The 72,089-nt window shown below is 35.0% G+C and overlaps 1 protein-coding gene, 1 long non-coding RNA gene and 1 other non-coding gene across 5 annotated transcripts in view; 2 read left to right on the top strand and 1 right to left on the bottom strand.

Moving 5' to 3' along the window:
* Nucleotides 1–29,643: 29,643 nt before the first annotated feature.
* Nucleotides 29,644–37,856, top strand: LOC131034833 (uncharacterized). 3 transcript variants are annotated; one of them, XM_057966434.2, is made up of 3 exons: nt 29,644–29,808; nt 30,131–30,254; nt 37,579–37,856. In XM_057966434.2, the coding sequence occupies exons 1-3, from the start codon at nt 29,684–29,686 to the stop codon at nt 37,690–37,692; spliced, it is 363 nt and encodes a 120-aa protein (XP_057822417.2). In that variant the 5' UTR covers nt 29,644–29,683; the 3' UTR covers nt 37,693–37,856. The 3 variants fall into 3 exon arrangements, 2 of the variants coding, with proteins under 2 accessions (XP_057822417.2, XP_057822418.2); XM_057966435.2 differs by having other exon boundaries at nt 29,652–29,808; nt 30,185–30,254; XR_009103851.2 differs by lacking the exon at nt 29,644–29,808 and adding an exon at nt 29,821–29,945 and having other exon boundaries at nt 30,185–30,254.
* A 28,761-nt stretch (nt 37,857–66,617) lies between these two features.
* LOC131034811 (uncharacterized) overlaps nt 66,618–72,089 on the top strand; it is a 14,008-nt gene continuing 8,536 nt past the window's right edge. Inside the window, exons 1-2 of the long non-coding RNA XR_009103848.2 lie at nt 66,618–67,004; nt 67,390–67,459. This is a non-coding gene — a long non-coding RNA (uncharacterized LOC131034811). The remainder of the gene's footprint in view (nt 67,005–67,389; nt 67,460–72,089) is intronic.
* Nucleotides 68,358–68,553, bottom strand: LOC131034838 (U2 spliceosomal RNA). The gene has a single exon (XR_009103856.1). It is a non-coding gene; the product is annotated as a U2 spliceosomal RNA (small nuclear RNA).

Raw genomic sequence — 72,089 nt, 5'->3', positions numbered from 1 at the left:
CAACACAACCCTCTCTTTAATAGAATTTTTGATGAAATACTCAGGAGCAATGCTGATGCTCACTTTTTAAAACTTGCTCAAGAGGGGGCTAAACTACTCTTTGACTTTGATGTTGCACAACTAAGACAAGCATCAGAATGCTAAAGTCATAATGAGGATGAAAGAGGTCAAGATCACATCAGATATAACCTTCCTCAAGGTAATCCCTCACCTCCTCCTCCAAATGATATAGACATGTTGCGGCAACAAGTCAAAAATATCGCCCAACAACTTCTTAGTGGTGTAAAAAGTAATCAATTTTCACTCAATGACATTTGTCCCTATCCCTTTGATAGGAATCTTCATATGCCACCTTTTCCACGAGGGTTTGAAACACCTAAGTTTGAAAAGTACCGAGGAAAAGGAGATCCTCGTGATCATGTTAGAGAATTCAATTCAGCTTGCCTCCAAGTGGCATACGAGGATACATACCTAATGCGACTTTTTCCCCAAAGCTTGGGAGGAACAACCACATCATGGTTTTCTCGATTACTAAGTGGCATTAGGACATTTGAAGAACTCATCCAGAAATTCTTGGCACATTACTCACACAACATTGAACATGATATCACAATGGCTGATCTATGTAACACTAAACAAAAACCAGGTGAGCTATTTTCAGTCTTTGTGCAACGATGGCGTCAAATGTCTAGCAAACGTTCTCTTCACTTACCTGAACAAGAACTAGTGGAAATATTTATTTCCAACTTAAATGACGAAATGGAATTTCACCTAGACGTAAAAGACACAGACTCTTTCAATGATATGATCGCCAAAGGCTTAAAATGTGAGCGGGCTCTCATCAAAAAAGGTCTTATCAAAATATATAATGAACCAAAGGATGGCCCTCGCCCATGCTTCAATAGTGACAAACCTAACTTCTGGAACAAAAAAAAAATGTCATCAACGACGGCGTTGTGGATGCAAGAACTATCAAAAGTGCACAACCTGTGGTATGATTTGTAGGACAGAACCCCCCACCCAAGAATAACACAATTGCTCCTCCAAGTCAAAGATGCAATACATCTCAAGAGGAACCCAAACAACGTCAACAAAATTTTAAACCTAAACAAACATACACTCCCTTAGGGGAACCCATCGAAATAGTGTTACGTCAGTTGGTTTTTCAAAATATGGTGACCTTACCCAAAACATCAAATTATGAACCTCAAGTCAAACCTTCATGGTGGAGGGATACTGAACATTGTGATTTCCATCAAGGGAAAGGGCATAAGACAAGCAATTGTCACAGATTGAAAGATCTTATTCAGGATCTTATTGACCGAGGTGAAAAAGAAATCGAAGGACATGACCCAAAAACAACAAACAATGATCATCTTATGTTAAAAAATCCACTTCCATCACAAGATCAAAGGGGTCCTTCCACTTCAGGGTGAAACACAGATACCACCAATTACATGCAAGCCGCATATAATTACACTGTGAATCACCTATATGATGTCAGTGAACAAATTGCAACTGTTACTATAAAAGATCCCAGCTCCACTTGCAATGTTGTTACATGTCGCGGCAAGATTACCATAAAAGCAGCTCCATAAGGCACCCCATCTATCCCAAAGTAGTATAACCTTGTGGAACAGTTAAACAAAACACCCGCACTCATATCTATCTTAGAGATATTGCGCCTATCTCCATCCCATAAAAAATCTTGGATCAAGCTCTCCAAGAGGTGTCAGTCCCCGCAAACCTAAATACAGATCAGTTCCAAGCTATGGTTGGAAACCTAATATCATCACCTTGTCTCACTTTCTCTGAAAGTGACAACTCATCCTTCCAGCAACCTCACAACACCTCACTCCATATTGAAGGGTTTATCAACCAACATAGGATCAAGCGAGTCTTGATCGATAATGAAGCAGGCCTAAATATATCTACACTATAATAGTCACAGCTTTAGGATATGCAATTGAATAAGTGGATCCCCGTAATAAGATCACAATCAAATCCTATGATGATGCAGAGCATTCATCCAAAGGAGTTGTGGTGCTACCAATCCGAGTGGGCCCTGTGGTGAAACACATCATCTGTCAAGTTTTGGACCTTCCACTGCCATACAATTTATTGTTAGGAAGACCTTGGATACACGCCATGCAAGCCGTTCCATCTACCTACCATCAGTGTATCAAGTTTCCGCATAATGGTGTAGAAATTACAATCCTGGGCGATGCAAACCCCTTTGCATATCTTCATAATATAAGTCATCAACCAGAGATTACCATTCCCAACAATACAGAAGGCATCTCATCCACATCATACGTAAGTCTAGCCTCTCTTTCCAGTTCAAACACCACTATACCCAAGCAAGAGAAGCTCAAGATGAAAATAGCAAAGGAAGGTCCTGGGGAATACAATCTCAGCCAACTCTTTTGTGTTGGCCAAATTCCCACTTCTCCTATAACACATGGAAAACCTCAACGGTTACTTCAAACTCCATTGGACAAGCCAACATACACTTTGATGCCATTCATCCTTGGAAAGAGTCAAGAAGAAGAGACCAAAAATGAGGACTTAGTAGAATGGATCTATAAAGATCCCATCACCACCGATATTCCACAAGCTAAGCTTCCAATAGATCAGTATGGCAAAGGCCTTCTCATTATGCAAAGAATGGGTTATGATGGTCAGAGTGCTTTGGGATCTTGCAAGCAAGAACGACATGAACCACTGCAGTCGGAATTAAAGCCCAAAGATAACACGGGACTAGGATTTCAAAAGGAGATCTTTCCTAAACTCAGATTCAGAGGGAAACCCAACAAACCACTATATCAGCCTATTACAAAGAGGTTGCCTTTGGTTATATCAGCAACACCATGCACCACACCAACTTCTCCATCAAGGCTAAAAATCCCAGCAAAACCATCTACAACACCCTTCATCCCACCAATCAAACCAGCAATCCCATCAGCAGCAGCAATAACATCAATAACACCATTAGCAACAACAACTGTATCAGAACTCACGGTAGTATCTACGACACCAACAGTTCCAGCAAAAGCAGCAGAGTCAACACTACGAATACTCCCCGTATCGGATTCATTGATCCCCATAATCCTTCCTGCAGCACCAATCATTTCATCTACAAAACCGATCACACCTACAGTGTTTAACTCAAAGGACATCCCAGTATGGTATAGTAATCGGATACTAGAAAGCGACTCAGAGACTGACTCACATGAATGGGAATTTGATCCATCTAGCTTAATACTTCAGATGAGGAAGACACATCACTACCTCCACCCCACAAAGACATCCCTGTTTACGGAGAAGCATAGATAAAGACCTCTTGGGTTCTTGAGCTAGAAACATCTTCCACAGACCCTACGTCACATCCTACACCTAATTCTAACATAGAGAGTACCATCAATGACCTTAACCATGACGTCTTAACCCTCATTGACACATCTAACGAACTTAACCTAATCGATGAGGTAATGCCCATTATCCATCCTGAACTCATTGAATGGAACTAACCTAATCCCCCATGTCTTGACCATTTCCAAAATGATGAGCCGATCATTGACTTTTTGGAACTACGAGATAACATACCAAGTGAGGATCACAAAGTTGGATTTGCCATTGAACTTAATAGCGCAACATACTTCGAGGCGAATGCCAAACCTTTTAGTTGCAAAAATATAGCAATAAAACATGGATCTTCCAATGAAAACCACACTATGGCACTGTTTGATCCCACAAAAGTAAAAAGAAAGAGCATATTCAATGGTGAAAACCTCTTTGAGGCGCTGGAGGATGAAAGGTTTGAAATTCTCCCTTCTAGTACACAACAGGAACGATCAACAATTCTCATCGAGGAAACCAAAGAATACAATGTGGGGACTCCTGAAACTCCTCACCACATACATCTGGCATCTCTTTTAACTTCAGAGGAACAAACCAAGTTTGTCGAATTCTTCCAGAAGCGCTAGATTAACTTTGCATGGTCATATGCAGACATGCCTGGTCTTGATCCGGATTTAGTCATGCATCACCTCACCGTAGCAGAAGGAGCCAAGCCTGTCAAGCAGAAGCTTCGCAAGATGCATCCTCAGATTGCAGTATTATTGAAAGTAGAACTTAAGAAACTCCTGGATGTTGGTTTCATTCGACCAATTGATTATGCAGATTGGATCTCCAATATTGTGCCTGTCGGCAAACCAAATGGGGGCATCCGTATTTATACTAACTTCAGAGATCTGAACAAGGCATGTCCTAAAGATGATTTCCCCCTACCAAACATCGACATAATAGTGGACCTAACAGCAAGTCATGCCATGCTTTCACTCATGGATGGTTTTTTTAGGATACAATCAGATAAAGATCACACCTGAGGATCAACATAAGATGACCTTCACATGTCCATGGGGCACATACTGTTGGAATGTCATGCCTTTTGGTCTAAAGAATGCAGGAGCGACCTATCAACGAGAAATGACCACTATCTTCCATGATATGATGCATACCGCAATGGAAGATTATGTTGATGACTTACTGGCAAAATCACTCACCAGAGAAGGTCATCTGGAAATATTATAGAAAATCTTTGATAGACTAGAACAATATCATGTTCGATTCAACCCAAAGAAATGTGTCTTTGGAGTAACCTCAGGAAGCTTCTAAGGTACATTGTCTCAAGAAAAGGCATTGAGGTTGATCTTGCAAAGGTCAAAGCAATCATGGACTTGCCACCACAAAAGAACATCGGTCAGCTAAGGACATTACAAGGACAACTACAATCAATTCGGAGATTCATTGCACAACTGGTAGATAAGAGTCACCCATTTACACACCTGTTACACAAGAACATCAGATTTCAATGGGATACCAGATGCCAGCAAGCATTCCAAATGCTTAAAGACTATCTCATGAATACACCATTGTTGGTCCCACTAGATCCAAGTAGGCCTTTACTACTCTATATATCAGCAACAAATACAACATTGGGTGTACTATTGGCACAACACAATGCAGAAGGGAAAGAGTGTGTTGTTTACTACATCTCTCGCACACTGGTTGGCTATGAACTCAATTACACACCTATTGAGTGAGCTTGCCTAGCAGTAATCTTGGCAGCCACTAAACTGAGGCACTATCTATTGACACATAAAGTACAGCTAATTGCAAAAAATTGATCCACTAAAGTACTTACTCAGCAAAGCAGCATTGACGGGCCGCTTGGCCAAATGGGTGATGATTCTAAGTGAATTTGACATCGAGTATGTGGACCGTAAAGCTATCAAGGGCCAAGTTATTGCAGATCAATTAGTCGATGCTCCCCTCATGGGCGATCATCCTCTCATTTCCAATTTTTCAGATGAAGAGGTATTCATGATCACAACAACACAACCATGGAAACTATACTTTGATGGTTCATACACTAGGCATGGCTTGGAGGTAGGCATTTTGTTTATCACACCTCAAGGTGACAGCATCCCAAAGTCTTACAGGCTCACATTTCCATGCACAAACAACATAGCTGAATATGAGGCCTTGATCATAGGACTCAGGCTAGCCATACAATGAAATTTACAAGAACTACAAGTATATGGCGACTCCCAACTGATCATTCGACAAGCAACAAATGAATATCAGACCAAGGATGACAAACTCATGTCATACAAACAAATGGTGGACAAATTAAAAACATCATTTACTACTATCACCTTTGAGCAAGTACCCAAAGATCAGAATCGAGTTGTTGACGCTATGGCTACCATTGCATCTCTCCTAGATCTTCCACAAAATTCAACACACTATGAGTTCTTGGTAGAACATCTTTAGATTCTAGCTTATGATATCCTTGAATCTGAGATGATATGTCACTTTATCGGTTCCGAATCCCCATGGTACGATGAGTTCTACACCTATCTCCGCGATCACACACTTCCTCCTAACCAATCAAATAACCAACGTAAAACCTTCATTCGCCAAACCGCTCGATATACCATTATTGTTGAAACCCTATACCGACGCAGTCTTGATGGTACTCTCCTTCGATGTCTAGAACAAAATGAGATAACAAAGGCCTTAGAAGAGGTACATGAAGGAATTTGTGGAACTCACGCAAGCGGTTCGTCACTAGCCAAGAAACTCCTACGCACTGGATACTATTGGCCATCCATGGAAAAAGACTCCTACTACTTTGTTAGAAAGTAAAAAAAATGCCAAGTTCATGGAGACCTGATACACGCACCAGCACAGGAATTGCAACCGATCACAACACCATGGCCTTTTTGTCAATGGGGACTTGACCTTGTGGGTAAAATCCATCCATCTTCATCCAACGCCCACAAATTCATTATTACCACCACCGAATACTTCACAAAGTGGAACGAAGCTGTTCCACTTACCCAAGTCACCGGCAAGCAAATCGCCTCATTCATCCTTAATTACATCATCTGTCGGTATGGTGTACCCATGTCTATCATCACAGATAACGGGCTTCCTTTCAAAAATCAAGATGTCCCTGAACTTTGTGAGAAGTTTCACATCCAACACCACTTTTCCACTCCCTATTACCCACAAGGCAATGGTCAGGTCGAAGCATCAAACAAGAAAATGTTAATAATCTTCAAGAAGACAGTCAATGATGTCGGTCGTGATTGGCACATTCAATTGAATCCAACACTATGGGCGTATCGAACTAGTATTCGAACCCCTACAGGCGCAACTCCCTACTCACTAGTCTATGGCGCAGAAGCTATCTTACCTATCGAGGTTGAGATACCATCTCTACGGGTTTCCTTGCATAATCTCATCGATGATGCAGCATACAGAGTATCCCGTCTCCAAGATTTAGAGCTACTTGATGATAAGCGACAAATTGCATACAATCACCTCAAGGCCTATCAGCAGCGCATGAGCAGGAGCTACAATCACCGAGTTAGACCTCGTACATTCTAGGTAGGTGATCTTGTTCTTCGAGAGAATCCTCGTAACCAACCAAACTGAGAACATAAGGGGAATTTTTAATCAAATTGGTTGGGTCCATATGTTATCACTGCTGTATTTGGGTCTGGGGTATATCAGTTGGCTACTTCAGAAGGAGAACCGCTAGCAGATCCAATCAACATCATGCACCTTAAAAAAATTTATACATAAGCTGTACAGAGCATCAGGCTCCCATGCATATCGGGAAAAACACCAAAAACATTCAGATAAGTGTCTTGAAGAAAATACAAAAAAATCAAAATAGTAAAGAAAAATCATGCATCCAAACGGTGAACAACCACTCCGATGGCACCTTGGGTAAGTGCAATGGTAAAAACATGGCAAACAGGCGCCACTCATAGCAGTTATGGCTCCATTGTCTTTCAAACTTGTTGCAATCACATTCACATTCATCCACTCATCCATCCGTCTGAACCATGGCTTGTTATTGATTTGCAATCAAGGATAGTACTTCACGCGTCTCGCATCCCGCTTTTTCATAGTCATGTCTAAACTAGGGGCAATGCCCTTAATCTGTTTGATGGAAGTGGTTATAAATTATTTTTTTGATTCATTGAGTTCTTCATTCAAAACTATCTCACAAAATCCAAAAAAATTGGAAAACTATCTCACAAAATACCCAAAACATTGGAAAATAATCATCAAAATCCAAAAACATTGGAAAATTGTCTCACAAAACTCCAAAAACATTCAAAGCAATCATCCAAAATACCAAAAACATTGAAAACTATCTCACAAAATCCAAAAACATTTCAAAAACATCAAAATCAATCAAAAACATGGCAACACCTTGTACATACGTTTTTCAAAGCAGATACCAAACAAAACATTGTGAAATAATCAAGCGATGACCACTTATCTGATCAACCAAACAATCAACATCAACTCACCCACTATCTTAAACAAGGATTGCATCCTTCCTTACCAAAACAAAGACAATATGGCATTTTCTTTGACAATTTTTTTTTGTTTAAGCTATCAAATACTTGTTTAATTTGTAGGTTATTCATTCATTTATATATATCAGGTTCCTACGCTACTCCGGGATATCCACAAGTGATTAGAGTGGTCAGGATGGTTCCTAAGCATTGTTTGTAGTCTTCTGCGAATTATTCCGATGAAATTCGGGGGCATGTACTAATGGTGTCTACGTGGGAAGTTCACTAAGCTACGTGATCATATGCAAAATACAGTCATGGATCACTATGGCTTGCTGACTATAGTGTATACCTCGACCATATGAGCATGAACCATTATCGAGGGTCCATATTCTTTATTCTTTATATATGATGTTTTCTTACAGGTACAATACTCCATCTTTGATTCCTCCTGCCTCATCCAAGCTCGATAATGGTTTTATCTCTTACTATGGTATGAACTTGTCTCAGGATATGATCGACAAAAGATCAAGGAGGACGTTCCAAGTCATGCATGAAAGGAGATAATCATTGTCTGTTCTACAAGCAATACTCAGGTCAGCTTGATACTTGATCCATTATATCAAGTTGCTTTTATTAACATGCTATATCAAAATCCATGAAAGGAATACTCAGGTCATCTTGAATCATTATGTCAAGTTGCTTGTATTTTCTTACAACATTTTAAAGCGCAATGATGAAAAATAAATGCACTATGGATCGTCATTCCATCTCATCTATATATATTGTATTTTGTTGCATTCCATCCATCCATACATTCGTAATAGATGCATATCATGCATACATAGTAATGACAATGGATACTCTATTTTCCTCTTCTTCCATAGGAATGCGTCATAGGTCCTCCATTTCTTCTATCTAACATGGAACCCCACCCTCACCCTCCCCATCTTGGTAATCAACATCACATACCCTACATCATCTCCCATCAGCCCAATCAAGCCAATTACTCTATCTACATAGGCACATCGACTCACATACACCTAGACTATCAACAAATACTCTGATCAAGTATCTTCGGGTCTCAACAGGTAATCAATTATGGCAAACCTAGACTACAACATGCATTTATCATAATGACCTAGTCTCAACGGGTACTCACTGGCTTGCCATTTCTCCGTATTCACTCTGTTTTCTTCCATTCTTTCACCGTTATTGCTAATTTATTTTATTCTACCTCCCCTCCACTTCTCGTTCTTTTTCGAGAGATCGCTCGATTCTTAAATAAAAAATCGGCCCATCTCTCGAGGGGGCATACCACCCACTAAATTAACATTTATGGGGCATATTTCCTCACATCTATTTTTCTTTCTTTAAAACGACTCGATAAAACTGCACCGTCTCAAAGAGAGGCAAATGTAGTCACATAAATCTGTCCACTTAATTAAATGAATATTTAGTATTTATTTGATTATTTAACCATCAATCAATAATTAATTAAATTAATATTTAATTAATTCATCTTAACCCTCTTCTCCTATTAATTAAATAAATTATTCAATTTATTTGATTTAATTCACTTAACCAAATTCAAACCATTAATTAAATAAATAAATCACATTTGTTTAATTAAATCTTCACATTTAAATAAATTAATATTTATTTAAATCCCTCAAAATCACATCTCTCACATTTAAATAAATTAACATTTATTTAAATCACCTTTATCATCCAGCCACTTGCATTTTCCTACAAATGCAAGTTGCACAACCATTTTAAATAAATAAATTATTTATTTAAAATCCTATTTATCCTCACCCACTTGAAACCTTTAATGGTTTCCCTTAAAGTCTTCAAACTTAATGGCTTCCTTCTAGAGTCTTCTCAAGCCTTTAATGGTTTCCCTCAAAGTCTTCAAGCATTTAATGCTTTATCTTCCTTTTTCTCATGTAAATAAATTAAGATTTATTTAAATAAAACCCAAAATTTGCATTCACATTTAAATAAATTAATATTTATTTAAATATCTATCCAAATGCAAATTACACCATTTAATTGAAATAAATGATTTTATTTTAATTGAAAATCTCAAAATTCCTCCCACTTGCATTCTCCTACAAAATCCACTTCCATGCCTAAATCCCTTCTAGATTCTTCTAACTCCTTCTAATTATCCTAATCCTATCCTAATCATTGTCACATTCCTAAATAAAAGGAAGTCACTTCTCAAAAACCTCCAAAGTCTTCAATAACCATTAAAGGCTTTATGTCTTCAAATGGTTAACCTCTAAAGTCTTCCAAACCATTAAAGGCTCTTACATAACCATTTATGGTTAACTCACCTTTTACCTTTGGTTAGAGACTAAATCCTCTAACTTAACCATCCTTTTGACTCATGGGTCTCTTCAAAGCATTTATTTCTTTGACTAAGGTAACCATGTAACCCTTGCACATTCATTTATCCCTTAGATAAAAAGAATTTCCATTAACCTAACCCTAACCCAACCCCCTAGGATAACCATCATGTCCCCTCAAGCATTTAATGCTCATTATCTCTCCTCTCAAGCCTCCTCATGGTGACACTTGTCAAAATGGGATTGGGTTGAAAGTCTCACATGGATTGAATATCTTTCAATCCTAACCCTTGTTAAGATTTCTCAATCTTAACCCTTCATTTCCCCATTTTTTTTATAAATAGAACCCTTCTCCTCAAGCAAAGAAGGAAGCATTAGAGTATTGTTGTTATATTGGTATTAGCATAGAGCTTTTTCATAGCATCATTATCTACACTTGCATAGCATTTGTTTATCACATCCAACCATCTTGAATCTCCACATGGCATCCATGGCTAGTGCTAAAAACTGAGAGCTACACTCATTTGGGACTTGGAGAGGGGAGAAACAAGGGAGAAGCATCAAAAGGCATCATGGAAGCATCTTAGGGAGGCTCTTCTCCTTTCTTTTATTTTGTTACACTTCTTTCATGCTTTTTTGAAATCTCTTTTGATATGTTTGGAATGGTTTTTAGTTCTCCGCTTTGGTTTTATGGTTGAAACTAACTTATTAACATTGAACTTTGTTGTTGCCTTGTCCCCATTTCCATGACATCATATATATATATATATATATATATATATATATATATATATATATATATATATATATATATATAACACACACACACACATGTGTGTGTGTGTGTGTGCGTGCGCGTGCACACATATATATATATACATATGCATATATATTGATGCTATGAAAAAGAGATTAGTGGACAATAATGAAATCATGTTAGTAAAATTTCAACCATAAGCATAATATGAAAATGAATCCATTTCAAAGCATATCAAGAAAGATTAATAACAAAGAAAAGAGGAAAATAAAGAACAAAACAACTCTAATACTCCCTCCCTGTGTTTGATGATGTTGGCTCGTCCTTGTTCCTCTCCTCTCCAAGTCCCAAATGAGTGTAGCTCTCAGCTTTTAGCACTATCCATGGATGCCATATGAAGATTCAAGATGGTTGTAAATGAAAACAAATGCTTATGCAAGTGTAAAAGATTTGCTATGAGAAAGATCATAATTAATGTCTATGTGAATTTTACTATAATAACAATGCTTAAATGTTTTTTCCTCCTTTTTTGCTTTGGGAATGAGGTCTTTTTATAGGGAAAAATGTTGATTGAATTGTCAAGATTGATGGGTTTGGGATCCATGTGATGGATTTCAACCCAATCCCATGATGGCAAGTGTCAACATGAGATGATTTGAGAGGAGAGGGAATAAGCATTAAATGTTTGAGATGACATGAGGGTTACCCTATGAGGGTTTGGTTAGACTTGAGTTAGTGGATAAATATTTTATCCAATGGATAAACTCTTATGTAAGAGTTAATGGAGATAACCATGGTCAAAGCAATAAATGTTTGAAGAGACCCATGAGTTAAATGAGGGTTGAGTTAGAGAGAAAGTCTCTAACCATGTGGGGAGGTGGAGTTAACCATTAATGGTTAGGAAGACTTTGAGGGTTAACTTGTTGAAGACATAAAATCTTTAATGCATTTCAAAGACTTTGAGACATTTTTTAGAAGTGACCTTTGTTTGGGAATGTGCAAATGATTAGAGAGGGGGATTAGGCTAATTAGAAGGGGGTAGAAGAGTCTAGAAGAGGGTTAGAAGAGTCTAGAAGAAAGATAGTGAGCAAGTGGGTGAGGATAAAAAGGGATTTTATTAAAATAAAATTGTGCAACTTGTATTTGTAGGAGAATGCAAGTGGGAGGGTTTTAGAGATTTAAATAAATATTTATTTATTTATTTAAATGTGGAGATGGGTTAATTAAACAAATATGCTTTATTCATTTAATTAATTGTTAGAATATGGTATAATGAATTAATTTTAAATAAATTGAATAATTTATTTAATTAATTGGAGAAGAGGTTTAAGATATTGATCGATGTTTAAATAAGCAAATAAATAATAAATATTCATTCAATCAAGTGGATAGATTTTCGTGTCTACATTTGCCCCTCTTTGAGATGGTGTGGTTTATCACATCGTTTCAAAGAAAAACAAATAAGCATAGTGCGTGCCCCATTATGCACTAAGGTAGTGCTTAGGTATTCCCCCTCGAGAGATGGGAAATTTTTTTAGAAAATTGGGCGATCTCTCGAAAAAAAGAAAGAAGTTAGAGGACAATAGAATAGAGGAATTTAGAGGAAATGGCGAGAGAATATAGGAAAATAGGGGTAAAACAGATGAACGAAAATCCTCTAAAGTACGCGGGGGTCACGATGGTCACAGGATGATGTAGCGGTAGGCTATATATAGGGGATAAGGGGTAAAACAATCCTCATTTGTACATGTGTCCATAGCAATCCAGGGCCTCTGACAACGACTTGTGCAGTAGTGTAGGAGAGCGAAAATGGTGTTTCCTATTGTCGATCATCGATTGGAGCGCATCTAGATGTACTAGCGGCCAACGAAGTATGGTCCCCCAGTAAGTCTAGTTTTGACTTTTGCCTTTTGAGTTCATTGAGTGCATTAAATAGCTAGGGGAAAATGTCAGATGACAAAGGCGCTAAAACATGTTTTAGCGCTTTTGTTGTCTAAAGTAGCGCATATGTGCCACAATGGCACTTTTGTGCAATTGTTTTAGCGTTATTGCCAATATAGCGCTTTGGTATAGAAGGTATAGCACTATTGTTTTTGTAGTTTTAGGGCATTTGTCCAGTTGAATAAATGAGGTTATCGTAGTGCATGTGTCGTGCATTGTACCTCTTTTAATGTTTGTGAGCGCTTTTGTAGGTAAAAAATAGTGTGGTTGAGTAGGGTAGTGCTTTTGCATGTTGGAAATAGCATTGTTGATTGTGTTGTGGCACTTTTGTCAATGTTGTGGCACTTTTGCTAGTAAGTGTAGAAGGATCTGTGTTGGTTGCCCCAAGTTGAATGTCAAATGGATAGTTGATAGCAATAGTTTCTTTTTGCATGCGTAATAGTGACCCGTGAGACTAAGTGAACCTGTTGAGACTAGGCAAGTGATGTAAATGCCTATTGGTAGTCTAGGTTCAGTAGTGAGTCGAGTTACCCGATGAGACTTAGATACTTTGAAAAAGCATTCGATGAAGTCTAGGTAAGAGGCAATGTTGCATAGCAAAGATTATTAATAGTGTGTGTGATTTGTGGTTTGTGTAGGAGGATCACCTAGGGGTGTTGCAAATGCGTGAGAGGCATTCGGCCACATAACGCCTGTGAGATCAATTGACAGTTTTGGAGATAGATTGTATATGTGCAACATGGTTATATGATATGATGCACCTACCAATGATTCAAATGAATTGCGGATTACTGACAGCGTTGGTCGAGCAATGGCACAGCGAGACATGCTCCTTTCATTTGGCAACAAGAGAGATGACTATGACACTAGAGGACATCTGAAGGATACTACGTATCTTAATTATTGGGGAGTTGGTTACGTATGACAGGGCGCTAGGCGAGGCGGCACTACGATAAGTATTCCCGTATCCATATTTAGAGGTGTTTGATGGATCATTTCTTTGGGAGGACATAGTAGATTCATATGAGGCATTACCATTAGTGGTATCATGAATTGTGGGAGGGCTATTATATCTGGATCGGAGGTCACACGGGCTTGTAGTGGGTTGGGGCTAGTTGATTGAGTGGATGATCAGTGAGGGCACTCGATATGCATAGGGACCATGTGTGCTGACACATTTATATAGGGATTTGTATGATGTTGCATACCATGAGATTTCATCACTGGGAGTAGGGATTACCTTGCTTCATATCTGGGTGTGGGAGCACTTGTTGATATCACAACCAGTGTGTCTAAGGTTTAGGGTGATTGACCATCTTTCTATATATATGTATGGAGGTATGATGACATAGCCCCAACTGAGGAAGCTGGAGTACCGCCGACGTGCATTGGATGAGATATATAGTGATATGGTACCCCTACCGGGAGTGTGAGTAGTGGGAGGATGATGTAGAGGTGATGCCTATGTATTCACGGGGTGGTTCTTCATTGGACGGACAACGTATGTGATAGAGAGACATTTTTCAGGGCGGGTGATGAGATAGTTTGGGCGTATACAGGGTTTGCCCTGAGGTTTAGGTGAGTATGCCAGGATAGTACAAGAGAGGTTCCAGTGGGGGCCAGTATTATCCCACGAGCAGGCAGTAGCAGAGTTTCAGACATTACAGGCTAGACCATGGGCATACCGAGCAGAGGTTGTAGACGTGGGAGTAACAGAGGAGTATACACAGTATCGAGTCACTCATCTGATTCCACGAATATCAGAACTCGTAGAGCCCATGCCACCGTTTGAGGATGACAAAGCACTATGACAGGGGAGGAGGAGGAGATTAGGCAGGGGTGGCAGAGATGGTAGGGGAGATGGAGGAGGTGGAGGTTTTGGAGGAGGAGGAGGTGGAGGTGGACTAGCTGGAGGAGGATGGTTACAGAGGAGAGGCAAAGGTGGGCAGCCTTTACAACTATCATAATGTCATTGATATAGGGAGCAGTGAGAGATTGATGAGAAGATTGAGATGGGACAAGGAGTCGTAGGTGGTGGAGAGGGTGGTGATGAGACGATGGAGATGGGACAAGAAGTCATAGGTGGTGGAGAGGGTGGTGATAAGATGGGACAGGGAGTCGTAGGTGGGGGAGAGGGAGACCTACGAGATGTGGTAATATTATAGTTGCAGACTCGCCTAGCAACAACCGATGCACACATCCAAGATTTAAAGGAACAACTGGAGGACAAAGATGTAGAGATTGCAGCTAGGGATGTCCATCTTTTTGCACGAGGGGCCGAGTTGACTGCAGTTGTGAGAGAGAGTGAGAGATGATGCAGTGGATAGAGTGAGGGAGTTGCAAGATAGAGTGCGAGTTTTGGCGGGAGTACAAATATAGGGTCCGATTGGGGAGATGATGAGGGAGATGCGGAAGGCAGGGGAAGAGATTGATTACTAGAGAGGATTATATGATCAGATGGTACCGAGTAGTCAGTGAGCGATGAGCTATTCCCGGATATGGCGGGCAAGATCAAAGAGGTCTCAGAGGGGTCAAAGCAGTGGTGGTGTGATGGGTCCTCCTTGGTGAGATGGTGAGGGTGGTGGGGGAGCGACATATGGCTAGAGTTCCATTTGAGGTGCTTCTATGGATTGTTACATTGCTATTATACTGATACTTGGATGGCTCTTGGTAGCCAATATTTTTGGACATCATTTTATTTTGATGCATGCGTTCTTTTTGATGCGATATATGATGAGATCTCAGTTTTGTGGTGATGATATTATATGTATCCATGTGATGACATGATTGCTTTATGCATGATGATGATATGATTTATGTCTAGATATATGATATGGATATGTTTGCTTCATAGATGTACATGTTGATGATATGATTTCTATATGTATGATTTGCTAACATGTGGATGCAGGTTTAATAGACGTATGATGTTTTTGTAATGATATTAATGTGATGAAATGAGGATGATTTATGCTAAATGATGAGATTAGATAATAAATAATGATATTGATAGATAATATTGTATATGTTGAAAGGATGAGATAATGATATGGATGACATGAGTAAACTATGCATTTTTAAGATGTACTTAATGAATCTAAATGAATGAAAAAATGTCATGTATGTTTTTAAATGAATGCACTAAATGGATAAATGAGTGTACTTTATGATGAATAAACAAATGCACTTAAATGAATTAATGTGATTAATGATTGAAATGCAAGTAAATGATAACGAATGCACTTAATGAGTGAATGAATGTACTTAATGATTGAAATGCAACTAAATGATAATGAAAGCACTTAATGAATAAAATGCAACTAAATGATAATGAATGCACTTAATGAGTAAAATGCAACTAAATTATAATGAATGCACTTAATGAATAAAATACAACTAAATGATAATGTCATTCCTACATGATATATATGTCAAGTTGGTTGGAAAATGCAAATATAGAATGGAGATGTGAGATGATGTATCAGAGAACTCCGTCGTGATTGTACCCAAGACAAGGTTTATATGCTTAGCTTTCTCATAGAAACCCAAATTAATTGCATGTGGACAACAGATATGAACAATGAATGAACAAATGAATGGATGACATGCAACGAAATGTAATATAAACAGATGAGATGAAATGGCGATCCATGGCTTATTCACAGTGCTTAATTTTCATCATCGAGAATGGTAGTATCGATCTTGGTCGAGGTATCAGAAACCAAGATTGAGTGTTTCACCTGTAAGCAAACATCATAGACAAGGAAAGTTCCTCTCCATTCTGGTTCATGTACAAATGGTTGAGGTATACACAGTAGTCAGTAAGCCATAGTGATCCATGACTTTATTTTTGCATAGGATTGCGTAGCTTAGTGAACTTCCCACATAGACACCATTAGTATATACCCCGGAATTTCATTAGAACAATCCACATACATCAAACAACCAAAGAAAAAGATATCAGGAACCATCCCGGATACTCTAATCACTTGTGGATATCCTTGAGTAGCGTAGGAACCTGATATAAATACAAAAAAATTGACCAAGTGCTTATCAGCCAAACAGAATTTTCTTGTCAAAGAAAATGTTACCATGTCTTGTTTGTAAGGAAGGATGCATCCTTGTGAATACAGTTGTGCGCAGATGTGTGATTTGTTGGTTGATTTTGCTAGGTGGTCATTGTTTAAGGTTTTTCAAAATGTTGTTTTCGTGACTGTTGCGATGTGTATGTACAAGGAATAATATAATTTACAATATTTTTTTATTGGTTTTGATGTTTTTATCATGTTTTTCGATTTTTTGAATGTTGTGAATATTTTTGTGTTTTCTTTAGGACATTTTGCAAATGTTTTTGGTATTTATTTGAGATTTTATGAATGTTTTTGGTATTATTTCAGAACGTTTTTGAATGAGCAGCTCAATTAATCACAAGCATGGAGAATCCACTCCCATCAGTAGGTTAATAACATTGCCCCTAGTTAAGTGTCGGTATGAAAGCGTGACATGGGACACATGAAGCAATAACCTTGATTGTAGATAAATAACAAGCCATGATATAAATGATGAGTGAATGGATGCAATGGATGTGATCACAACAAGTCTGAAAGACAATGGAGCCATAGCCTTTACGAATGGCGCCTATTTACCAGGTTTTCACCACCGTACTTACCCAAGGCGCCACCAGAGTGGTTTTCGTCGTTTGGATGAATGATTTTTCTTGGCTATTTTCTTGATTGTTTTATTTTTTTGTATTTTGTTCAGGACTTTTTTATATTTTTTTTTATATTTTCAGATATTGGATGAGTCTGATGCTCTGCAAAGCTTATGTATGAAACTTTTTGAGATGCATGTTATTGATCAGATCTGCTATTGGTTCTCCTTCTAAAGTTGCTAACTGATATGCCCATACCCAAAGATGACAATGATGACATACAGACCCAACCAATTGGATTCAAATGTGTCCTGGTGTTCTCTATTTGGTTGATTTCAAGGATTCTCCCCGAGAACAAGATCTCCTACTTCAAATGTGTGAGGTTTGACCATATGATTGTAGCTTCTGCTCATGCATTTTTAATAGGCTTTTAGGTGATTGTAGGCATCTTGTTCTTGTTCATCAAGCAGTTCCAAGTCCTGAAGACGCGAGACTTAGTATTCTAAATCATTTATTAGATTGTGCAAGGAGACTCGTAGAGATGGTAATTCAACCTCAATAGGTAAGATGGCTTCGGCTCCATAAACTAGTGAGTAGGGAGTTGTGCTTGTAGGGGTTCAAATGCTAGTTCGTTATGCCCATAGTGTTGGATTCAAATGAGTATGTCAATCACAACCAACATCATTGACAGTATTTTTGAGGATCCTCAATATATTCTCATTGGATGCTTCTGCTTGACCATTGCCTCGTGGGTAATATGGGGTGAAAAAATGGTGTTGGATATGAAACTTCTCACAGAGTTCACAAACATCTTAATTTTTGAAAGGGAGATCGTTATCTATTATGATGGACATGGGCACACCATATTGACAAATGATGTAATTGAGGATGAATGAGGCGATCTGCTTGCCGGTGACTTGGGTGAGTGGAACGACTTTGATCCACTTGGTGAAGCACTCTGTGGCGGTAATGATAAATTTATGATTGTTGGATGAAGATTGATGGATTTACCCACAAGGTCAAGTCCCCACTGACAAAAGGGCCATGGTGTTGTGATAGGTTGTAATTCTTGCGTTGGGGCATGTATCAGATCTCCGTGAACTTGACACTTCTTGCACTTTCTGACAAAGTAGTAGGAGTCCTTTTCCATGGAGGACCAATAGTATCCTGCCCACATGATCTTTTCAGTCAATGAAGGGCCACTTGAATGAGCTCCACATATACCTTCATGTACTTCTTCTAATGTTGTGGTCACCTCATCTTGCTCTAGAAATCGGAGGAGAGTACCATCGAGACCTCGACGGTATAGGGTTTCAACAATGATAGTATATCGAGAGGATTGGTGTATGAAGGTTTTTTGTTGATTGTTTTATTGGTTAGGAGGAAGGATCTGATCATGTAAATAGGCATAAAATTCACCATACCATGGGGTATTGAGACCGCTGAGTTGACAGACCATCTCGGATTTCAGGATATCATAAGCGGGGATCTAAAGTTGTTCAACTAAGAACTCGTAGCGTGTGGAGTTATGTGGAAGATAAAGGAGAGAGGCTATTATAGCCATTGCATCTGTAGCTCTGTTCTGGTCTCGAGGAATCTGCTCAAACATGATAGTTGTGAATAGTTCTTTGAAGCTATCAACCATTTTCTTGTAAGATATGAGCTTATCATCCTTAGTTTGGTATTCATTAGTGACCTATCAGATGACTAGCTGTAAATCACCATAGACCTATAGCTCTTTTAAGTTCCACTGCACGACCATGCATAGTCCTATAATCAAGGCTTCATATTCTACTATGTTGTTGGAGCATGGGAATGTAAGCCAATATGATTTTGGAATGCTATCACCTTAAGGTGTGATGAAGAGAATGCCAACCCCTGAACAATATATAGTGTATGAGCCATCAAAATATAACTTCCATTGTCGTGCTGGTGTAACTGTGAAAATATCCTCATCTGGAAAATTGGAAATGAGACGATGGTTGACTATGAGCAATGCTTCAGCTAGCTAATCTGCAATAACTTGTCCTTTGATGGCTTTGTGTTCCACATATTCTATGTCAAATTCACTCAGGAGCATAACCCACTTTGTTAGACGATCTATTAGTGCTTCTTTAATAAGTAGATACTTGAGTGGATCTATCTTGGCAATGAGTTGTATCGTGTGTGTCAACATGTAGTGCCTTAATTTGGTGGCTGCCAAAATTACCGCTAGAATAGCTTGTTCAATAGGGGTATAATTGAGTTCATACCCTACCAATGTTCTGGAAATGTAGTATACTGCACATTCTTTGCCTTTTGCATTATGTTGTGCAAGTAAGACGCCTAAGGTCGTAGCTATAGCTGATATGTATAACAATAAGGGCATGTCTGGAGATGGTGGCATCATTAGGTAGTCTTTTAACTACTGGAATGCTTGCTGGCAATTCTCTTCCCATTTGAAATGAGCATTCTTGTGAAGAAAATGTGTGAAGGGATGACATTTATCGACCAATTGTGCAATGAACTGTCGAATTGATTGTAGCCTTCCCTGTAATGTTCTTAGTTGATTGATGTTCCTAGGAGGTGGCGTCTCCATAATTGCTTTGACCTTTGCAGGATCAAACTCAATTCCTTTATTTGAAATAATATATCCCAAAGATACACTTCTTTGGATTTAAGCATACATTATATTGCTCTAGTATGTTGAAGATTTTGTCCAGTATAGCAAGGTGACCCTCTCTGGTTAATGATTTAGCTAGTAAATCATCCACATAGTCTTCCATTACTATATGCAACATATCATGGAAGATAGTAGTCATTGCCCTTTGATATGTGGTGCTAGCATTCTTGAGACCAAAGGGCATTACATTCCAACAGTATGTACCCCATGGGCATGTAAAAGTTGTTTTGTGTTGATCCTCTGGAGCAATCTTTATTTAGTTCTATCCAGAAAATTCATCCATGAGTAAGAGTATTGCATGTCCTACTATGAGGTCCACGATCATATCAATGTTTGGAATAGGGAAGTCATCCTTAGGACATGCTTTATTTAGATCTCTAAAATTTGTATAGATACAAATGCCCCCAGTTGGTTTTGCCACTGGTACCAGGTTGGAGATCCATTATGCATAGTCAATGGGTCGTATGAAACCCACATCTAATACCTTTTTGAGTTCAGCTTTTACTAATAGTGCAATCTGAGGATGTATCTTTCTAAGCTTTTGTTTTAATGGTCTGGCTCCTTCTCCTACTGTTAAGTGATGCATTACTAGTTCCAGATCGAAACCTAGCATGTCTACATAAGATTATGCCAAATTGATTTGTTTCTTGCGAAATAACTATGTGAAATCATGATCTTCTGTTGGAGTCAATGATTCTGCTAGATATAGTATGTATGATTTTTCAGGTATCCCCAGATTAACCTCCTTTGTTTCTTCGATGAGAATAGACGATCTCTCATGACTGGTGCTAAAGGGGAGAATGTCACGCCTTTCATCCTCAAGCGCCTCATAGAGGTTTTCACCATTGGATACGTCCTTTGTTTTTACTCTTTTTGCTTCCACAAGTGCCATAATGTGGTTTTCACTTGAGGATCATGTTTTGATTGTAATGTTTTTGCGACTAAAAGGTGTGGCATTCTCTCCAAAGTAAGTAACGTTGTTAAGTTCAATAGCATACCCAGCTTTGTGATCTCCGCTTGGTATGTCATCCTATAATTCCAGAAAGTCTATGATCGCGTCTTCGTTCTGGAAGGTGTCAAGGTATGGAGGGTCTCGCGGGTTCCACTCAATGCTTTCAGAGTAAATAATTGGGATTGTTTCATCAATCAAGATAAGTTCATAGAATGCGTCGACAATGGTAAATATGAAGGAACAAAGGTCATCGTCAGTACTATCCTCTTCATAACCAGGCTCGGGAGGTGACCTATTTGAAATGTCCTCATTAACTGGGTCCCAAAAGGCCTTAATAAATGCATCTCCTTTAGCTTTATTAACCTCAAAAGTGTCCCCATCAGATGATTGTGAAAATGAAGAATCCCACTCGTATTCATGTGAATCCATCTCAAAATCACTCTATAGAGCTCTGTCACTACATGTTATAAGGATGGCTGTTGATGTGACAGGTTTGTCTATAGTTGCTATAGTAGTTTTATCGGATAGTGGTGTTGATGTTGCTTGGTTGTCTGAGGTAGACAAGAGTTCTATCCCAGGACTAAAAGTTTGGCGGGTAATATAACTCCTTTGCTTACTTGCGAAAAATTGAGTATCTTCGTAACTGGAAAATTTAGACCTAGGAGGTTGATTGGAAATAGATACCGTCCTGCTTCTCGAAGGGGTGATCTTTGAAGTGGTCTTCTTATGTTTACCTGGAATCTTGAGCTTAGAAGAGTTGCCTAAACTTGGGTGGGATCCAAGTCCAGATGTATCCCGGGGTTGTAACAATGGTTGTAATGGCTCTTGTACACCTTGCTTGTGGAATCCCAATGCACTATGGTCATCATAGCCCATCTTTTGCATTACGGTAAAACCTTTAGCATACTTTTTTGTCGGGATCCTGACCTGTTGTCTAGCTATGTCAGAAGGGTCTTTGTAGATCCACTCCGCCAAATCTTCATCAAGAGTTTCTTTTTCCTATGATCTTTTAGGGAGGAAGTCATCAAGTGTAGTAGAATGGGATGCAATAAGTGGTTTGAGTGACTGATGTGGTTTGCCATAAGTCCTAGGTGAGAGGGGTAGTTGGCCAACATAGAAAAGCTAACTAATATTATACTCTCCTGGGCCTTCATCTTGTACTTTTATTTTCATCTTTTCTTGTTTGGGTGTAGGGATCGATGGATTGGTGAGCTTTGTTGGGTGAATGTAAGATGATGAGGCGGTGGATTCTCTATTGCTAGGAACTGTGATATCAGGCTGATGTCTTATATGGTTGCAAAAAGTGAATGGGTTGGCATCACCAAGGATAGTTATCTCTACTCCATTATATGGAAACTCGATGCATTGATGGTAAGTAGAGGGTACTGCTTGCATGGTGTGAATCCATGGTCTACCTAATAGGAGATTGTATGGAAGAGAGAGATCTAGGACTTGACAAACCACATTCTTCACCGTGGGTCCTACCCTGACTGGTAGAGTGACACACCCTTTAGAGGAGCGTTCTGCATCATCATAGGCCTTGATGGTAATCCTATTTTTGGCATCTACTCCATCTTCTGCATACCCCAAGGCGATGATCAATTGCAATGTGTAAAGATTAAGGCCAACTCCGTTGTCAATCAAGACTCGCTTGATTATGTGTTTATGTATGAATCCCTCGATGTGGAGAGGGGCGTTATGAGGTTGTTGAAAGGATGCATCATCATTCTTCGCAAAAGTGAGACATGGTGATGATTTGAGACTCCCAACCATGGCTTGAAATCGATTTGTATTGAGGTCGGGTGAAACTAATGCTTCTTGGAGAGCTTGATCTAAGACGATTTTATATGAGGGGGATATATGCAAAAGCTCTAGTATGCAGATAAGTGTCAATGTCTTATCTAATTATTCCATAAGGTTATAACGTTTGGGCACATATGCCACTTTTGATGGTGCACCTGGTAAGACAAGCTTGCTACGACGGGTAACAACATTGCATGCAGGATCCTTGCCTTGGATGATAAGGGTAGAAACTTGTTCATTGGCATCATAAAGGTTATTGACAATATAGGTATAGGTTGCGTGTGTATAATCTATCGTATGATTGGTATTAGAAGTTTTTGCATTGTGACCATCCACTTCTATGTCACCTTGATCAATGAGGTCTTCAACGGTATCCTTTAATCGGTGACAATTGTTTGTTTTGTGTCCTCCTCCTTTATGAAATTAACAATATTCATTATCCCTCCACCAGGGAGGTTTGACTTGTGGTTCATAGTGTGATGTTTTAGGTAATGTGATAAGATCATAAGAGATGAGCTGGCGTAAAATATTTTCCAAAGATTCCCCCAAGGGTGCGTAGGTGCGATTGGATTTGTAAGTTGGGTATCTGTTTTTTAGGTTCCTCTTGATGTGTGTTTGAAGGTAGATTTCATGGAGTGGTTTGAGGATTACCTTGATTGGAAGTGGGGTTGTTGCGATTATTTGCAACCCCTGTAATTTTGATGATGGGTTGAGCGATTTTGACAATTCGTGTGTCTACAACACCATCGTTAACAATGTTTTTGTTCTTAGCCCAAAACTTTGGTTTGTCACTGTTGTAGGCTAGTCTTGGACCCTCCTTGTTGTCATTGTATATTTTGACAAGTCCCTTTTTGATAAGGGCTTTCTCTATGTTAATTCCTTGAGCTATGACATCTTTTAAAGTGAACACATTTTATGTCTAAGTAAAATTCCATTTCCTCATTTAAGTTTAAAATAGAAATTTCAACTAGTTGTTGTTCAAGAATGGGAAAAGAACGTCTATTAGAAAGGTGTCTCCATCATTGTAAGAATGTTGAGAATAACTCACCATTATTTTGTTTGGTATTACATAGATTATCCATGGAGACATCTTGTTCTATGTTATGTGCATGATGAGTGATAAATTTTTGTACAAGGTCCTCAAAGGTCCTGATCCCATCGAGTAGGCGTGAGAACCATTGCATTCGATGTGAGAACCATTGCATAGCCGAGCCTCTGTAACTTTGGAGAAAGAGGCACATTAAATATGTCTTCGTATGCAACCGCTAAGAAGGCGGAGAAAAATTCTCGCACATGATCTCTAGGGTCTCCCTTTCCCTTGTATTTATCAAACTTTGGAGTTTCGAAGGTGCGTGGGAAATGAGGCATGTATATGTTTCTATCAAACAGATATGGGCAGATATCTTCAAGATCATATTGCTTGTGTGTCTTTACTAATGCACTTGTTGGGTGAGATCTTGTATCTGTTGTCTTAACATATCCATTTATGTAAGAGGAGGGGGAATGTTGCATTGATAGTTATCATCATAGTTATGTGTATTCCTTGCCTCTCTTTCACCATGATTTGGTTCTTGTCGATGAATATGTTGAGCTTGTTCTGGTATATCTTTAAGTTGTGATACGTCAAAGTCAACGATAATTTTAGCTCCTTCTTGAGCAAGTTTCAGAAAATGGGCATCAACACTTCCTTTGAGAATTTCTTCAAAAATTTTGTTAAATCTGAGATTGCTAAGTGTGTCTTGTATTTGTGCTTGTGTAGGGATCTTTCGGTCTGGTTCTAGAAAAGGGGTTAACATTCACTTCTTATTCTTCCCATATTTCATCTTGATTTTGCTGATGACTTTGAGACCTAGTCCGAACCATGTTTGAAGTACGTTTTTGTGGGTGAAAAGTGTGTGGTTGAGAATGGGATGAAATGGAAGTGTATGTGTGATCCCTTCTTATAGTTCCAAGATTTTTATGATGATGATGACGAGTTGAAGTGTTTGTGGATGTTTGATCTGCTACACTAAAGGTTGGGTATCAACAAATTCCTCTTTAGAATTGCTAGTTGTGATGTCTTAATATCTGTGAGATGAGGTGTAGCAAGGTTTGTGTTCTGACAAATGTAAGCTACCTAGTAATGAGAGGATCCACTCATGGACTAGTTTTAACCTATCTAGATGTTTAGTAATGTCTCTTTTAGGATGTTTGATCCTAGATGTAGAGACACCCTAGAAAGTAATTTTGTGGGTATGATAAGCAATATCTGAAAGGACTAAGGACAAGACCTCTTTGTGTTGAGAGTTGAGTGAATTTGTGATGTGTTTTGGAATGAGTGTAAACTTTGGAATTTTCTGCTAAGGGACTATGAAGTTGTTTGGAAATGATTTTGAAGTGAGAAAGATGGAAGAAAATGTATGAGGATTATGTGAATCTAGGAATCTATAGTAAGTGATTGCGGGTTGTGGAATGTATGATGAGGGAATGTGTTGACCATGACTGTGATGATATGGTAGATCCCTTTCTTTGAAAGAAAACTTGTGATGCACGTGGTTCTAATTCAAAGTCATCAATAAAACCGTGACTATAATGGTGATATCGATGGATGAAGTGCGATTTTTCAACAACTTATGATTTTTGTATAAGAAACTAATCCTTTTTTGTTTTTTCTCTTCACTTTGCTTCTTTTTGGTTTTTCTATAAATTGACTTTTTGACGTATTTGAGAGATTTCTAAACACGAAGCATGGGTAGCTTTTTGCAAAAATGTGTGAAGTTGTTTTGTTGAGATTGTTGTTGGGGTGTAACTTGTTTCAATTGTTTGAATCTTTTGACAAGAAAATGCACCAAGCACACAAGCATATATTCTTGCCTTTTTCAATAAAGGCACAACATGTGTGGGTCTAAATCAACCCAATCATGAAATTTTTGACCCTTATAAATGTATGTATGTTCCTAGGCCTAAAGTCGACCCAAATTTTCACTGGTATGAAACAAGACGAAGATAACTCAAACACTTTTTATCCCTAAGGTAACGACCAGTTGCTATATTTTCAGCCCGCAACTTGATATTTCTTTCACTTTGGTCCTACATACCTTATGTATCCCGTCGTGGCAAGTAAGGATGTGATATACTAAGTCTTGCACGAGCATAACAGATAGGTGATCCCTATGATGGGGGAGTCACCACTTTCATCAAGCTACAAGTAGCCTTTCAAAAAGCCTTGTCTCTACTCAAGGAAATATGTATTGTGAGTATCCTGGGAGCAAAACCATCTATGCTCTTGCATTGAACTTTTCACAAATATCCTCAATCAATAGAACGGGTGGTCTTCTAAAATAAGACCTGTGTCTAGTAGTGTTCGATGTCTTTGGATGTAAGTTCATTCTGCAGTGACTCACTTAAGAGCCTTGTAACTCATGGTGGGACCCATATGTCCTTTCTGCAAGTTACACTGTAGGAACAACTACACCCAAGGCTACAACTTTTGCTCTCACATGATTTCTATAGCGGCTCAAAGGATTTACCGCACAAGGTCGTTCCCAAGAGTGATGTGTCTCTTGGCAAACCTCTCTTAAAAATAGAAAATTTAGAGCATTGCTAACAGTTTTTTCTTGAACCTAGGACCACGAGAGCCAAGGGAGATGATAGTGTGTGTTAGAACTGAGACCACTCTACATATTTGCATAAGCGTGACAAAAACAAAAGACACTTGTTCTTTTTAACCTTTTTATTGCAATGTGATCTATTTTCTATTTGGAGATGTTGCTCCAACAAATATGGTGTTCTTTTTAGCCAAGATAAAAACTTTGGACACTTGAAAAAAAAAAGAAAAGCAAAAATAAATCTTGTGAACAAAAATAAAATTGTGTAGCCTTTGTAGCAAAAATGTAGATGTGAAGTTCTTTTTATGCACCAAATTGAAAATGAAGTGGATTTTAAGTGCACCAAAAGAATGAAGTTTATTTTTAATCCGTTTTCCTGAAAACAAGAAATATGAAGTTTGTTTTAAGCACCAAAAGTGAAAGTGAGATTTATTTTAGTTGCGCCAAAAGACCATGAGATTTATTTTAATTCCTTTGTTTTGAAAAAAAACATGAAATATTAAGTATGTTTTAAGCACCAAAGTAAAAGTGAAGTTTATTTTAGTTGCACCAAAAAGACCATGAGGCTCATTTTAATCCCTTTTATTTGAAAAAAACATGAAAGATTAATTTTAAACTCGAAGACTAAAAAGTGTTTCTAATTTAACTCCTCCAAAACCTGCAACAAATTGCTAGACCTGCAAAAAAAATCACTTAAAAGGTTTGACAAGCCTAAAAAATTTCATTTTTTTTACAATTATCAACTCTCTGGCTGATACAAAAGCGCTAATCTACTAGAAGACAAAAGCGCTAACATAATTTAAAAGCGCTATAACTAACAACAGAAGCACCAAAATAAACTAAAAGTGTTATAACAGCTCAAACATAAGCGCTAATATACTCAAAAGTGCTTAGACTAAACACCGAAAGTGCTAATATAAAACAAAAGCGCTACAACTCAGAAACTAGAGGCGTTAATTTAGGACAAAAGCGCTACTGCGCACAACGAAAGCGCTAAGACGCTATCTTGTTTGATTCACGTTTGCTAACAAATATCAGAAGGTTGCGTGTTCGATTCACGTCAGGTTCACCAAATGATGCTATGAAAACGGGTTTAGTGGACAATAAAGAAATCATGTTAGTAAACTTTCAACTATAAGCATACAATGAAAATGAATCCATTTCAAAGCATATCAAGAAAGATTAATAACAAAGCAAAGAGGAAAATAAAGAACTAAACAACTCTAATACTCCCTCCCCGTGCTTGATGATATTGGCTCTTCCTTGTTCCTCTCCTCTCCAAGTCCCAAATGAGTGTAGCTCTCAGCTTTTAGCACTATCCATGGATGCCATATGAAGATTCAAGATGGTTGTAAATGAAAACAAATGCTTATGCAAATGTAAAAAAATTGCTATGAAAAAACTCCTAATTAATGTCTACGTGAATTTTACTATAATAACAATGCTCAAATGCTTTTTCCTCCTTTTTTGCTTGGGGAATGAGGTCCTTTTATAGGGAAAAATGTTGATTGAATGGCCAAGATTGAGTGGGCTTGTGAAGGGTCAAGATTGATTGGTTTGGGATCCATGTGATGGCTTTCAACCCAATCCCATGATGGAAAGTGTCAACATGAGATGGCTTGAGAGGAGAGAGAAGAAGCATTAAATGCTTGGGATGACACGAGGGTTACCCTAGGAGGGTTTGGTTAGGCTTGAGTTAGTGGATAAAGCTTTATCCAATGGATAATGCTTTTATCCAATGGATAAACTCTTTTGCAAGAGTTAATGGAGATAACCATGGTCAAAGCAATAAATGCTTGAAGAGACCCATGAGTTAAACGAGGGTTGAGTTAGAGAGAAAGTCTCTAATCATTAGGGGAGGTGGAGTTAACCATTAATGGTTAGGAAAACTTTGAGGGTTAACTTGTTGAAGACATAAAATCTTTAATGCATTTGAAAGACTTTGAGATATTTTTGAGAAGTGCCCTTTGTTTGAGAATGTGCAAATGATTAGAAAGGGGGATTAGGCTAATTAGAAGGGGTTAGAAGAGTCTAGAAGGGGGTTAGAAGAGTCTAGAAGAAAGTTAGTGAGCAAGTGGGTGAGGATAAAAGGGGATTTTAATTAAAATAAAATTCATTTTTTTCAACTAAAATTGTGCAACTTGCATTTGTAGGAGAATGCAAGTGGGAGGGTTTTAAAGATTTAAATAAATATTTATTTATTTAAATGTGGAGAGGGGTTAATTAAACAAATATGCTTTATTCATTTAATTAATTGTTAGAATATGGTTTAATGAATTAATTTTAAATAAATTTATTTAATTAATAGGAGAAGAGGTTTAAGATGTGTTAATTAACTGTTGATCGATGGTTAAATAATCAAATAAATACTAAATATTTGCACTTGGTCGAGGTGTGTATCTTGGTCATGTAGGGATTGAATATAAATAAACTTATTTCCCTTCAATCGACAAAGGAGGGTGGAGAACCATTGGTAGGGAATTGGGGTTCTACTGATTGAAGATTTCTTATGGACACAAAGTTATTCATATGGTGCAAAGTCATTCAATTGCTTTACTTGTTAATTGGTTGACAATTCTATCATCACAGATAAAAATAAGTATGCTTAACGAGACAATTCTTTGATACTATTAACCTATATACATTTCGTATATCTCTAAAAAAATGTATAGATGTTGTTCTTGTTTTATGTATATTTATGTTTGGATATATACTGTTTGCTACACCATGTCTAATACTTATTTGCCTGCTTTATTCTCCTAAGTTTAAAGATTGGTGATTTTTGAAAATCTTGTATACTACTAATATTGTTGCAATCGTAAGATTCCCTTTTATAATAAGATATCTCTCGACATAATTTTTTTTTTTTTTTTTAAATATAGATATACTAATTAGCAATTTGTAATTCTTTGAAATTATGCAATACATAGCATTACTTTGTTTCTAGCACAAATACCTATTTAACCCGCTTTAAAACTTTAAAAAATAAATAAATAAATAAATCTTACAAGGTTTGTTTGCGAATACCGATGTGTCATAATATAATAATGAATTGTACAAAGAGAGTGACAGCTAGAGTTTGCACCATTAATGAATTGTACACTCGGCGTTCAGTGTTTTACATGCCCGTGTCCATATTTTCTGCACCCAGTTTCCTCATTCATTTGTTTGGCTAGTCATGACAAGGAGAGCGAGCTCTGCAGCAAAAACAAAATGTGAGTGATATATTTGTATGTCATGTTTAGCTCTGTTTCATTGTGTGCTATCTTAATGCAAACCCTTTCTCTATTAAACAATAGCTGTTAACCCTCCATTGCTTTTAGCAGCGTCATTGGAGGATTTTGCGTTTTAAGTAAACATTGCTTTCCCTTTTATAATTAAATAGGCTCACTCTATAGGATTTGAATTTTAAATTATAGTGCATGTACCAGAGACATTTTTGGGGGTTTTATCAATGTTTATTTTCTGTATCAATTTTCAGATCTTTCCAAAAAAAACAAATGTTAAATTTGTGTATAATTTTTATTTTAAATTTAGGTTTTTTTCCCAACATAGAAAGGGCCACAATAACACACATTTTTTGGGTGTTAGAGTTATGGTGGTGCTGCTAAGAACTGGAACTCTGAAAGAGCAGGGCTGGCATAGCGCACCTGAGAGGCAGGTAAGGATTTTTTAATAAATCCTTGCTTAGACTATGAAGTTTGACAGTATCTAAACAAATTTATCTACTTTGCCATTCATTATTCGCATCATGCATTTATCATAATTCATTTTCTCAATATATTTTATGATTTCAATCAAGATTGAATTCTATTTATGCCCTTGACTTGCGAATAAGTTAAAAGAGCATTAATGGCTAAATAAACTATATTTCCTTTAACCAGTGGACACTAATATCTAAAATTTAGTCAAATATAAATTAAAATTGCTTAATAAATTTAGGCAGCCACACCTTTCTCATCTTCTGTCTGATTCCTCTTTCACAAGTTACCTCCCTTTTCATTCTACGATCTCTCGAATATGTAGCCTATATTGTTTTATATACAGAAATAAATGAATGTGAAGTATATATCTATGGGGCTATTTTTCTAGTTTTCAAATGATCAGCTTCATTTAAAATGTCCAAAAATTAGATTTGTTAATTAATAATATTTTCAAATACTAGTACAGAAAGTTGTTACATTTGACAGAAATTTTATGGAGTTATATTAAATCCTTTTTTTAAATTTAACAACATTTCAATCATTTACTATTCATTGGGTGAAAACTTTGTTCCATCATGAGGGATAAAATTTCATATTCATATATATATAGTTTAGTAATTGGCATATGAGTGGTAACTGGTGCTCTTCCTCTATGTATTGTAACACACGTGTGTATGTGTTTGCTTATGATTATGGGTGCGTGTATTGTTCTCCCCGGTTCAATCCTCCCACCCTGAATATCTGTTTGATATAGCTCCCCTGGACTTAACCTTCACTAATTGAACATCTGCTGGTAGATGTAACCTCCCCTGGACTCAGCCTTCACTAATCGAATAATAAGAGAATGCAATCTCGTTTACATAAATCCAGACTAATTAGATAAGTGCAAACAATAGTACACAACTAACCTAAATTAATTTTATGTGACAAATTTGGGACATGAGCTAAACCCATGCCATTTCCAATTTTAGTTTTTGTTCACTGTAAAGAGTCGGCATAATGTGGTCAACATATCAACTTTTACATTGGGGCTATGGAAAAAGCTACTACATTGACCCAACTTTGCACCTTGATTTAATCTAGGTTATATATATATATATATATATTTGTATATGTATGTATACGTGTGTATGTGTGTATATGTATGTGTATATATGTATATATATATATATATATATATATTTGTATATGTATATATACGTGTGTATGTGTGTATATGTATGTGTATATATGTATATGTATATATGTGTATATGTATGTGTATATATGTATATGTATATATGTGTATATGTATGTGTATATATGTATATGTATATATGTGTATATGTATGTGTATATATGTATATGTATACGTCTATGTATATGTATATGTATATATGTATATGTATACGTCTATGTATGTGTATTTGTATATTTATATGTATATATGTGTGTATACGTGTATATGTATGTGTATATGTATATGTGTATGTGTATGTGTATATATATATATATATTTGTATATGTATATGTATACGTGTGTATATGTATATGTATATGTATATATGCGTGTGTATGTGTGTATATGTATGTGTATATATGTATATGTATATATGTGTGTATATGTATATGTATACGTCTATGTATGTGTATTTGTATATGTATATGTATACGTGTGTATATGTATATGTATATATGTGTGTATACGTGTATATGTATGTGTATATGTATATGTATACGTGTATGTGTATGTGTATATATATATATATATATATATTTGTATATGTATATGTATACGTGTGTATATGTATATGTATATATACGTGTATATGTATGTGTATATATGTGTGTATATATGTGTGTATATATGTGCGTATAAGTTTAGAGTTAGCTCGAAAATGGGTCACCTTCAAGTCTGGAAATTGACGGTCACCCCTACCTGTCATATGAAAATTTTATGATGGTGTGGTCATTTCAATGCCTTTCATTTAATATTTTCAGAAAAATATTAATTGTAAAAAATTTGAATAATTTATAATAAGTATTTTATATTTAAATGTTTTTTTATCAATTTAATCAATCATATATATCAAATATGAAAAAAATATTTTTATGATTAATAAAATAATGCAAATAATCTAGTTATAATTTTAAAAGATATTATTATGCATAATTAAATTAACTAATTATGTTTAATAGAAATTTTTTAAAAGTACCAATAAAACTAAAACATTTTATTTCATTTGTGTGAAATTGGGATACAAATCATAAAATAAATAAAATGATAATCGATTATATTTATTAATAATAAATGTCAATCTTAAATTAACTAAGTTTGTAAATTCATATGAAAAAATAGAAACCATCTGAACAATTCATATTAAAATATTTTTAAAATTAGAAAAAATTATATCCTATCTTTTAAAAATATTCTAAATCAGTTTGTATTTTTACAATAAATTTTTAATTAAGTTGTCAATTCATACGGTCTAATAAATTTTTAAATTGTCATATACGGAAGTGAAAAAACCTCCATATAGACCATCAAATTCCAGGTAAATAATGGGTCGCCTGATGTGAGCTTTGGAACAGGGTGTGAACATTCATTGAAGTGTGCACACACACATATGTACATGCACAAGTGTGTGTATATTTAGCTGATATACTATATTTTGTGGCAGGTTTAACTTGGAAAGGTATCTCACATTGGGAAAAATAACTTTCAGGCAGTTGAAATATTCCTTACCTCATACTTGAAAACAAATTTTAACTTGCATCCAATATTTTCGTTTAACAAGCTGCAAAAATATTGTCTTGAGCTCAAGAATTTTGTAGTTCTAATATTTTCATTTAAGAGGTTGCAAAAATCTTTTCTCGCTCTTAAAGCCCAATATTTTTAGATTTACTTTTCGTTTATTGTGAATAGATTGAAGAGAGATTAGTTTTGGTTTATCTTGTTTCAAAAAAAATCTGCTTTTGTACGCTTGTGTAATACTTTTCTTGCAAACTCTGTCCATTTTTCCTAATCAGAATTGTTCACAGCATGACACAAATTGTGTAGAATTTTGAGATAATTCACTTGCAATGGTTTCAGCGAGTTTTTTTTGCGAATCTATACACAGCCTGATCACTTTTGGTTGTGTTATTTCATTTTAAAACAATTCTGTTGTTATCTATTAAATGAAGGCATTGGTTCTGTGGTTTTATCTATGGCTGTTTTCATGTACGATATTATTCCAATACCTAGTGTTAGATCTCTATTTGTTCTCCATGTAGGGATATTTTGAACTTTGAAATGAATTTTATGTTTATTTTGTTTCCCCTGTTCTTGAGGTTATTACATCCTAAAGACCAAAATGTGGAGGCATAGATGAGGCATGTGAACTCTTTAACAAAATGCCTCAAAGAAATGTGGTCCCATGGCATGCCATGATTGCAGGATACACATAAAATGTATGTACTGAATATATGCATGTATGTATGTATATACACACACTTACATACATATACATATACATACATATGTGTGTGTTTGTGTTGAATATATTTACCTAAATACATATATGTTTGTATATTTATGCGACATATGTGTGTACATATATGTATATATATGTACATGCACATATATGTGGAGGCATCAACAAGGCATGTGAACTGTTTAACAGTGCCTCCAAGAAATGTGGTTTCATGGCATTGCCATGATTGCAGGATATGCACAAAATATATGCATTGAAAATGTACATAAATAGCAATCGGTGGAGCTATGGAGGCCAGTCTTAAATCACGCACATTAAGCAACATATTAAATCTAGAGAATGTCAGTCAACTCTGAGTGTTTAACACTTTTAAGTTTTAAGCCTAAAAGTCAAAACTCAGTATGTGTGATTTAAGCCAACTGAGCTTTGGAACTTGGCAACAAAGAGACAGTTTGCAGGGTTTGGAGTTTCAATAAAAATGGCCCCTAAATTCGATCCTTCTACAGGTTGTAGAAGTCTTCGTGAGAGTTACTGGAGGAGTTGGCACTGCTTCTTCGCTGGCGCCAAATGTTGGACCTCTCGGTCTCTCTCTGAAAAAGATTGGAGAAGAGATTGCGAAAGAAATGGCTAAAGATTGGAAGGGCTTACGGATAACCATAAAACTCAAGTGTCCAAAACAGGCAAACTAAAGTTGTTGTGGTTCCTAGTGCCGTGGCACTAATCATAAAGGAGACGGCTATTCTCCATACAAAACGACGTCTGTTCGAAAATACAAAATCTGCATATCGCAACAGATTTTTATGCAATTTTCACTGATCTGATCCTCTTAATCCACCTTCTCAATGCTTAAAAATGCAAAAAATCTGCTGAAAAACAATTACGTTATGAAGATTTGTGTTTTTGCAGCTGTGCCGTTTTGTATGAAAAATAGCCGTTGCCAATCATAAAGGCCTTGAAGGAGCCCGAAAGGGAAATGATGTAATGTCCCCACTTTGAAATAGAATTTAATAATCAATAATAATAATAAAATTAAAATATAAAAAAATATAATTTAATTAAGTTAATGAATGATCAAAAGACATGGAAGGGAAATTTGTGACTCCCTCAACAATGAGATATAAAAGGGAGATGAGAACCTCATTTCAGAGGGGGATAATTTAGGAAATTAGAAGTGCAAATCTGATTTAAATAAGAAGTACAGATCTGATTGTGAAAGGTTGTGTCCCTTTCAAAGGGCAGAAATAATGAAGAGTTGCACTCTTTCAAAGGGTGCTAAATGGTGAAAGGGTGCGTCTCTTGCCAAAGAGCATACATGATGAAGATTTGTGACCTCTCCCTCATATTGAGAGATATAAAGGAAAGTAATCAAAGCATCCAGTGATATCACCACGGATTGGATCGGATCAGAACTGTTATTAAGTTACAGGCAGTAACATCTTTGTTCTAGGTGGTATGCATGGGGATGTGCTTAATATGTATGCTTAATAAATGATACCTGATAATGTTCTTATGTAGAATTTAATAATAATATTAATATGGTCTGCAATAAGTATGGTAGTTATACTTAATTTCATATATATTCAGAATACATGAGAAGTTAGTATATTTATAGCTTAATGCTTGTTACTACTGTCAGTATTTAAGAAAGTTAGGAATGGAGTTGTTTCCAAAGAGGGGCAGTCTAAATCCAATCAATAGGATGATTCCCAAGATAGGGTAAGGATCAGCGTCCTGTAAACTTTGAGGGTATGGTCCCAAGATAGGGTAAGGGCTTGGAACCGTAAACTTTGAGGGCACCTATTGTATTTTGGTTTCTAAGTGCTTTGGTAACATAAACATTCCCTTCTTCCTTACAACTGAAGTAGTAACGTAGGTTAACACTTGCATTAAGAATTATGGATGATAAAATTAATTATCTAGTATGATATAATTAGTTATGTAGTATGGTAAATGAACAATTTACTTATTAATAATTGATAAATTAATTGAACTATGGAATATCACAAATTTGATTTATGTTAAGATAGATTTGTCTTCTAATCAATCTAGTTGAACTGTTGAAGTCATAAGTATTTTGAAATAGATTAATTATGGTTAAAACAGGCCTAAACCTAGTAGGGGACATTACAAAGGAGAAGTACAAAAAAAAATATTGAACATAGCGGCAACATCGCTTTGGATGGTGTTCTCGAAATCGCAAAGATAACAAGGCACCAGTCCATGGCGAAAGCCATCGCGGGAACGGACAAGGAAATTTTGTGTACGTGCCTGTCTGTGACCTGATCAATTAAATATGGAATGTATGCCTTAAATATCTAGTGCTTAATTGTTCCAATGAGTGAGATCAAAACAAAGAAGAAAAGTTGAACTTCATATATTTGTAATGATGAAGACATTGCGAACTCGAATGTTTCCTCTCTGTTTTGAACTTCGTTTAATTTGTGTGTGCCTGTATCTATGTGCGTAAGGGAAAATAAGCCAGTTACATAAGTATCTCTGCTAATTGAGTAAATGAAGTATTCATTAAATAAATGTCATAAATAAGTGAGCTAGGAATTTATTGTTCACAATGCTTGATTTTTTAGATGAATTTCTTAGAACCTTTAAACTGACTGGACTTTTCTTGGGTTCAACTAGATATGAAAATATTATAGAGTGTCTCAGAAATTGTATTCATGTATATTTGAAAGGCAATTTTGAACAGGTAACTGTCACTAAGGGATAAATCACGAAAGGTATTTAAGTGTATATACCTGTAATTCGTAATAGTAAGTCTTCGTTTTATGCCACTTTGCCCACATGTTCATAATGCATTGTTGCAGCACTTGATTTGACCTATTTGGTGTATGAACTGAGTCCTACCTAGCATCCATCTGTCATTTCGTACTTCTAGTTCTGATCATCGTAACCTTCACTAAAATATTATTATAGGCACTATAAGTTTATCTTTTCAAATTTCATCAACATATACATGAATATATTTTTTAAAAATTTTCTCTTTACCTTAAGGCATGTGAATAGCTGAGGCACACTTTTTAACCACATTACATCATGGAGTGCACTCATATTGATTATCTTATTATTCCTTAAGATACTAAATAAAATTATATCCTTCTATTAGTAATTTGACCCACAGTGCATCTGTAATCACCATTGCAGCATGCCTTGACAGAGCACAAGCCTGTGCCCTGTATGGCATAATTGATAATTGTATATGAATGCTATTTCTGTTATGTAGGTGTTTGAATGTCTAAAGTGCATGTATACTTGCGCATGTGCAAAAAGGAGATAAAATGTTCACTTATGTCATGTAGCAGTTGTATTTTAGATCCTCTATATAAATTACTTCCTGTGCACCGGCTATCAGTGATTTTTTTTGCATTTTAGATTATGTTGCACTTGTACAAATCTTTTGTACAACATGTTGTCATTACAAATCTGATGTACAATATGTTGGTTTCCACCAAGTGTTTGAATAATTTTGAAATGTGATTAATTTTTTATGTAGCTGATATTGTATGAATTAGATTTGGAGTTTATTTTTGTTTCCTACTGCTGAGGTAGGCATGGCTACCTCATGGCTCTGCTAACTTAATGAGATCTATTGAGATTCATGTTCTTGGATTATTGTTAAATATTCTCATTTTTGTTGAAATGTCCGTAAAAACAAATGTTTTTTTGTTCTATGTGCTTTTTTCGCTGAAGAGTTAGTTTCTCTGCCAAAAGTGACTGGTTCATTTGAATTCTGCATTGAATGGTTTTTCTGCAGGGAGCTTTTGTTTGGACACTGTCAAAGTGAGCCTAACACCTTTATCATATTTTGCAGGTTACTTTACCAATTCGCTTCTTGAAGAAACTCAGTCTAGCTGATGTAATGAATTGCGCACATTCTCTGTTGAGTTTTACTTCGTTTTATTTTACAGGTTCTTTTACCTTCTGAAGAATATCCACTGGTGCCATTATCTTTCAAAGGAAATTGGTCCAGTTGTTGCATTGGATTGCATACATCTTCGTTGTTTGTCAAATTAATTATTGTTCTATAGAGTTGTGATGTCTCCATTCATATTTATCAAATAATAATATAAATTTCACAATATTATATTATTGACAAAATAACAAAGTAATTAGAAAACAAATATAATAATAAATAAATTCAGAAAAACAATTATTCAATGAAAAACAATATACTAGCTCTTTTATCCTAAGGAGGTGCAAGGGTTATGCCGATAGGAAATTATATAAATTAATATATAAGGAAGTTTAATTGGCAAAATTTTATGTAAAAAGTCTATTTTTGTGTATACAAATTTTGAAATACAATCTTGATTTTAATTTATTTATGAATTTCACACCAAAATTATAATGGAGGTGCAATGGTTATGTTGATTTTACAAAGAATGACATTTTATGCCTAGACTTGTTTGTATAATTTGATATTGTTTTCTCAACCTAATCAAAATTACTAAACATCAAGAATACAAATCCATTAAATTGATGCACGCAAAAAGATATGAATCTAGTTGGAGATAAGTGGCAAGGGTTCTATTTTATTTGGAATAATAAAATGACACCTCCACAAAAACTGAAACAGGGCATATTTCATGCATTTACCCGTCATTTGCATGTCAAATTGTATCCAAAATGGATTTTTGTTTACAGACATTTTGATGTCATTGTAGATGCCTCTCGACATAATAATATTATTTATATATAATTAAAATAATTAATAAATTTTATTTATTCTTAACAATTTTTAATATACTTATTGTAGAATCCTTCACAAAATTAAGTAAAAATAGTGTTTTGATATACAACATTTAAAGTTAGAAATATCACAACATTGTTAAGAAAAAAAATATATAAAAATGTTTTGTTAATTTCTTATCATTGATTTCAATTTTTTATAACTAAAGCATTTATAATTAACCAACCAAACTAGATCAAAAACAATATTGACAATCATTAACCACAATTATCTAGTTGACAATAATAATCATGACTATTTGATTTGTGATGGGCAAAAAAAGGTCCTTAAATGCAAGTAAAATAGTGATTTGATGGTACAATAAAAGTTTATAAGAAGGATATATAAATACAATCATACTTGTTAGGACCATTTGATTAATGGTCTATATCTAATAGTGAAATTTAATTCTAGCTATTCATATTTATGTTGATCCTTGCAAAGATCAATATTACTTGATTTGATGAGTATAGACTACAATAGGGTTGGCATAAATATGAAGAATTACTAGATTTTTCGAGGTTAACAATTGTAAGGGGTTATAGATCTACATGTTGAAAATTTCAAATGGAAAATCTTATAATATCTTTATACTCTATATAACCTACTCTACAATTGTGCACACTAAAAAACTAAAGAGAACATTGGAGTAGACATTTTCTTGATCTAAGTGAGTATACAAATTAATGAGTAGGAGTTGTGGTGCTTACATATACATATACTTGAGACTCAAGAAATACTTACAAAGATCCCTATAGTTATGTCAATCGTTAGAGAGTTCTTTGTGATTATTTTATTAATTGTCACAAAGGGTAACATGGTGTTTGTTTTTCTCTTCCTTTTGTTGTTTTGATGATCAGTTATCAAGCTTTGTATTCAAATTTTAGCAATTCACCATCATTAGGTCCCATTTAGAGGGATTATTCACATAAATAACTATGTAGCTCAGAGATTCTATTATGGAGATATTTATTATGTACAACCAAAATCATTCACATGGTTTCAACAATCATTGCTAGAAAATTCTTCTTTCAAGTTCATGACCTGGATTGTAGATAGCACTTCGCATGAGATGGTGATTTATATCTATGAATAATTCCATTATGTCTTGATCCATAGATTGTGATTTATATCTATGAATAACTGACCATGTCTTAATCCATATAGAAAGAGGTGCGCATCTATGTATTGTTTGTTACATCTTAATCCATGAAAGAAGAAATCTTATTGTTCCAAGTAGTTTTGTATGCTTCAATTCACAATTGATTTGTGGTGTTGTATTGTGGATAGTTGAATATGTTTTAATTCACATGCAAAGTGGTATTGTTGTGGATAGTTGAGTTTGTCTTGATTCATGAAAGGTGTGGTGCACTTGTGAATAGTTGAGTATGTATCAATTCATGTGTACCGTTTAATAGTCAATAGGCTTAATACATCCATTGATGTATTTGGTTTTGTGTATTTTGGGCGAGCAAGGAGATTTGGTGGAGCCACTTCACCAAATTTCTAATAGATTATATTAATTCTATGCAATGTTCAATTTTGTTTTTAGATTGATGCACAATAAGGAGGGGAGTATTATATTATTACATCAAGTAGTTATTGATAATACATATAAATTAACATGCTAGCATGTAGATATTGTTTTATAAATAAGTAATAATTTAATTAATATTTAGAAGTTAATTTACCACATGGAGGTGGGTAATGTGTGGTTATTGCATAAGGTAGAAGAAATCCTTGATAAACTTATACATCAATGTAAATCATCCTAAACATGAATATTGAAAAAATAAATACATCATTTTCATTATTCATCATTTGCGTTAATATACTATACCCAAATCAATACATTATATATGTCTTTGTTTAATTGTTCGAAAACATCCAAAAAAAAGATTAGATTGAAACATGTGTATGAGGGCATGTATAGCCATTTTCCATATGTATCCCAATAAAATTAATTGTTTTTAATGTAGCTTAAAAATGAATGTTTTTTGTCCAATAATTAAATACAAAAATAATAGCCACTAATGCTTAATTTTACATTTTGGTAGCTTTCTATTAATAGAGTTGTTGATAGGAATCAAAATAGGAATAACTATGAGATGTTTCTAAATTGAAATATTTATATAAATTTGAATTGCATTATTTATGAACAAATTTGTCTGTATCACTATAACAACATTAATCAAAAACGTTATAAATGATCGATTTGTATAGATAAGATACCTAATATTATTGCATGACTTTATTCTTTTTATTAGATAATTTTATTAAAAAACATTTAAATATTTTTGAGCATAGTAGGCTAGTTGAATATATATCTACCTCCTTAATATAGCCCAATAAGTAATTTAGATTTTAAATACATATTTTAATAAACCATTTAAATGTTCAAATAAAGAGTTGATCATATCCCTCTCGTAATCTAGATTCACTCAATTAAGACATTGAAGTTGATGCAAGAGCATCCCAGATGAACAGTAATAAGCATCAATAAAAACTATTTAAATTCTTGTATCATTTTTTATTTTGTTCCTCAGTGTTTAGTTCGATGCAATTTGTGACATTATTTTTCATTTCATTGACAAAATGTCATTATTGATTTAGCTTTGATCATCAATGCCATGAACCACAATTAGCTCCAGTGAAATAAATAATTACAAGAGATCAATTTGGAAGATTATTAGAAGTCTTTTAAACTTCAACTCACTTAGCCAATTGGGAGGCTCACAAGGTCCCATCTGACCAATAAATAATTTTTAATGAAATGCACTTCAAAACACAATACTATCTAGGGTAAAAACAATGGGTTGTACAAGAAGAGAAAGGAACAGAGTTAAACACTTGAAACAAGATAGAACTGTGCAGTGAAAAGACAAAAATTACAGCGACTAACAGGGCACAAAAGGTGGATAGATGCTGGAATAGCTATTAGACAGGAGATATTGCAAAGAAACATCAGAAAGAAGAAAATTAAAAATAGGAATAAATGCTTAGACAATGGTAACACTTAATTGGCAGTTTAGAGAAGGAAACAGAAATTAAAGTTCAGGATATGAAAGGCTTTCCAAATATATAGACTGCCAATTTCATTGAAACAGCAAGAGGGGTACAAGACAAGAGTTCTCAGAAAACAGAGATAAGAACAAAGGGTTGCGTGAAACAGAGAAGTGAGTCACCAAAACAGAGAACATCAATGCTTGGTCTTCCTCCAGCCAATATAAGATACAGGCTTTACAACTGGTAATGCATGGTGGGCAATTAAGGAGATAAAGAATTGAGAAAGAGCACAGTTATAAAGAACAGAGCAAACCAAGTACAGAGATAGCACACGAATTAGAAAAATTATATAAGATCATTTCAGTTTGCAGGTGATGGAGTGTGGTCACAGAGGAATAAAATTTACAGTTTAATATGGCAAGTTACAAACTAATAGAAATAGTGTGGAAGGAAAAAGTAGTGAAGCGCGTTGATTTGTGGAAGAAATATTCAGGCAGGAATAAGGAAAAGAGTTCTAAAACATAGAAAACAACGAATTCATAAGGGGTTGCGTAAGAAGCAATAGAGGGGAACTGTGCAAGCAAAATAAAAAGAGAAATATAGAGTTTTGGAAGGAGAGTTTGAGAATGAGTGTGAGCTCTCAAGATAACAGAGCAAGTAAATATTTGTTACTATTGAAATGTAAACTTGAATTCCTTGTGAATTAGTTTATGAATTGATTTTAATATTGAGAGTATTTGTAGTTTGTTATGTACAAATGAGGTTTTGGTATGTTTGGATATTTTAAAAGAAATTGAAATCAAGGTTGGGAAATTGGGTTTATCCACAATCTCACCTGCAGCAGAAGTTTCCAAGTGATGAGTAATCACAACAAGTAGATTTGATATACGAATGTATCTAGATAGATTTTATATTGATGAAATAACATGTTAAAGACTTTATTTTGTTCAAATAACATGTTATCGCTGGCAATATCTTACATCACTACTTAAAAAAATACAAACAAAATACAACATGTTTCTATGGGTGCACCATGTATGGAGTTTGCTGGCAAATCCTACTGTTTATTTGGTTTTTCTGGTAGGTAGCTATGATTCATATTTGTAGCTAGATTACATGGTCATTTCTAGACTCTTGAAAAAAGCCATATCTTTCAAGTAGTTAAAACATTCCTTGCCCAAGGCCTGAAAACAAAATTTAACTCTTAACCAAAATTTTCATTCAAAAAGTAGCCATGCGTTTGGCAAAACATCTCCAGTTTTGGAATTTTTCCGAGTGGAGAGAAATAATTTATTTGATGCAATCTTTAAACACATTATTTTTCAAAATGGGTAGAGTTGGATCATAAGCTGGAAAAGCTCTTCTAATCCCCAGGTCTGTGCCTGGTGCAAACAATGATTGTTGTTGAATAGATGGATGCCAACAGGAAGGAGTAGTAGAGTTTTCATAAGGAGGGGAAGTGGGTTATGATTAGGATTGATAGGCAGGGCCCTATCAATTTGGGTTTTGTCCATATTGCCCACACGAAGTAGGTGGTCTGCGCCTGGTGCAAACAATGGTTGTTGTTGAATAGGTGGATGGCAATTGGAAGGAGCGGTAGATTTTTCATTATAGTGGAAGACTATAACAAAATAATATATCATCATTCAATCCAGGGAAATAAATGTGAATTAGATTACTTTTGAGATAATCATTATCTTCTTTAACCTTCCATAAACACAATATTTCAATCATACCTTCGGAGGGTTTCTCTCATTAATTCATTACCTCATTATGCTCAAAATCTTATTCGAATATCTTTCAAGAAAGGGTAAAGGAGGGTACTACATACATGGTTTTCCGAACAAAGGATTTTTCATTTACCCTAAGTACTTCTACCTTCTATCAAAATTGTAAAGTTTTCTTAATCGCGATAAAGCTTTTGTTACACTATTAGGATAAATCTAGTGAGGATAGAGGTCTAATCCTAAACAAGGTACAAGTGCCATTCAACCATTAATATTGATTGGTATTCATTTATTCATAGCATTATTTAGTGTCATTCATAAGTATAAGAGATAATGCATATCTATAACTGTAAGGTCTATATATGCTTTCATCATTTAAAGGCAACATTAAAATGGAGAGAAATCATGGTCCTACCTAAGTAGATTCTCTATCATTTCTTATCATAGAAACCTTATCATACAAAAGGAGAATAATCACCTATATCAACATTAAGGGAACCTAGCTCTCACGTCAATAAGGAAAAAGCATTTTTTAGAACTAAATTATCATTCAGTAATTGTAGGAGGTTAACAAGCGGAAGTACATGATACTATTCTCCAAAATAGGATATGATTTAACATTCACATTGTTCATCTATTGATTTTATAACAATATAAAATTAGAGAACAATAATTCTATTTTATGTGACTCTTGAAATGGACTCTCCTACTCATATTCATGTTCATTCATTGCTTGTTGAAGGGATCTGCAATTCCTTTGTGTTTGGTGTTGCAATCTCTTTGAGTGTTGGTGTGCATTTTGGTGCAAGTGTGTCAAAAGTCTATGGGTCATTTATTACTATTGTTTTGCTTGTTATGGGTGTGCCCAGTGTGTCATCTATTATGAGATCTTTTGTTGTTCTCATACCTAGGGTTTGTTCACCCCTTGTGTAAGTCGTCATCTTGATGGTGGGCCAAAGCATTGTGTTGGTCATAGGAGGTTTGCTAATATTGCAGGTGTTGGTGTTGGTGTTGCTCGTCCTTTTGAAGGAGAAATTTTGTCCCATCCTTTGTGTCAAACCCTCTCTAGTGGTGGTTTGTGGCCAATATGTGGTGGAAAATGAGGACTTTTGTCAACATAGTGTGCAATTCTACAACCTTTTCCCTTCTCTTTCAAACCACCACAATTGGGTGTTGGATTCTTGGAGATTTCTTGTAATGAGTAAGATGTAAGTCTTCTCTTGTGCTAAAGGTTTCTTTATTACTTGTTTTCCTTTTGCTAAGGACAAAGATTTGGTGTTGCATAGTAAGTTGTTGTCTTGGGGAGAGCACTCTTTCTCCTTAAAGCCTTGGTCAACTTCATTCAACCCTTTTAGAAAACCTCTAAATGAACGTCCAATGTGAGTTAGACTTCTAAATCTCCTCCAATTTTGGGAAGTTTCTTGTTAAGACAACAACACTTCCTACATGGGGCACTCTACTTTTGCTTGCATTCTCGTGTACATCAACATCTTTAAGCCTCTTCACTAGAAAGTGGTTTTGTTCTTTCAAGGAAAGATCTTGGACTCCAACTCTTGATTGTGAGGGTTTCCTATTTAGATATAAATATCGCTTTTCTTTTTATCACCTAGTTGTATATTATTCTTTCACTTGATATAAGGGCATTACTTTGTGGTGGATGAATGCTAATGAAGATCACTTAAATATCCATGCCCCTAATTCTTGGTTGAATGGCTCCTCTCAAGGTAATGATGCTTCCTTGGCTTTTGGTGCCACTCTAATGTGGCCATCAAACCCTATCAGGGAACCTCCTACCCTAATCTCACAATTTGTCTTTACCTTCATCTATAAATTTACTCATGGGGTGGAAGGTCTAATTTTACCTTATCATTCCATTTCTTTTTCTTCACACACTAATGTGTTTTTTGAGGTGGAATCCCCATTGCTTCCCCTTGTTCTGAAAATTTGAAAGATCTCTCTTGGAATATTATTAGGAGGAAGAAAGGCATTCCTAAATCATTATGCCAAACTCATGCTAGAGTGTTGGGTAAGAGGCAAACTCGTACAAGGCTTGACATTGTTTAAAGTGGATCTTGGGGGTTTCAACTTTTTTATTGTTTGTAATTGTTTTCAGTAACTTGGTTGTAGCTATACCTCACTCCTTTAGAGTGTTGTTATCTTGTTGTTTCTAGCTAGTTTGGGGAATGTTTTGTATTGTCTTATGACAACTTTTGTAAAGGGTCAAGAATATTGTTTCACTTTTTTTAATAAAAAAATCTAAAATTAGAAGGGACATAACTTGATGTTACATTACTAAGTTATTCATCACAAATGCAAGTACACCAATAAGGGAGCAAAAAAATTTTTAGTCCAATATTATATCAAAATCAATTTAATTATGTATGCAAAATGTAATTTAGTATTTAATGTAATTTGAAATTTAAATTGTTAGTATATAAAATGAAATTGTAGAATAATATAGATGCATGCTAACTATTCAACAAAATGTCTTAAGGAAATTTACAACAAAATATGTAAGATAGTGTGATATACAATTATTAAATGTCACATTTCTTATTTTTTAACAAAATTTAGTTTTTCAAAATGATTTGGAAAGCTAACATAAAAGACAAAAAAAACCCAAGAATGATTTTAAAAAAACCAGTACCATGAATAAGTAGTTTTATGTAAAAAAATGAGCATTTTTAATTGATTGAGGATTAAATGATGAAACATGCAAATAGTGCATTAGGTGTGCAAAATGTTTGACCAAATGTTAAAATAACAATGTAACAAAATAGAATAATCAAGTAAAAGTTGACTGTTGTACAAAAAAAATTAAGAATTTTTTTTGAAAACTTAAAGAAACTTCAACGAGCATGTGAAATGTTTAATGAAAACCGTGAGGGTGATTTATTTACAAGGGTGAAATCAAACAAAGGAAAAATGGTTATTTGCCACAATGCATCAAGGAATTAATGTAAAATAGTGGTAACATTCAACAACAGAGGAATTAATTGACAAAATGCTTCAATAGCATACTTGGCAATCCCAATATAGCTAAAAATATGAATACAAATAATTGATAAAAATCTAATCAATGATGTCCAAAGGATCGTTATGAATTGATAAAATAATGCCAGAAGAGGGATGGGATAACAATAATGGTGACCAACAACATTCCTAGTTGAAATGAAACAAATCATGAGGACATGCATGTAAAATAAAGAGGTGAACATGAAGGGTATGAATTATGTGACAAAATGCCTCAACGTAATGTAATCACTCAAATTCCATAATTTAGATACATGCTCCAATGTTAAAGTGATTGTGCACATCAATCGAGAGCAATGAGAGTACTATGTTATCTAAGTACTCCCTAGCATGGAGAAGATGTGGAGCAACTATCAATCAAGGAGTATTCACTCAATTCCAAATTTAAGTTTTCACCTTTGATCAACATACAACACACATAATTGAATCTACCTCAAATCACACACAGGTCACCCTTGGCTACACAAGGGAATGAGATAGCTCACAATACAATCACAACTTACAACTTCCCAAACCATAAAGGGTTCACAAGGAATCACTTAAATGATTCAGTTCTCACTTCAAGACAATTGAGGTACAAGAATAAACATGTATTTCATTATGGATATCAACTCTAAATGATAATGGTCATTAATATACTAAAATCAATAACCTACCTACTACAAAAGCCTAATCTTTATGATCTCTAGAGTTGCATATGTTAAACCCACAACTCTAATATAAAGATCCATGACAACTAACAATTGTTTTACATCAAGCTAATTAAGGATTAAATCCACATAAATATACTCACGAACACAAGGGTTTGAACATGAATATGCAAGGCCCTTAAAGACAATCTTTGTATGAACAATTAAACGAGTAAATTATGCTAACCATCAAACTATAAATAATATAACACAAGAAGAATTTGGAAACAAAAACGTTATTCAATGCAAGAATTAAACTTCCATTAATATGATCATTAACATTCATTTAAAGCATGCTAAACCTCAGTTAAATTTATAAAAATGTGAAGAGAAATCAACAAGCTAAAATAACTAGATAAAGGAATATATTTTTCTTAATTTTCTAGACTAAATGAAGAAGGACAATATTTACACCTTTTAAAGAGATAACAAATATTTTCAACGCAATAATAATGATTGAGTCAGCCCAAAACCTTCAAAGAGAGTTACAAATTGGAAATCATAAAATCCATGTGTAAAAAAAAATTCTTTCAAATGAGAGAACACCCACAAAATATAAACCACAACCCAACAAATAGTTTCAAAATCAAGATCTTTTTGTTTTCACTTTGTTTCCTCGCTTCTTGCATAACTCTCGCAGTCTTGGGCTCCTTTCCACTCGGAAGCAATGGTAGGCCCTCTATGCTAAATGGATTGTGCATGTTAATTCTGGTAATGAGGACTAAAAATTTATTTTTCGACAATGCATTTCTTCTAGTTTTTAAGTTCATCAGCTTGCATGGAAGGGGATTATTTTCCAAACCCTTCTGGTTATGAAAGATGTGGTTCATATCAAGGGCACTTTTGTTACCAAAAGTCTCTAGCATGCTTGGGATGCCATTAAGTCCTAGCTTTGGTGAGTCAACTTTGGCTTTCAAGATGGGTTATCTTTTAACTAGTACAACCTCTTGTAGTCTCTTCTCATTCAAATTCAAGGTCTTGCCTAGCTCATGTGCCTTGCACTTTCATAAAAAAGGCATTTGTAAGCCCCAAGATTTGTTCTCTAGAGCTTCTATGAACCTTCATTCTTAGGACAATTTGAAAGTCCACTACTGACTTTTGTAGCTATATCAAGAGACATTTGACACTATTGTGTCAACTCTACCTCTAAATATGCTACACATAATAAGCATTCACTTTATCAAACCTTGGTGGAAGGATTTGTGCTAGTCTCTAAACATCGCTTTCTATAATTATAAGTCGTGTTTGGGATATTGTTGGCTCTCCTCGCACCTTCCTATGGTGCCTGCTTTTAATTTACAATGGCATTTGCAGCCACCTTTGTATCTTTGGCAATGATAGTTTCACAACATTTGGTCAGCTATCATTGAGCTCAAACTTGCCCATTTCGCTTGGTCTATTATTTCCAAGGCTTTCTTGTGGGCTCTCGCCTTAGGCATATGGGTATACCAAACCCTCATTGTTCATTTTTGTTGTCAACTAGACTCTTTCAAACACCTCTTTTGGTTTTCACATCATGCTCAACATTTGTGGAGTTGTAATCATGACTTATTTTGCCCCTTTTGGCCATAACCTTTTTTTTTGGCATATTGTTATTTTGGGGGATTGGTCTTGCATTTCCTTCCAGTATACTTGAATTCAACATGCTTTCGAGGTAGATATTCTCTTTTCGTTATAGAAAGATATTAATGTTGTCATTTTTCTCATAGCTCTATTGATACTTCTATTTCGCTTTTCACTAAAGCTTCTATTTGTAATAATGTTATTCTTCATATTCAAGTTCAAACAAATAAAGAGGTTTTGGATGTGGCCACCTCCAAGAGTTACTTAAACATTGGAGTAATGCCCCTTTACGGTGGCTAGGGTCCTCCTAAATAACTCTTCTTCTTGTGGTCGTTCTGGGCCTCACGACTGTAGATGTGGTTGGAGATTTTCAACTCGACATTCTCAGTCCTCCAGATATCAAGCTCCTCATTGCCACTCTGGTGGCAGGAGCAACTCAGCTCGACGGTGCTCTTCCTCTCCCTCATGTAGAGGGTCTACCTGTAGGTGGCCTTCGGATGGGGCAAGGTTGTCTATTGGTGGTGGTAGTAGAAAGTCTTCGACTAGTGGTGGTGGTGGTTAGCTTGTTTTATAACTTATTCAGCAACTGATGAAGTCACTGGCTCAATTATTTATGAAGATTTTGTTATCTTAATCAACATAGTGGTGTGTTGTTCCACTTGTTTCTTAAGCTTATCTTTCTTGACTTTCTCTTTATTGTATCTTGCTACCAAGTTATCAAAAGATGTTTGAGCATCCCCTATAGCTCCTTCGTGAGTTTATTTGCCTAATTCAATCCTATTAACAACATAATCTGTAGGCTAATTTTGTCAACCTTCATGTCGGGTGCAGGTACAACAATCTCAACATACTTGTTCTTTGATTGATCCACCTTAACTCTAGACAAATTCTTAGCCTTCTTTGTAACTTTGGGCTTGATGGGAACCAACTAACTGAAGTCAAAATCATTTGGGGAGGTAGCTTTTTTCTTCCTCTTATGAGTATTTGAAATTAACCAAGGTGGTGGAGATGTGTCATCTTCAACCCCTATTGTCAATACCTGAGAAGAAGGTTCTTACTCTTGAGCAATAATGGTCACAATAGGAGTGGAAGTTACAATTGTAGGTGGAGTATCTATGACTAACGCTTTAGGTGCAAGTTCGGTCTTTGACATAAACTTGTCAAAATCATCTAACAGAGAAGAAGTTGCTTCAAATTTTTTCAGAAGAAACACATTATCAAGGTTGTCATGTGGAGTATCTAAGGCCGACCCACTAGTGGTCAAGGAATGAATATAATGAATCACCACACTAGGAGCATCTGAAGTATAGGATATAGTAGAACGAAAAGGAATAGAGTCAAAAGCAAAAACTCACAGAGGAGTTGTACCTTGAGTATCATCATATGTATGAGGAATGAATTCCTGTGCCTTTTTAGCTTGGGAAGTAGTACGAATTTCAAGTAATCCTTCCTCATCATACTCCTCCTCTTGCTCTCCCTCTATTTGTTCTTCTTCCTCAAGTGATTGTTCTTCAAGTTCTCCTTCTGATTGAGTAGCTTGAGTTGATGATTCACCTTGACCCTTTCCCTTTCCAATAGTAAACTTGAATTTAGGAGCCTTTTGAGCCACTGAATCTTGTTTTTTTCTTAGTTCTCAACTCAAAAGCATTGTCAACAAGTCTTGCAATATCATTTTCTAATCCAATCTAGAATGTCTTCAACTAAATTCCTTTTTGTGTTAACCAAATATTAGTATACACAAGAATAATCTGAAACCTAGCTCTTATTTTGAAGTCATTTCTTTTTGTGACCATTGGATGAGAAGAAATGGTGTATCTACAATCTTCTTCTACTCATACTGTACTAGATCTAAGACATTTCCATCATCTACAAAATATTCAGGGATGTCTGCAAGATTTAGATTTTCAATTTGTTCAACAGTGAGACAACAATAAGAAAACTTCCCGATACCCACTTCCGTTTTGTGGTCTATCTAGATGTCTTCTACACGATGAACACGAGTATAACTTTTCTTCAGTTTATTCTTCATGCCCCTATAATCAAAATCTTTCTTGGTCTTGAAAGACTTCATATTAATCCTTCTCCATGGCTCTAGCCTTGAAGATAGAATTTATTGAGTACCTTCCAATAGTAAGTGAGAACTTGAAACCATGCATATGTGAACCTGATTGACGTTCATGCACTATAACCATTTGATGAGCCAATTCCATGAGAACAATCTTATTTGATGGCTCCCTAACAATCATAAAAGGCTAATCATCATAACATCCCACTCTAAGGTAGGTGAAGGTAGGGAATTACAAGAACGTGCATCCAAATTGATTCACTACATTCCAGGCTTCATATGACACCCTCTTCTTTTGGAGATCCTTGTTGAACATACAAATATAGTGATAGAAGAAAGCATCATTTACCCTCCTAAAATGATGTATATTACTCTTCAAAGTCAATTGGGAGCAGTACTAATACACTGGAATCTGGCTTCTATCCCCTATTGTAGATATCCCTAGAAAGTGTCTCATTGAGGTTGTTGCATATACCAAATATGAAGTCTTGGTAAGTTGATCACACAAGGCATCACTTATTTGCTTTCCCCAAAAGATCTTTTTGTTGTTCTATCAGATGATATGGATATACTGATACATACATTCATGATAAGTATCTGAAACAGGAAGCCCTTTTATTGTGCTAAAAAGAGTAATTAGATCATTTACTTCCTCAATAAAATCACTATGGTAAAAGGTCTTGGGCCATCTTGCAATAGTGGGCCTTGGGGACTTCAACCAATTATCATTGATGTTTCTTCTGCACTTGTCTAAATTATTGTTATAATATGTCTAAGCTGACTACACGTCTATATTAGCATATTGGTCAACATTCAGACACTTGAAGATTGTATCAAATAAATCTTCATCCAATTTAATAATAGTTTTCTTGCTAACTGCATCCTTGACAATTTTTATCACTGGATCAAACTTGTTGGCCATTGCTAGCACAAATACAGGATTGTGCGGACATTGGGAAAGCGGAGACTAGGTGAATGGTACTATTGATAGTCGGCTCCATCTTATAATACTTAGGAGGCTCTTTAACCCTCTTAAGAAACTCTTATAAATCCACATGAATGATTTTCATATCTCTAATATTGTCAATATTAGATGATACATAAAAGGTGGGAAAATCGGATGAGGATCTTTCCTTTTAAATTTCATTGTTTTCCTAGTTGGAGATGGCTCCAACATTTGTGAAAAATTTCAACTGCAATTTAGAGTTCGAAGAAATACTCCAGGATTAGATGAAAATATCATCATGGAAAAACATCTTCAATACTTGATAAATCTCCATCATTGGTACATTTTATACTTAGAAAAATCTCCAAGTATTAGGTGTAAATCGAGTCTATAGACTCGATCTGCACCTTGGCAAACTAGGGCAAAACACATTATTAAGTGCAAATCGAGTTCACACACCCGATTTAAACCCAAAATGAAAATGGTATTATATTGTGTAAACCAAGTTTGTGAACTCGATTTACACCTTAGAATAATGGTGTAAAACAAAATGTGTGGTTCGAGTTCATAAGCCCGAACAACACATAGGAAGTATTACATTTGGGTGTAGTTCGGGTCTATGAACCCGAACCACACATTTGGGAAGATAAAAAATCAATAGATGTAGTTCAAGTCTGTGAACCTGAACAACACCAATGAATTTAAATGCATGTGATGTGGTGTAGGTCAGGTTAACAAACCCAAACTAGACTCACTAGTAATGTTTGAATGTGTAGTTTGGGTTCACCGACCCGAACCACACCAATGGCTAGTGATAAGTGTGATCGAAGAACTATGTGGGTTGGGCTTGCCGACTCAGACTACACCATGCAACATAGGTGAGTTGTAGTTCGGGCCAACAAGCCCTAACTGCACGATGTGATAATGAATGCCATGGTAAACAGAGATAGTTTGAGTCCATATACCCGAACCACACCATAAAGCAACACATTATGGTATGATTCTGAGCCATGAGCTCAAATCAAACTTTGGGCAGATTGAAAATCAATAGGGAATTCGAGGCCATGGGCCTGAACAACACAAACCCTAAGCTTTAAAACGAGAACGGAAACAAAGAAAAATGTAAAAGGAAAGGAAAAAATGACATATCTGGAAAAAAAGATCTTTGATCAACACAAAAAGAATGAGAAATCGATGATCTTTGCCTTGAGAATCGAAAGGGCAAGGTAAAAATAAAATCCAAAGCATATAAAAAATGGATTCAAAGGGACAAATGAGTCCTATTAAAACTCAAATTAAGAAACATAAATGCACCAAGTCATCAACATTAAAGAGGTGCAAATTAAGTTAATGAACCTGATTTGTACGTGATTTGTACTCAAATGTGCATTTCGGGTTCATGAACTCAATTTGCACCTAAATAAGCATTCTAAGTGTTGTGTTAGGTTCAAGGTATGACAATACACCCAGATGACCAAAAATAAAACTAACTCTAAAAATGACCCTAGTGATGAATTAATTGCTTTGAATAAAAAATGAGCTTAGAGCTTATGGGCCCCAATTTTGGACAAAAATTGTAGGGGATATCCCAATTTTCCTCAGCTAAAATTGGGATAACACACTCAATTAAACTTAGGCACACATTAATAGGTTATCACTCATAGCTGAAGCATATACATATAGTAGGGAAAGCATTAATATCACAATTTAATCATTTTCTTTTCATTTACATTTAAAAATTATAATACTAACCCTAACATATTTAATCATAATTAAATAATCAAATATGATTAACTAATATTAATCCAGTTTATTTTATTAAATTAATCAAGCCAAAAGATGAGATGTTACATCCTTCCCCACTTGGAAGCTCGACATCATTCAATATCTTATTACACACACAAGAATAGTAAGAGCATCGCACTGTAATAATCAAATCAACACACTATGAAATCAAAAGATCACACCAAAACAAATATAGCATATCAAATACTAATTCCTTAAATGAGGAAAAGATCGGTCTATCTCCTCTGAACCCTCCCAAGTGGCACGATCCTCCGAATATTGGTCCCATTCGACCTTGTACCACACAACATCTCTATTATGCAACTTGAGGTTGTGCTTATCAATGATGTGGATGGGCTCCACTAGTACCACCCTTGAATCCTAAACATGTAAAGCATGCCAATTGAGTATATGAAAGACATTAGGATGACATGGCTCAAGCAAGTATACATGAAAAATATTATGGATTCAAGCAAGAGCAAATGTTAAACAAAGTCTACATGCAACTGTGTCGATCACATCCAAAACATCAAACAGACCCACAAATATAGGAGCAAGTTTGGATGATTTGCCAAATGTCATGAAACTCTTGTGTGGTTTAACTCTTAAAAAGACTAAGTTGTCTCCCATTAAAAATTGTTAAAAGGTTAGATTTTTATCTACGTAACTCTTTTGTCTGTCAGCTGCCTCTTTAAATATTTCCTTAATAACTCTCATCTAATCATCCATGTCTCTAAGCATATTGACACCTATCACAATCTTGTCCTCCACTCTATCTTGAGGGTGATATGCTGAATCAATCTTGTGCCCAAGGTTGCATTCAAGATTGTCTAAAACCTTGATGTAAAGTGGGTATCTTGATTTGATATGACAATATCAAGAACTCCATCTAAACAAAAGATCTGCTAGACATATTTCTTAGCTATAGCCAACGATCCATCCTTAAGATTCCCTGGAATGAAATTCACCACCCTGGTCAACTTATCCACTACCTCTAAGATGATGTCATATCTATTCTTGGACATTAACTTTCCTTAAATGAAGTCCATGCTAATCATATACCATTTGTACTTAGGTATGTCATGCTGGTATAAAATCCATATTGGATGTACATGCTTAAACTTAACTCGTTGGCACTCCAAACATCGAGCCACATACTCAATCACATCTCTCTTAAGCCTTCGCCAAAAATATAAAGATCTCAATTCTGCTACCATATTAGTTACACTAGGATGCCCTAAATATATTAAATTGTGGGTCTCCTCTAAGATCAATTTCTTCAAATCCCCCGGTCTAGAATATACACTCTATCATGATACCTCGAGATTCCATCTGCCTCAAACACATAACCATCGAATAGTTCATAAGTGGGATCTACTCTAAAGGTTGCTTCAATCTAGAATAGTGCTCATCACCTTGCAGATTTTGTAACACTTATTGCCTCAAATTTGACTTTAGGGAATCAACTACTTTGTTCTCCTTCTCTTTGGTGTACTTGATCCTAAATCATATTCACTATGAAACTCAATTTATCTCCTCTAGCAAGCATTGAGATTGAGTTGGGTGAAGATACATACTCGAGTCGGAGGAGATTAGTCTTCAACTCAAAAGGTCTACCCAAAAGGTAATGCTCCACATCTAAAGTGCATGTACTAGGCTACTAACTCTAGATCATGTGGTGCATAATTTCACTCATGTTATTTCAACTTCCTAAACTCATAGGCAACCACCTAACCATTTTACATAAGTTATCCTCCTACACCTTCTCCTAATGCATCAAATATCATAATAAAATGCCCGTTAGGATTACGTATAGTCAAAATCGAAGCCAAAGTGACCTTGTCCTTTAAGAGATGAAAAGCTTGCTTGCACTTCTCAGTCCACTCAACCCTTTTTTGCTTCTTCTAGAGAAATTGGTGGTGGGATTATTGAAAATTCTACCACAAACTTTTTGTAATTATAGACACCTATTTTCTGCCCACTTAATTAAATGAATTTTATTTGTTTAATTATCATTTATCCAACCATTTTGAGATTTAATTAATGTCTCCTTTCTTCTATTCAACTATTAATCAAATTTAATATTTGATTAATTAACCTTTCTTCTGTTAATTGAATAAATCTTATTTATTTGATTAAATCCCCTTTCCACATTTAATTGAATTTACATTTAATTAAATCCATCTTCTCATATAAATAAATCAATATTTATTTATAAATTACCCCCCCACTTGTGTTTCCCTACAAATGCAAGTTGCACATTTTAGTTGAAATAAATTATTTTATTTTAATTAAAAATCCCAAATTTCTCCCACTTGCATTCTCCTACAAAACCCATTAACCCACTAATCATTCTTCTAGAACCTCCTAAATCCCACTTAATTATATCAAATCCTATCCTAAACATTGTCACATTCCTAAGCAAAAAACAAGTCACTTCTCAAACCCCCAAAGTCTTCAATAACCATTAAAGGCTCTTACATAAGCCATTAAGGGTTTTCTCCCTTCAAACAAGTTAACCTCCAAAGTCTTCGAAAAGCATTTATTACTCTTACAAGACTTCACTTCTCAAACACACTAACCTTTGCACAAGAGTTTGTCCAATGGACAAAGTATTTATCCTTGGATAATAACTTTATCCAATAACCTTGCCCACATGGGATTGACCACCATGTCTACTCAAGCATTTAATGTTTCTTCCCTCTCCTCTCAAGCAAACTCATGGTGACACTTGTCAACATGAGATTGGGTTGAAAATCTCACATGGATTGAAAATCATTCAATCCTATCCCTTCTTAAGCCAATTTAATCTTGGCCATCCAATTGACCATTTCTTTTATAAATAGCTCCCATTTCTTCATAAACAAAATCCCAAGTTATTGCATCCAAGTTATAGCTAATCTTTCTTGTGCAGGAGCTCCATTGATCATCTCTTAGAAATTAGATCATTTAGTAGCATTATAGCCCTAGAATAATCATGTTTAGTATATCATAACATATCATGTTAGTAGTATATCATCTTAATATCATCATCTTTCAACATATCATAGTTACTATAGTCACACAAATCTGTCCAGCTTAATTAAATAAATATTCGTTATTTATTTGATTAAAAATCCACTAGCCATCAATTAATTAAATTAATATTTAATTAATTCATCCCCAAACATTCTTCTATTAATTAAATAAATTATTTAATTTATTTTAATTAATTCATTAAACCAAATTCAAATCAATTAAATAAATAAAATCTATTTATTTAATAAAATCCCTTTTTCCTCTTTTAAATAAATTAAATAAAACATTTATTTAAATCATTATCCCCCCCACTTGCATTTTCCTACAAATGCAACTTGCACACATTTATTGAAATAAATGAATTTTTATTTTAATAAAATCCTATTTTCCCTCACCCACCAAATCCACTTGCAAAATCTAATCCCCTTCTAGATTCTTCTAACCCCTTCCTAATTAGCCTAATCCATCCCCTAATTATTGTCACATTCCTAAGCAAAATGGAGTCACTTCTCAAAGACTCCAAAGTCTTTGAAAAGCATTTAATGCTTTGTGTGTTCAACAAATTAACCCCCAAAGTCTTCCAAGACCACTAATGGCTCTTACATAACCATTTATGGCTCTTACATAACCATTTATGGTTATTTCAAACTTGTCCCCCCAAACATTTATTGTTTTGACCATATTCATCCATTTCACATTTGCACAAGAGTTTATCCATTGGATAAAAGCTTTATTCTTTGAATAAAGATTTTATTCATTCAACCAACCTTGACTCTAAAATCCCAAGGTCATATCAGGCATTTAATGCTTATTCCCTCTCCCCTCAACCTATCTCACATTGACACTTGTCATCCTGGGATTGGGTTGAAAGCCCTCACATGGATTTGAAATCATTCAATCCTGACCCTTGTTGAGATTGCTCAATCTCAACCATCCATTGCTCCATTTTCCCTATAAATAGAGCCCATTTCTTCATAATCCAGATCCTGAAAACTTGCATGCATTTAAGCTATAGGCATTTTAAGAGAGCATTTTAGCATAATCATCTAATATCTTGTTATTTTGGTTAAAATATATCATTTTAGCATCAATAGCATAGTATTAGCTTTTCATTTCATATTTAGAGCACAATACTACAATCTCAATCCTCCATAAGCATCCATAGTGCAAAAAGCTGCTGAGAGCTACACTATTTTGGAACTTGGAGAGGAGAGGAACAAGGGAGAAGAAACTAAGAGCATGTTAGGAGGTAGTTGGAGATGCCTCATCATGTTTGCTTTGATAGTTAAATATGTTTGCATGTTTTTAGTATCTCTCTTGGTATGCCTTTTTAGATTAGTTTTTGATTGACTAACACTAACGGTTTCGTGTCTTTTGTGTTGTTGATCATTTCCTAACCTTGTGCCATTTAGGAGGGCGTCAGTTACATATCAATATCATGTTAAGATCTTAGTTTCTTTGCATTTAGATATTTGATCACATACCCCTCGTTCTTTAGGTAGTCATCCTAGAAATCAAGTGCTCATCCAAGCTGAGAGCCACCTTGATTTGAAGGATCCTTGGAGATAGACAACAATGAGACGATTTTAGGAGTTTGATTGACTAACTTGTTTGTTCATTTAAATCTCTAATGCAATGCTTCATTGGTACATTTGAATGTGTTTGTTATCATTTGGCTGACCCCTCTTATTAGGTGTACAGTAATAATCTACAAGTCCTATGAAACTTTGGACTTTGCTTAAATTTTGTGGAGTTGGCCACTCTATAATTGTCTTGATCTTCTCTAGGTCCACTACTATTTCATCTGCTGAAATAATATGGTTGAGATATTACACCTTGTTTTGATAGAAGATGCACTTGGATAACTTACCAAAGAGTTTGCGCTCTCTCAAGAACTCTAAGACTATCCTTAAGTGCTTATCATGCTCCTCTATCAATTTTGAGTAGACCAAAATATCATCTAGAAATATCAACACAAAATCATCTAAGTATTGTGTGGAAATAGTGTAAATTTGCCTATTATTCTAATGCAAATTTCATGTTTTTTAGTTCTTTTAACAGTTATAACGGATTTCATTGTTTTTCAGGGCTATGTGAAGATGAAATGTAGTGCTTAGTTGAGACTTTTCTAACTAACTTTCACATTTTAGACTTAGAACAAGAAAATAAAAGAAAGTTTCTATTTACGTTTGATCTATCTATCATTTCATTTTAGAATTACAATGCTAATGGAGAGAAAAGTATTGTTTCATATTGTTCAACATTCTTAGCTTCTATGATTTTGGAGTTTTGACTCAACAAACATACTCATAAGCAAGGTTTGTACAATACATATACTTATGTATAAATATGTGCATGTATATATATCAACAACATATATACATGCACATATTCATGCATATCAATATAAATCTTAGAAAGAATGGACAATGATAAACTCGGGAAATCATATCATGAAATAATAAAATCTTGATTCCATTGCTCTGTAACATAACAAATGAAATAACATGCATCACACCTACTTGATAATAAGTGAAGAAAAGTTACCAATGATTGTTGTCCAATATCTATCTCCAATTCTACAATAATTCCTTATTGATTTTGAGAAGAACCCTTCTAAATCCACCCCCAAAACCCTTTGAATCTCTTTGTCTTCCTATGCTAGCAAGTTACTCATAAATTTGATACTAATTTCCTACCTATATTATGATTTGCAAACTGTTTTCAAATTATTGAAAGATAGACCATGTCAAAAATTATTCTTCATTGCGTTTGTTATAGCATATCGACCCCTTAAAAAGAATGAATGTTAATGATAAAAATGTAGCTAAAAATTGGCGTTTTTCTCTCTCCATTCAAAGGATTGACTGCCATAATGCAACCACCTCCCATATCGGGGATGGGACTCCATTATGTGAGTCACCAATTTTTCTAATTCTTCCCCAATTAAAACTGGATTTTCGTAGTTCCTTTTACCATTTGGCATACTGGTTTGAACAAATTACTCAATCAATTAAGAAAGAACAATAGCAGTTGGTGAAATTTATGAGAACAACCTTTATGATAGTCTTTACTATAATATGGTGAAAAATTAGGTTTTCCACCATGGAAGGAAGAAGTCGCTAATTTTTACTTGGGGACCAATTACATTAAAAGAAGGGGAAACTCAATGGATCTAGCCACAAACCAACAAGGATAAGGGTTGAGAATTCTATTGTATTGACTGGTTATTTGGAATGATTGCTCTCTTTTAATTTGAATTGTGAAAATGTTGAAATTAGGGTAAATGTGCTAAAAAAATGCATGATCAGTGAGCTACAATCGTCAGATCGAGCCACAAACCTGGATCTGAGGAATGTAAATGTATTCGGATTTGTTCCCAGAAGGAGCTCCTAGTTTTTTGGGACCGTGGTGGTGGTTGTCCTGGTCCTCCATATTTTTTCGCACTCTAATGGGGATCGATTCATCACTATAAATAAAGTCAATTCTAAAGATCGCAACTTCGTACCTATTCCTGCACATATTATAGAAGGGAAATAGGTTGGGAATAAGGATTAGCCTTAGGTCAAACCCTGGTTTTGGAATTCACCATGAAATAGAAATGAAATATAATTGAATTGCAATAATGGAAATGTTTTTCTTTTGAGGGAGATGTTGAATAATGATTGAAGCACAAATACTATACCTCCTTGTGAAGTTTTGTTTGTCTCCACATGAAATTAGGGTTTCATGAAGTCGTCAACAACATAGAACATGAATGTCAACTCCAATGCTTGAATCTTGACTTTATCTCTACTCCAATGCTTGAAAGAAGACTGATTGCTTGCTCACTTGAACTTGAATGCTTGATTGCTTGACGTCGAATTGAATTGATGTGTGTGTATTCAAATGTATATCGAAATGAGAGGGGTAGACCTACTTTTATAATTGGTCATCAAAAGACAACTTAATTTTTCGACATGAGCTAACACAAGGTCAAGTTTCTCGCTCAAATTTTGTGACTGTTAAGGGGCCCAAAAATGGGTCCTAGTTGGGAGGACCAGGGCTCCATGCCCTAGTCCTAACCAATCAGACACCAAAAATTAAGGGGAAAATGAAGTGCAGGGTCAAAAACATGACAATTATGCATGGTATGAGCATAATCAAGTCTCCAATCAAGTCTCGAGACACAAACGCCAAGGTGAGGGCCCAAATAAGGACAAAATTGTAAGGGAGTACAATTTAGGGTGCTACAATTACCATCTTGTTTGAAAATAGAAATCAGATTTTGCCTTAAGTGTTTTGCTTTGTCGGTGATTATGATAGCAATTTTGATTTAACATGTGCTAGGTTAAGGCACTCAAAACTTGTAAAGGTTCATGATTATTTATAGTTAAATCAGGAACAATAAATGGTTATATTGTTGAGCATTAGCTAAAGCCATTCGACATTCAATACACATGTAAAGTTTGACTTATGTGAACCTACAACAGTTCACTACATATTCAATTTATGTTTGTGAAATGCAATAAAACGGTTAGTCAAGATTAGTCATCAACATAAAACTAAACCATTTAAAAGCATTATCAAGGAAGACTAGTAAGCGAGAAGCTAGAAAATAAACAAAATGAGATGAATACAAAACTTCCCCATGATGCTTCCTTGCGTTAGCTCTTCCTTGTCCTCCTCCTCTCCAAGATCCTTCTAATATGTGGAGTATGCCCTTAGTTTGAGCACTTAGCACAAAAGGGATGCCAAATGGAGGATGGGAGATGATTGATTAAAATGTCAAGTGTGGATGAGGATGCAAATGAAGTGTTAATGTAAACTAGCAACTCCAACTAGTGGAAGAGGTAAAACATCAAACAAATCATTCAAAATATCTGCAAAATAAACAATGCATGGATCATTCTTCTTTTTTAACAAGGAAGGAATGAGTCCTATTTATAAAGGAAATGGGCAAATGAAGGGTTGAGATTGAGTTAATTGATGAAGGGTTAGGATTGCCTGAAGAAGTGGTGATCCTCAATCCATGTGCTCCCCTTCAAGCCAATCACATGTTGACAAGTGTCAACAAGGGAAGGCTTGAGAGGAGAGGGACAACGAATTAAATGCTTGAAGAGATGATGGTTACCATGGGTTGTTAGGTTAAGGTTAGGTTAATGGACAAAGCTTTTATCCAAGGGGTAAAAGAATTTGCAAGGGTTAAAGGGTTGAATTGGTTAAAGCCTTTAAGGCTTGAGGGGACTTGAGGGTTACCATGGATGGTTAGATTAAGGGATAAGCCTTTAACCAAGGGTTGGGGGAATGTGCAAGGGTTAAAGGTGAGTAAGGTTGGTCAAAGACCCATGTGGATTAACTTGTTGAAGGGAGAAGGCCTTTAATGCTTTGTAAGAGCCTTAGATATTTTTGAGAAGTGACTCTTCCCTAATCCCTTAGTTTAGGAATGTGCAAACACTTAGAGGGGGGTTAGGCTAATAATAGGGCTCTAGACATTATTAGGAGAAGGGTTAGTGTGCAACTTGCATTTTCTAGAAAGTGCAAGTGGGTGAGGTTTTTAGGATTTTAAATAAATGATTATTTATTTAAATGTGAGGGATAGGATTTTAGGGATTATTTAATTAAACAAATATAATTTATTTATTTAATTAATTATCTGAATTTGGTTAAGTGAATTAAATCAAATAGATTGAATAATTTATTTAATTAATAGGAGAAGAGGGTTAAGATGAATTAATTAAATATTAATTTAATTTATTGTTGATCGATGGTTAAATAATCAAATAAATACTAAGTATTCATTTGATTAAGTGGACAAATTTGGGTGTGTACAATTTGTATACTATATATATATGTATGTATTTGTATACGCACACACACACATATGTATGTATGTATGTATTGATACACACATATGTATGTATGTATCGATACATACATATTTATACATTATCAAGCATTACTAGCTTCATATAAATACGTGTCCATGTATACATTTGTACGTATTTTAATATGTATATATGCATATATGGATACATATACATATATAATTGTATGCGGGAAAAGCGGGCCGATAGAACTCAATATGTGAAAAACGAAGCTCTATGGAGCCTTGCTCACACACCCACAAGACTTCTTGGTGCAAGCTACGGAGTCATGAAGTATGGCTTAGCTTCCCAAGGATGGTTCCATGGTTCTCTATCTTGCACGATCCCTCAAACCAATGTTTTTGCTCTTAGATCACTGAGCAAAATGGTTTAGGGATGGCAAATGCAAGAACGAGGGATGTTTTTATGGATTTTAAGATGAGATGCATCCTAAGCTATGCATGATGCTACAAATGCAATAAACTAGCTATAAGATGACAAGGTTAGTAAACAAAACTATCCTAGCATACTATATTAGTTCATGATTTAATCTATATAATAAGGAACATACTCTAAATTAGCATATTTAGATTAATTCCCATTTAAAAGTGAAGCTAAATGATTGAGCATAAAAATGAGATATGAAAGCTTGAATGGATTTAAGTATAAGTGTGATGCTAAAGACTTGGATGATGAAAATGGAGGAATGAGAGCTCTATTTATAGCAAAAATAGGGCAATGAATGGCTAGGATTGAAAGAGGCAATCAAGGGCCAAGTTTGAAAGTTGGGAATCCATGTTTGCAATTGGCACCAATGAAATGGTGACAATTGTCAACATAAGGTTGGTTGAGAGGAGATGTAAGAAGCATTAAATGCTTGAGAAGACCTCATGGTTACCCTAGGGGTTAAGGGTTAAGGTTAAGTTAGGGTTATCCATTGGATAAAGCTTTTACCCAAAGGATAAACTCTTGTGCAAAGGTTTAAGGATAACCATGGTCAAAGCAATAAATGCTTGATGAGACCCTTGGGTTAGATGGAGGTTGAGTTTATGGAAATTCTTTAACCATGTAAGAGGGTTGAGTTAACCATTAATGGTTATGAAGACTTTGGGGATAACTTTGTAAGAGTCCTTCCAAATTTGGGGGCATTCAACAAGTTAGCTTGTTGAATGGATAAAGGCTTTAATGCAATTTGAAGACTTAACTCCAAATTTGAGAAGTGACCTCCTGAAATTTAGGGAAAAGGGATAATGGATGGGTTTGGATTAATTAATTAGGTTTAGAAGAGGTTAGAAGAGGTTAGAAAGAGGGTTAGGATGCAAGTGGGAGGTGTAGGATTTTGCAAGTGGGTGAGGGAAAATAGGTTTTAATTGAATTTAATTCAATTTGGTTGCAATTAAATAAATTAGATTTATTTAATTTAGGATAACTATTTTAATTAAATTTGAATTTAATAAAAAAGTGGACAAGGGCTTTAATTGAATAAAATGAATTTATCCTATTAAATGGTATAGTGAATTTATTTGAGTAATTTACTTAATTAAATAGAGGAATGTGGATTATTTAATTAAATAGAGAAATGAACATAAAATATTCATTTAGGAATATGGTCATTTTTATACGTCTACAATAATTATCGAAATTTCTTTCAAAGAGATGACAATATAAAGTAACCATTCATTTTTCCAGTGCATATAATCACCGAGACATAAATTCATGAATATAAACCAAGGAAGACAATTTTATTTTCCTTATCATGTACCATTGGAGCAACATAATAAAAATGATAATCATAAGCATTATCACCATTTTAAAAAAAATGCAAACATTAATCATTATAAATATAAATCTACATGAAACTATGTGGTGTGTTTATAGGGGTTCCTATCATAACCATTCTTTATGAAGTTGTTAGATCACTTTTCCTCAACCATGTCCTCGCCTTCGACTCATACTTTCACTCAGTCACACTTAGTCACACATTAATAGATTAGCTTTGAAAACCATAGCCGAGCATATCATATAGTAGGGAAAACATATTAATATCACAATTTAATCATTTTCTTTTCATTTACATTTAAAAATAATATTAATCCTAATATATTTAATCATAATTATATAATCAAAGATGATTAACTAATATTAAATCCAATTTATTTCATTAAATTAATCAAGCCAAAAGATGAGATGTGATAGAAACTTTCATGATTTCTTAAAATTCAATTGACCCCCTGATGGCAACAAATTGTGTTGTTGCTAGACATTGAAGTTGAGCTTTGCTAGCCCTCATCTAGACAGATACACCTTGCATCTACTATGTCACTAGTGGAAGATGAACTTACCCACCCCATGAATGAGGGTTGAAAATTATGATATTTATAACTATCATAAAGAGTTTTTGTATTAGGAGAAGGAGGTAACTTGTTACTCTAGAATTGAATTAAGAATTTTAAATAAGAATTGTAAGACATATTACATGTTTATTTTATCAAGTGATTATAAGCTATCCGTAAATGAACATGATTGGTCGTGTTGCACTTAGGAATTCAAAATAGTATAGCTTCTAGAGATTAGTTTAAAAGTTCCTTGAGATTTACAACTAACATCATATATCCTTATTACTGATATTGATCACACTAAATACATGCATTGTCATGATGATCACATGTTGAACAACCACAACCCCCTATCCTTTATGTCTAATGAGAAAATATCGATCACCCACTCATTCTCTCCCACCATTCAATGATTAGCTACACTATAAAATATATTGTAAAACTTGAAAGTCAACCAAAGAGCTAATATCATGGCAAGTTGGATCTTAATCACTGTTCACTTTGATACATGTTATATCTATATTTTGTGAATTTTTGATAGAGTGTGGTTGACCATAATATCAATGCACAAGAGTGTTGTTAGTTATCATCAAAACTCCCCCTGTCATGATGTAAAAAATTCTTTGAATGTTAACAAGGAAGACTTGCATAATGTACCTCCCTACGATGACAAAAAAATCACAATTCAACATTTATTGATGCATAGATGGCATCACCTGTAACATTTAAATCATTCAATCTAATTAAAGTAATAGAAAATTGGATTTTTGTGTCATCTCACATAAATAATGTGGAGGAATTACATGATTTCACCAATTGTTCATATCACACTTTGTCTCACAACTACTCACACTAAAGAATCAAATGCTTTTGAATCCTTTTCATTGGAGTGGACATTTCTATTATATAAACCATCATGCATTATTGCTAGTAATATTAGATCATTTAGGAATGATATTTAGAGCATTAATAAAGAACAATAGGCACTTACAATCCATGACATGTTGAGATTATACCTATATAATATGTGACTACTTTTAATGATGAACTTTCTTTTGATGAGCTAGATGGATTGAATCTTGATGACCTTGAAGAATGGAAACTCATATGTTGCTTATACTTAGGTTTTCTAATTGACTTGAATGAATTGAATCAATTGATATGCTTAGTTACTATTAGTTTGACATAACCGCAATTAAGGTGCCACTACCATCCTCCTCTTTTTAGGTAACAATTGATTCATATACCCCCTTTGATCAACACACTAAGTCCCCAATAATCTATACCTTGACCTAGTTAATCTATTAGCTGGATAATATATCACCTTTCATATTATTGTATCTCATTTTGTAAGCATGGGATTGCAACCACCACTTCAAATGATTTTACATTTATCACAAACACTAGAAAATCATACTTGAATCATAGAATTAGATATACACTTTTAGCTTTGCTCCTCCATCCAAGTCACCATTATTACTTATTGTGATTGGTGTTGCAATATTAACATCAATGCATCAACTAGTCATGACACCCTTAGCATTCTATTGAAATAGATGAATATTCTCTAGAGGTAGGTGTGTGCAACATTTCAAAAGAGCATGTATTTCATTTGCTACATTCTAATCAATGAAATGAGTTTCTTTAGCTTTATTGTCTCACATTGACAACTTCTTGCATGGAACCTTTCCCATTCATAGTCAAGTTTGAAGTGCTCCCTCCATCATCCTCATTAGTGATTTGTGTCAATTGCCACCTGCAAAAGACACTCCTTTGTATGTTGGATCATCTTATGACATATTAACACCTCAATAAAACTTTAACAAATAGTTTTTACATTAAATAATATCTTTAGCAACAAACTAATGAATCATCTCAACTTTCATTTCATTGCCTTCCCTCCAATACAAGGAATGCAAATCCAATGGTTTTTTGAATTTGAACTCCTTATGTCATACTCTAATTCTTTTCTCGTCAATAATGGATGAGTTATAGTCATTTATAGATTTGTTTGCACTACATATTAAATATATCTTAAAGTTCTTAGGGGTGCTAGTTGCATAGTGTAATCCAAAACGAACAAAGGTGAGATCTTACCAAATCTAGAGGATCTTATGCATTTGGCATCAAGTTATGCTTACTTCCAATTCACCAGTTGTCGTAGATCTTGTTAATGGAAAATTAGGGAAAGTTATTGATATTGTTTCAAAATGTGATATGAAACTATAAGACCTTCCATTCTTTGTGTTATCAAATTTGAATATTATGTAGGTCCACCTTGGGATCTAGATGACCTACACCTTAGATCGACGAAGAGCGTGACAGCTAGAGTGTGCACCATTAATGAATTGTACACTCGGCTTTGCTGTTTTGCATCAGAGTTGAAGTGGCCTGTGTTATACATTGCATTTTTCCTCATTCACCGTTTCAGAGGAGATTGACGAGGCCGGTAGTGACAAGGAGAGCGAGCACTGCAGCAAATACAAAATGTGAGGTATATATCTGTATGTCACGTTTCGCTCTGTTTCATTGCCCGCTACTTTATTGCAAACCCTTTCTTTATAACACAACAGCTGTTAACCCTCCATTGCTTTTCTCAGTGTCGTTGGAGGAGTTTTGGGGCTTAAGTAGACGTCGCTTTCCATTTAATATTCAAATAGGCTCACTCTTTAGCATTTTAATTTAAAATTATAATGCATGTGCCAGAGATTTTTTGGGGGTCTTATCAGTGTTCGTTTTCTGTTTCAATTTTTGAGATTTTTTCCCCCAAAAAGCAAATCCTAAATTTGTGTATAATTTTTATTTCAAATTTAGGTTTTATTTTTTCCCAACATAGAAAGGGCTACAACTACAAACGTTTTGTTTTTGGGTGTTGTTAGTGTTATGGTGGTGCTGCTAAGTATATGAATTCTGAAAGAGAAGGGCTGGCACAGCGCACCTGAGAGGCAGGTAAGGATTTTTTATGAATCCTTGCTTAGACTATGAAGTTTGACAGTATCTAAACAAATTCATCTACTTTGCCATTCATTATTCACATCATGCATTTATCATAACTTATCTCTCAATATAATTTACGGCTTTTATCGATATACTTGACTTCAGAATAAGTTGAAAGTGCATTATATAGATATAATATATGATTTATAGATATAGATTTATGATTTATAATTGATATAATTATTTTTTTCCTCAAACAAAGACATACAATTCATTATGCAAGCAATATATCTGAAGTGCTCCATGAAATAAATCTGATTGACAACAAACAAGCTTATATACTTGTAATAAAACAGCCTCCAACATAGTAGTTGCAAGCTAGGTATTGCCAAAACCAGTGGCTTGCTAATCTTTTACTTCATCTAAACAAATGCCTTTTATTGAATTCTATCCCATATAAAAGACTTAGCAATTGCCATTAGGGAATGATAAAGCATTGCAACTGTGGAATATGATTTGATATGCTTTCTCAAATATTGAACTACCCCTAGAAAACTCCTTACCTCTATCACAATGAAAGTCTGTATGTATGTATGTCTGTATGTATGCATGTATGTCGGTTTGTCTGTCTGTATGTATGTCTGTCTGTATGTATGTATGTATATATGTATAAAAGGGAAAGGAAAGGGTCTTTTAGAGTCCATGATGCCAGCAATCTGTATATCAATATATGGGTCTATAGATGGGTTAGAGCAATATGTGACTACCACATACTCCTTGCAGAAGGTACCTAACTGCACTACAAACGAGACGTACATACCTTACCCCCTTGTGGGATTTGAACTTGTCACCTCACTTTCAAGAGCACAAGTTCTCCACCACTAGGCCAACTCACGCTGTACTGTAAGGTGTGGGGTGCGCCAGGCTTCTGCAATACAAAAGCGACGCTGAAATCTCATATCTAGTAGCAATCTACCGTCATATATGAGACTTCCCCCTCAAAATCTCAATTCAATATCTTGTGGTTCATTGAACCACATATCAGATATTAGACTGATAAGAACAGATACTACAATTGATCTTAGCCAAAAGGCCGAGAAAGGTATATATCATATATATCATACATGTATATATTGTATATATGTGTATTTTTGGCCTTATATATATATATATAGATCTGTGTGTGTGTGTGTGGGGCTATATATATATATATATATATATATATATATATATATATATATATATGTATGTATATGTGTATGTGTATGTATATATATGTATGTATACATACATCAAGTAGCCTCACCCACACACACACACACACACACACACAGATATATATATATATATATATATAACACTCATAAATATTTAGTTAGCTCGAAAATTGGTCACCTTATATGGGTTGAGGCCAAAAATTTGATGGTTTATTATTATAAAGAGCCATCCCAGGATGAGGAATTTCATCTGCTAACTAGAGAAAATGAAGAGACCCTTTCAGTGGGGAAAATTGTACAAGCAAGTGCCCGTAGAGTCCTAAATAATCATATAAAAGCTGCTTCCAAACAAAGGGCTATTTTGAGAGCTGGAAGGGTTTACAGTCGCAGAGAATTGTTGACCCCTCTTGAAGCTATGAAGCGACTTGTCTTTATAAATGCTGCTGGTTTTTTAAGGGTTAGAGGTGTAGATTTTAAACCTTAGGTATGTTAATCAGATTTAGATAATTAATTATGCCCTAGTTTGTAATCAGATTTACATTATTTTATTAGACCAACATAAATTAAATATGCCCTAGATTGTAATCAGATTTGCAGTATTTAATAAGTCAACATAAATCAGAAATAAAACAGTAGACAACAAGCATACACTGGGAAAACCTCTAATGAGAAAAAACCCAGCATGAAAGACCCACAGGTCAGATTATATATTCTCCTCTTAAAATGCACAATTACAATACTTAGCTCTTCTATCAGATCTGATCTATTTGTGTAGCAGATCTGCTCTTTTCATGTCCTTCAAGTTGCACAACACCACCTAGGTCATCTTGCACAAATTCGCATAAGTCTGGATGAATTCGCCTTCTTCCTTATTAATTCGCACTTGATGAGCAGAGCTGTTTTCTCATTCGCATATATGAAAAATGAATGAATGTGTGTTGACTTGCAAATTGTCACTTATTTATATACATCTTTTACTCCTTGAAATGCAAGTCGGCCTCCTTGGGTTTTTGGCGCCAAAAATTAAATGGTGTATTTTGCATAGCATGGTATTTGATTGTGCATAAGATAGGGTCACGTTACCCTAGGATAGGACCCGGTCCTAAAGGGGGTTCGGATGTTGCCTTAAGGCAATCCGAACCCATATAACCCTAGTTACAATCAACAAGAGGGACCGAGCAAGCAACTTCTGGGAATCATGTTATGGATCCATTGGATGATACTATAATTCATCCAGAGTCATATGAACTAGCCAAGAAAATGGCTGAGGATGTATACTGTGAAGATGCAGGACAAGATATAGATGATATGGATGAGGAAACACAAGAAATGGTAGTTGAACATGTCAAAAAATATCCCCATGTGTTAAAGGCCCTTGATATTGATGAATATGCTAGAAGTGTGGAACAACGGACATCCAATAAAAAGCGGGAAACTCTTGCTGACATAAAGATTGAATCCGGCAATATGAATATAAACAGCAGAAATTAATTTTCTACAATTCATGGGTTAAACTCTATTTTAGTTGCTCTTTATATCTCTATGCTATGGAAATGCCCTTAAGTTTTTTAAAAAAATAGTTTTTGTCTCTTTTTCTACAATTTTTTTTTTAAATCTGATTTTTTTTTCCGATTTTTTCAAAAAATCTTATACTTTTGGTTTGCTGATTTTTTCCCCAAACAATTTTTGCTACTATGGTTTATACTATAATCGATCTTAGCCAAAAGGCCGAGAAAGGTATATATCATATATATCATACATGTATATATGAATATAATGTATATATATACATATACATACATATATGCATAGTTGAACAACTCGCCAAAAACAAAAACTTGCCAAGACCCGAAAAAAAACTCAGCAAAAACTTGACAACTTAAAAATTTGCTTAAATTTAATTAGAAATGCATTTTTTTTTGCAAAATTCAGTGAGGAGATGCATCCAATGAGTCAATAAATGAGTACACAAAAGAAACAAACTGAGTCTATATATATTTGATTGATTTAAATGCAAATTGGGTACAAAATGGCATCCTCTTGTGGATTGTTGATGGCTAATAGACTGAAACAAATGAAATAGCAAATTGTTTTTGTAAAACTAAAAGGAAATACTACATCAAAACATTTTACATCTTCCTCTTCTTAGTTCTAGTGAAAACTAGGGGAGAGATAGAACTAGAGGGTCTAGTCCTAGGAGTCCGATATGGCTCCTCCACCTCGCCAAAATGAGGTTGAGGGTAGCACCCCTCGCGGGGGTCTGAGGGTGAGAGAGAGAGAGAGGTAGAGAGATAGGTCTAGATCTTGGGGGAGAGAGGAGAAAGTGAGATAGAGAGTGGTAGAGAGAGGGGATAGAGGAAGAGTGATAGGGAGATAGATAGGTCTAGAATTTGGGGTAGATAAAGTGAGTGAGATAGAGAGAGCGAGAGAACGCTAATAGGAGCCTACTGATTACTGAAATTTGTCTGTCTGAAAATTTAAAAGATCTTCTAAAACCTAGAATTTGCATTATAACTCCTATAGATTTGAAACCACTCTCAAACATTCTGCCAATATATACGTGAAATATAACTTAAAGTATAAGAAAGGAAAAAGATATGTTATTTCATGTATATCTTCTGATGAAGGGAATGAGACTAACTTGAAAATAAAAAAATTAGATAATTTTTTGACATGTTTGGGCCTTTTTTCTTATGCAGTCGAATTTTTGCCAAACTCGCTGTTTTTGTGAAAAACCCACCAAAAACTCTACGAGTTTTCCCAAAAACTATGCGAGTTAATGGCGTAAATACTCGTAGAGCAAAAAAACTAGCGAGTTCTTCAAAAACTTGCCAAGTACTCTGCGAGTATTCCATCTATGCATATATGTATATGTATACACACACACACATTTATGTATGTATATGTATAGATATATGTATCAATATGTATATATATGTGTATTTTTGGACATATATGTGTGTGTGTGTGTGTGTGTGTGTGTGTGTGTTTGTATGTCTATGTGTGTGTGTGTATGTATGTGTGTATATATATATATATATGTATGTATGTATGTATGTATGTGTATATATATATGTATGAATATGTATATATATGTGTATTTTTGGCCATATATATATATATATAAGTAGCCTTATATACATACATACATATATATAAAAAACACTCATAAATATATAGTTAGCTCAAAAATTGGTCGCCTTATATGGGTTGAGGCCAAAAATTTGATGGTTTATATCATAGTAGCAAAAAATCGTTTAGGGAAAAAATCGGCAAACCAAAGGTATAAGATTTTTTGAAAAATCGGGAAAAAATCGGATTTAAAAAAAACATAAAAAATTGCTGAAAAAGAGACAAACTATTTTTTTAAATTACTTCAGGGCATTTCCATAGCATAGAGATATAAGAGCAAATAAAATAGAGTT

Source organism: Cryptomeria japonica, chromosome 3 (assembly GCF_030272615.1).
Source record: "Cryptomeria japonica chromosome 3, Sugi_1.0, whole genome shotgun sequence".
Lineage (NCBI taxonomy): Eukaryota > Viridiplantae > Streptophyta > Pinopsida > Cupressales > Cupressaceae > Cryptomeria > Cryptomeria japonica.
This window is presented reverse-complemented; position numbering and strand designations above follow the sequence as displayed.

What these genes read in the sequence shown, in the direction of transcription:
- LOC131034833 (XM_057966434.2), top strand. Translation starts at nt 29,684, where the DNA reads ATGAATTGTACACTCGGCGTTCAGTGTTTTACATGCCCGTGTCCATAT. An exon ending in CTCTGCAGCAAAAACAAAAT is followed by an intron (nt 29,809 to 30,130) that starts GTGAGTGATATA and finishes TTTTAAATTTAG; the next exon opens with GTTTTTTTCCCAACATAGAA. An exon ending in ATAGCGCACCTGAGAGGCAG is followed by an intron (nt 30,255 to 37,578) that starts GTAAGGATTTTT and finishes CATATTTTGCAG; the next exon opens with GTTACTTTACCAATTCGCTT.